The sequence below is a fragment of the Pelmatolapia mariae genome, linkage group LG16_19 (genome assembly GCF_036321145.2).
Source record: "Pelmatolapia mariae isolate MD_Pm_ZW linkage group LG16_19, Pm_UMD_F_2, whole genome shotgun sequence".
NCBI lineage: Eukaryota > Metazoa > Chordata > Actinopteri > Cichliformes > Cichlidae > Pelmatolapia > Pelmatolapia mariae.
This window is the reverse complement of record NC_086241.1, coordinates 56,510,016-56,582,104: the sequence shown is the minus strand read 5'-3', so window position 1 is coordinate 56,582,104 and position 72,089 is coordinate 56,510,016. Positions and strand designations below refer to the sequence as shown.

General features: G+C 40.3%; 2 protein-coding genes across 6 annotated transcripts; one reads left to right on the top strand and one right to left on the bottom strand.

Moving 5' to 3' along the window:
* Nucleotides 1–24,281: 24,281 nt before the first annotated feature.
* Nucleotides 24,282–61,529, top strand: zgc:110158 (uncharacterized protein LOC553590 homolog). Of its 5 annotated transcripts, none has more exons than XM_063497316.1 (18): nt 24,282–24,525; nt 32,740–32,812; nt 33,569–33,630; nt 38,102–38,186; nt 48,299–48,388; nt 52,799–52,882; nt 54,020–54,079; nt 54,184–54,250; nt 54,635–54,699; nt 55,093–55,154; nt 55,403–55,448; nt 56,019–56,054; nt 56,181–56,232; nt 56,477–56,547; nt 56,956–57,034; nt 57,124–57,152; nt 57,314–57,415; nt 59,565–61,529. In XM_063497316.1, the coding sequence occupies exons 1-18, from the start codon at nt 24,470–24,472 to the stop codon at nt 59,733–59,735; spliced, it is 1,290 nt and encodes a 429-aa protein (XP_063353386.1). In that variant the 5' UTR covers nt 24,282–24,469; the 3' UTR covers nt 59,736–61,529. The 5 variants fall into 5 exon arrangements, with proteins under 5 accessions (XP_063353386.1, XP_063353385.1, XP_063353388.1 ...); XM_063497315.1 differs by having other exon boundaries at nt 56,181–56,235; XM_063497318.2 differs by lacking the exon at nt 59,565–61,529 and adding an exon at nt 59,287–59,505 and having other exon boundaries at nt 56,181–56,235.
* A 2,168-nt stretch (nt 61,530–63,697) lies between these two features.
* On the bottom strand, nt 63,698–67,427 carry LOC134644648 (ankyrin repeat domain-containing protein 34B). Its single transcript, XM_063497735.1, has 4 exons — nt 67,215–67,427; nt 66,564–66,746; nt 66,072–66,288; nt 63,698–64,551 (listed from the first exon to the last, which is right to left on the bottom strand). The coding sequence occupies exons 1-4, from the start codon at nt 67,425–67,427 to the stop codon at nt 63,698–63,700; spliced, it is 1,467 nt and encodes a 488-aa protein (XP_063353805.1).
* Between the last annotated feature and the right edge of the window lie 4,662 nt (nt 67,428–72,089).

Genomic DNA, 72,089 nt, shown 5'->3' with positions numbered 1-72,089 from the left:
ATGTGTTGCAGTTTTCCTTATTTTTCTTTGGGGGGGGCACCGCACCCAACCCCACCTCCAGCAGGTGTTTTGTTGTTGTTGCTGTTGGGCTTCTTTTTCCAACCTGAGCTGCTGCAGACCTGGATTAAGTGTAAATTTAACAATGACACCACCAGACATCCTCTGCATTGTCTGCATGAATAGCCTTGCCCTCTTCTTCGTGAAGCAGATGCCCTTAAGCAAGGCACGTCCTGCTGATGCAGTGGGGCTCATCAGTGAAGAACAACAACAGACTGACTGGCAAAGATGTTCGGACCGCTTGTGAACAAAATGAGTGGAAAGCTAAGCATATATACATATGTGCTGAGCCAATAACACACTGCTTTTTGAGCAGTTGCACACTCTTGTTTTAAGACCACAAAGCAAACGAGTCTTTGAGTAGCACCAGCTGAGATTATTCTTCCACATTTACCATGCTGCGTGTTATTTTGCATTGTTTTTGTGTGCTGGCTTGATATGGGTGCACATGACCCCACAGCTACTATAGCTTCACCACCTGGATATTGAGTATCACCTGATGAAGATTAAAGAATCCACTCCATTCCTGACATCTGCAGGTAAAATACCACATGGAGTGTACCAAGATCAAACCATTAAAAGTGGGAAAACACCATTGTGTATGAGTATTTTCTGATAATCACATGAATTTATTTTTAAGATTTATTTTAACAGGATTAATTAGGTGGTTTCCAAACCAAAGCTGAGCCCATATGCTTTTCAAAAGCCATCTAGAATAACTTTAAAAAATCCCATCAACGGGTGGTATATAGTTTTTCTGGATATATATATGCATAGTGTTCAGTAAAGTGTTATAATAATTATATGCAGGGGGACTGCTGCTGTTGTTTTTCGTTAGTGATGGGAGCCTGCCTGTTGTGAGCATGTAGTGCGGCCGACTGGTCTGTGTGTTCCCTTCAACTGTGTTTCTCTCAGACTCGGAGGAAAGCATGAGTGGACGGTTTCAAGCTCCCCTCTCGCTGAATTGATTCTACTATGGGTCCTCTAGAAACTCAGCGCCGAAACACAGGGGAGCTTGGCTCCGAGCAAGTCTTTGCGTTTACCTTTTATGACACTTTAAACAGTTCAGTTTGAAAGATTTAGACTTTATAATGTAGAGTTAGTCATTTTTACCCAGGTCAAAACGTACGAACGTGCTCGCGACATCTGCTATCCTGAAAACGGACCTTTCCAGCTCCCCCCTGTACCCAAAGATGGTATATTCCACAATTTATTCCAGGGAAAGACTGACAGTTTTTTGGGTCATGAAGCAGCTGTTCAAGTCAGTGGCTCAGCCTCCCTCCGCAAGAATAAGGAATTAGTACATTTCAAATTAGATAACGACAAACGTTGGTGCAAGAAGAGAAAAAAGTATGACAATGTGTCGGCTGCACAGAAGAAACCATTTAAACCCGAGCAAAAACATGAATATTTTTTTATTCCTAAAGAAATTATTGCTATTATTATTATTATTATTTTAAAAACAGTTGGTTTTCACCACATTAATATGAACAGTGTTGTATCTGTGTGTTTACATGTTGTTTATTTTACATTTGTGTTAGTGGAGAAGAACAAAAGAGTGCAAATTCCATTAAAAATTCTTGTAATATTAAAGGTTGGGAAGTCTCTTATACACACACACGCGCGCGCGCGCACACACACACACACACACACACTGTAACAGAGCTACACTAGAAAGTGGAGTTGAACGGTGCTGGAATGACTGTTGACCCCTCTTCAATAAATCCACTCAGGTTGAGCCTTCTATATAGCCTGTAGGTTTAAATTAGAGTTTTCCTTCTGGCCCCTCTTATAGAGGCAGAGTATTCAGAGATTTGACCCAACTTGGCTGTAGTTTTTGTGAATTTTTTGATTAAAACATCTCAGGCCTCAGCAGGACCCTTGAATCTGAGTATAGGTTAACATGTAGACTGCGTGTTTCCATTTGTGAAATCACCTCAGTGCCTAACACTATACATGCATGCGTGTGTTTATGAGGAGTGGCTGCATTCTTGTGCTGCTGATTGTTTTTGTGCATGTGTGCGTGCGCATTCATCGTGGGTCAAGCCCCTTGGAAACAGCAGCAGAGGTCCTCTGCTTTTAAGTGGATTAAAAGTCCAGCACAATCCCCAGGGCCAGCAGGCATTGGACAGAACGGGTGTAGTTTAGATGAGGACTTAAGACTGATTATCTATGGTGCAGCTTTTGTTTTTGCTGCTACTATTGCGTATATGGGCAACACTGTACAGTACATGAGAATCTGTGTGCTTGTACATACTAGTGGTGAAACAGGTATTAGCTATAGCAGTGTGCACATCGTTGTGGTTGTATTCTCTCCATCTGTGTTGAATCTTTTGCTGAAAATCAGTCCAGCTGAACATGAGCTGTTACCAAGTTTGCTGTGCTGCCGCAGTGGAAAGATTCCTCAGCTCTGAAAGTATACCTGCAGATTGTTTATGTTTAGTCTGCCGCCATGCAGCCTGTCTTATCTACGCTTTAATATGAAAGCTGCTGTTATGGTTTCCTCTGGATCCAGTGTGTCAGTCCCATGCTTCTTGCAGTGTGTCAGCACCAATTAACCAGGTCAATATTTCTGTGCTCCAGTTGTTGCAACACTGATTCCGATCCTGAGTCCAGTTAAGAGTGAAATGTTTGTGAACCAGCATGTTTCTCTGGAGCTGAGTGCATTCTATAAATAAGAAGTTTTATGCACTCCCTTTCTCATTTAAAAAGGGAAATAAATAAGGTCGAAATATGTTTGTGAGCCTGCTTACTGCAGTAGTAACCCTATGTTATTTAATTTTGATTGTTAGAGGTCCCTTTTTCTAAATGTATTATACAACATAAAGAACACTTCCATTAAGGCATGAATTAAGCAAAGCATTCTTAAGAATTCACTGGCTGCTTTCCTTATAATGACCTCACATGAGCTTCATAACCTTTATAATCCTCTTAGATTGTATTAGTGCTTGAAACTATTGAAAAATACAAAATCATCCAGGTTTTATTTTATTCAGTGGGAATAAAATAAAACCCTTTTTACACCGAAAGTGTAAAAAGGAAGTTACTACGAATCTGGTTTGTGGATCTGGCTTGTAAAATCACAAATGTCCTCCCTCCTCCCCTTTTGATGTCCACATATATGCAGTCAAGCAGAGATGGTATAAAACTAATGTTTATGAAGTAATGACACAGTAATGACTCTTAAACAGTGGTTTTCGCAGCCAAAAAGATAACACGCAGTAGGTGTTGTGCTACAGTTACCTGCCAACTCTGTGAACTTTGTTCTCCCTTTGTAGCAGCCTAAATAGCCCTGAAGCTGCACCCATTGTCTGTACCGTGTAGGATAAAGTTTAAGCCATGTACTTTTATGAGAGTGTTACAACTGAGTTCAAGGTTTTTTCTCACAATAAAATTACAAAATATACACTCACCGAACACTTTGTTGGGTACATCCGTTCATCTGCTCTTACTTACAGTTTACAGAGAATGGTCTGATCAAGATGAAATACCCAGAGCAGCAGTTCTCTGGGACAAAATGTCTTGTTTATGACATAGGGCAGCGGAGAACAGCCTCAAACTGATGGGTAGACAACAGTAACTCAAATAACTTGCTATAACCGAGGTATGCAGAAGAGAATCCTCAAACATACAACATCGCAATCCCCAAAGCAGCAGAAGACCACGCCAAATGCCACTCCTGTCACGTATGAACAGGAAATTCAGGCTAGTTTGCAGTTTGCGCAGGGTCAACAAAATTGGAAACACATTTCCTGGTCTGAAGAGTCGATTTCTGCTTTGTCATAAAAAAAAATGAAAGCATGGATCCATCTTGCTTTCTATCGATGGTTCGGGCTGCTGCTGGTGGGGTAATGGTGGGAGTTTCATCATCCTGGCACACTTAGTACCAACTAAACATTGCTTTAATGCCACACCCTACCTGAGTATTGTTACTGACCCTTTATAACTGCAGTGCACCCATCTTCTGATGGCTGTTTCCAACAGGATAATGCACCATGTCACAAAGCTCAAATAATCTCCAACTGGTTTCTTGAACATGACAGTGGGATCATTATACTCAAATGGCCTCCACAGTCACCAGATATCAATCTAGTAGAGTACATTTGGGATTGGTAGAACGGGAGATTTGCAGCTGGATGTGCAGCTGACAAATGCATGGACCAAAACCTCTGAGGAATGTTTCCAACACCTTGTCCTTGTTGAATCACTGCCACAGAGTTCCAACAGTACCAGGATATACTAGCAAGGTATATCCAATAAAGTCTCCAGTGAGTGTATAATACTGTATAGTACTGACAGCTGTAAGTCTGGATAGTTTTGTATTTGATTTAAGCTTTTATTTATCTGCCTAGTTACACACAGACCAGAAAAGTAGAAAATGGATGGATGAATGGATTAGTAGTTGTCTGATACCAGTGTTTACTGGCAGCACAAAGTGCAGTATCCTATAGCAAACAGAATTACAACATAAGCTGTAAAGAATGAAAAGATGGTGTTTACAATCACTGTAAAAGTCAGTGACTAATACATTGAATTTCCTGTTTCTATATTTCACTAAATGAATGTTTTTAATGTAAAGCAGTAGCAGTACGAAATGTCAAGTGCTCACTATCTTATTGCAGCACTGATAAGACATTACAAGAAAGAGTAAATAATGAGGCTGATATCAAAGCAATAAAATTGGAAACAGTAAGTGTGTAGCATGCTGTATCAGCTCCTGTAAATCCGGTATATGTGTGGAGAAGAATTTCAGCCCTGAGCAGGAGTTTTAAACTGCGCCACCAATGATCGCAGTTACTGTGATACCAAAGCCAACATCCAAAGCTCTTCTTTGGATGTTGGCATCCTCTTATTGTGCTTCAGTAATGTTACCAAAGGTGTCTGGGGAGGCCAATCCATGACTGATGGTGTTCCATTGTGTGTATTTCTATCCAGGTATGTTTTCACTGCATGGACAGTGTGTTTTGGAATCACTGTTGTCCTGAAAAATAAAGCCATTGTCAATCAGATGCTTTCCAGATGGTATTGCAGAGTGGATCAAAATCTACATTTCAGCATTCGTAATTCTATCAATTATGAATTCGAACACCACTGGCTGAAATGCAGCACCAAACATGACAGAGCCTCCACTGTATTTTTGCAGAGGGCTGTAGACACTCACTGTTGTACCTCTTTCCCGACCTTCTCAGTATGTATTGACAATGATTTGAACCAGAAATTTCACATTTGGATTCCTCACTAAGACCTGTTGCCACTGATTTTCGGTCCACTTCTTGTGTAATTTGGCATACCTCAGCCTTTTCTTCCTGTTTCCTTTCTCTAAGAATGACTTTTTGACGACCACATGAGAATACCACAGCTGGATATTTTGTCCAAAAGATTTCTGAGTCCAAACGGAAAAATCTACAGTGCATTGTGGTGCAGTGTATTGTAACTTGACACGAAGTCAAGAAATAATAATAATAATAAAAAAAACTATCTTACTTAGATCCAAGCAGAAATAAAACCTGTAACACTGATGTAAGGATATGATACAGCATGGCACAAATGTGAAATACCAAAATCTAGACCTGTGTTCCTTACAAAGCGTAGATCCGCTTTTATTTCCTGATGACCACTAAGTCATTGAGAGGAATTTTGGATGCAAACTGGAATAAATATAAAATATATGCAACTTCCCCTGCTAAAATATCATGGAGCATATGCAAAATGTAATGGAGTAATAAAATATTAGCAGCATTCTGCTGAAACATGGTGCAAAATTTCACCATACCTGTGTTATCACATTATTAACACATCCTCTATAATTTGGAGTCACCTTTTTTTTTAATCTACAGCATTAATATAGATTTATAATATAATATAATAATATAAAATGCAAGATCTTCTAAAATAATTCCATGTATCCTAGAAAACAAACCCAATATTGAATAGTTCAATAGTGGATACATAATTACAGATTTTAAGTACATTCAATGGCAACTGCTATTGCCTATAGGGGATTTAAGGGGGTTTAAAGCCACCACAAGCTTGCAACAAGTTATTGTTGGCTTTAATCAGAGCAATTCATGGCCACAAGTGCATGCTGTTATTAAGACAGTGATTCTTCTGGCACTGGTAGCACTTCTCAGTTATGAAAACTTAAACCAGTCTCTTACAGTTAGTTCCATAATTTATTGGACAAAGACTCAGTTTTTTAGTTTTGCCTCTGTATACCATCACAGTGAATATTATATCAAATATTCAAGATGTGACTGAAGTGCAAAATTCCTGCTTTAACTCAAGGGGTTTAAGAAAAGTAGTAGAAGTGATGGACATCACCAAATGCTGTGTTTCCTCCCTTGATGTGCTCATGTCAAATGGTGGAAGTAATTTTAGCTTGTTGTTAGTGATACTTCCTACTCACAACTCCAATTAAGGCAATGAGGCAAAACTGCCCTGAAACTCCTTTTAAAAAATAGAGACAAGAGGCCAGCACGAGGGTTCAGCATAGCAGGATAGGCACAGCAACAAAATGGAGTTCACAAACGGACATTAAGGAAACCTGGGACTGGGAGGCCATGGAGGGCAGATCATGGAGTTGTTTCTTGGAACCAACGTCGGACATGAAGGAGATACCACATCCAGCAACAGGAGACTTACAGTGAGTTACAGCTGACGAAAGATACACGAAAGGGCCTACTATACTACACCTACTATATGGCTGCAATAATTTTTAAAGCATTTGTTTTAAAACTCTTGTAGCCATGGACGCCATATACTGTTGGACTGCTAGTTTGATTTCTGCGAATTTTACAGTTAATACCCTGGTTTGTTTTCATAGTCTTTTATTGTTGGTTTTAGAGTACAGGAATTTTAGAGATTGGAAAGAAATTAAATTTTCTTAACCACTACCCTGATCCCTGTTTACTCCTAGGTTACCATCCCCTTTTTTCAGCTGCTCTCCAGTTCACCTTCAGGTGCATGTTTGTAGGTGTCTTTGCATTTAGTTTTGTCTTCAGTAACTGAAAAGCATGTTCCATCAGGCTTAAATCAAGTGACTTGGTCACTGACGAATATCCTATTTCTCTGCTTTGAGAAACTCTTGGGTTGCTTTTGCAGTATGCTTTATATCATTATCCATATGCACTGTGAAAATCATACAAGTAGTCTTGTAGAATTTGGCTGAATCTGAGCAGAGAGTATACCCCTATAGTCTTCTGACTTTATCCTGCTGCTTCTTTCACATTGTGAATAAACACTAGTAATCTGGTTCCACTGGCAGCCATACATACCCATCTCATAACACTGCCTCCACCATGTTTGGCATACAGTGTGGAATGATTTAGACCATGAGCTTTTTCTCTCTTACTTCATAATTTTCTCTTCCCATCATTCTGGTACAAGTTAGTCTTGGTTTCATCTATCCAAAGAATTTTCGCAAACAGTGCGGGTTTTTTTTTTTTTTTAATGTAGCAGTAGTTACTCCCTGCATTTTCATTCATGAAGGCATCTCCTGTCAACCTTGACAAGATATGCCTACCTCGTCAAGAGTATTCTTGACTTGGCTTGATGTTATAAAGTTGTTTTTCCCATAGAAATAATTCTGTCATCACACACTTCAGACATCTTATGTGGTCTTTCAGGCCTTGTGTCTTTCGTTTTAAGAATGTCCGACATTGTTGATTTGGCCACTAAAGTTTTTTTCTCTCTTTGAGAGGTTTATTTTCTCTTTTTCTTTTTCAGCCCAATGATGGCCTTTCCTCACTTGCTCTGACATCTGTTTGGGCTTCATATTTAAAACTACAGAACAAAACTATAAAATACAAATGCAACACTTTAAATCAACTTCAGGTATTGTCTACTTTCTTTGTCATGAAGCAACAAGAGAGCAGGCCTCACTTAGCCATGAAATTGCTTGCCAGTCAATTGTCCAATAAATTTTCAGCCTCTGAAAAAGGGAGCTGTGTATAAAAATTGCTGCAATTCCTAAACAGCTAATATAAATGTTTTGTAAACCCTTTTGATTTAAAGCTAAAATCATCACTGTGTTGGTGTAGAGAGAGAAATCTACAAAAACTGTGTCTTTATCCAACAAATTCTGGCCATAGCTGTATATCTGAAGCTCTGAATTTGTCTTTCGGGCATTTTTCAGAGACCCATGTAAGAATGCAAATGTCCAGTGCAGTTAGATTGGACATTAGCTAGTCTTTAGTCCATGTGATGTCGCATTGCAGCCCATGTGCAAATAGTGCAGGGAATACCCTGCTGCATTCAAAAGTAGTGAGTGGGCATCATGTGGACTGCCTCTTTCAGCTCTCTTTAAACCACCCGTAATACATTTCCTGTTGTGAGTACAAGTCTGAACCTGATTATCTCCTACTGCGAGATACATGTGAAAAAGAGTGACTTTGGACATTTCCTAGACCTGATTTTACAAATAACCAAAGTTTGTGTGTGTCAATTGCTGTCACTGACATAATGACACCATTATCATTGATCATTTGCCACGTGTTTTCTGATAATAATTAGATTAGAAGGTTTTCTTATCTTTTCACGACAAGATGAAGACAGCGTAGTGGCAGTAAAAGGTGGCGTGGAGTCAAATTAGAATGCTTTATTTGATATATAAAGACAGGATTTATTCCAGTTCATGGTGGGATTCTTGTTGAAGCAATTTCATTTGTAAGTAGAACCATATTGTGTTCACATAAATACCAATGCCTAGTGTGTCAACTTGTGTGTGTTTTATTATATGTGAGTAATAAATCTTGTAGAGCCAACTTGTACCAGAGGAAAATACTTTTAATATCAATTATGTCAAGTTGAACATGGTAAGTAGCATACGTGTTCTCTTCAGGATGCAATGTTAGTTTCATCTGTTGACTCTTGGTGGGTCTCCAATCATTGTTGTTATTGGAGATAGATAAATCTCCCAGGAGCAAGCTTAGTGTTGCAATCGTTTTAAAACACAGGCTAATCTAATCATAACTGCAGCAGCAAAAGGAATTTTCCCACTCTGAACTTGATAAAGTGCAAATAACCTGACCCTAACCCGACTCCAAATTTCTTTAGGAGCTATTGTAATACATCAACCAAGAAAACACAGTGCACAGTTGTGTTGAAATTTTTGGCAACAGTATGTAAGAATGAGCTCAGGTAGTCAATAGAAAGATTGTTTCAAATGCAGTGGTTCAGTTCCACTGTCATTTTATCTGCTTGTCTATGTCTCACCACAGAAACTAGTGAATACATACTCACTCCACTGTTATATCTGTGGTCACCTGTTGATTTCTGTGCGGCCCCTTGTGATGTATTCTATTGTATTTCTATTGTTCTGGAGAGTCTGGGTTTGTTCTTCGTCATTTCATGGCTTTTTTGTAAACTTTGTTATGTTGCCACTGAAGCATCAGCCTCATTAGTAAGCTGGTGAATGGCACTTTTACTATTCATTCTATCATATTTACTAAACCCAAGCCTCAAAACTCTCCTTTATGCGCACAACACATCTGGTTTCCTAGGACACTTGTGGTTGCCTAGGAATGATGTTAGGTTTTACATAGTGATGACATCACCCCCACCCCTACGCCCCCAATCCTTGGTGTTGCTGTGGCTCTAGAAAAGCAGGTTTAAGTGGCCGGAACAAGGACAGTTTTCATGTTTGAGAACCTGCTTTTATTGCAATGAAAATGCTCACAAAAAATTCAGGAACCGATTCCAACATTGGCCCCTTGTTGGTGGAAAAGCCTCAGGGGTGAAATGGGATCGGGCCCCATAGAACCCCACAGTGCGTGTGTGCGTTCGGATGCACATGTACCTGTATGTGCACGCGAGCATGTGTGTTTGAATGAAATTGTGTGTGCAGTGCAGATGAAAGTGCGTGTGTGGAGTGTATATGTGTGTATTTGTGTCTATTCCCGCCAGCCTTTAATGGGGATCATGTGTGGAGTCAGCAGCACAGACGCACAAAAACATGCTAACCCCCACCCCCCATGCACGGTCCGCATTAACACCCGTGCGTGCACGCAGACACACAGACACGTGCACACAAAAATGCACACAGAGCGTGCCTCAGTCAGCGAGTTAAGAACAACTCCTAGGGGAGGTAAAGCACCAGTTTCTGTGTGTGTGCGTCTGTGGGTGTGTGTGAGAGAGTGGCAGAACACACACTCTGTTTCAGAAGGATGGGGGATGGTGGGGGGGGGTGGAAGGCTAAGGGGGAGGGGAGAGAATGGAGGGGGGGGGTAGTCGTGAGGAGAGAAAGGAGAAAGATATGGGCAGCGAGCAAAGGCAAAAGGATGGGATGGGTGTGTGTGTGTGTGTGTGTGTGTGTGTGTGTGTGTGTGTGTGTGTGTGTGTGCGTGTGTGTGTGTGTGTGTGAGCAAGCAGCAAAAAAGAAGGAAAGGGTGTAGAGAGGGAAAGAAAGCTGAAGATGGACAGGGAGGATAGAGCGAATGGCTGAGAATATTTGAAAAAGAGAAAAGGCAAGAGGTTGAGGGGCCCATTGCAGGGGGGAGAGGAGGGCCTGTAGTTTTGGCCCAGGGGCAAGACAGTCAACAACATATGCATCCAAACCTCCAGACAAACCTCTTCATTGAGGACAATAGCACAGAACAAGAGCTATGAATCTCATAAACCCGCTCTGCATGTGTGGAACAACTACAGCTTCCTCCAATGCTTATTTGCGTTAATTTGTGAGAGCGCTAATGCTGACTGTTGACCCTTAGCAGTTTGGGTGCTGTAGATGCAACCAATGGGAACATGAATACACCTTGAATGACAAGATTTATTTTTTAATGTCTTGCACGCCTCTTGGAGTAAGAATGTTGATCCCCCCAAAAATGTAAGAAAAATTATTTTTTAAAGTCATGATCAAGCTTACTTCAATTTCAACTGCAAGCACATGTTTGGGCAATAAAAAGAAAAAAAACACCCTTTCACTTGTTTGCTTTTAATATTTTTACACCTTTTTCTGAGTATGCCCCTTTTTCTGAGATCTCTTATTCAAAAAAGCTCAAAATGGACAATTAAGAACCCACCCATACATCCACCCTCACGGTTTGTGTTTGTTTGTTTTTTGTTTGTTTGTCTAAAGCCCCATAAAAGTCAGATGAAGTTTTAGACACACTACTTTACAACTGCTGTTGTAGTGTTCAGGACTTCAGTAGACATAAAGATTGGGCAACACATATCTCTTGTAGTCTCTATCCTATTTACTGACACTGAGTTCTGAGTTAAAGGTGAGCATATCAAACATATGATTAAGTTGTGATGCAACTAATGTTCATTGTTCAGTGCTAACTCATTTTATGGCAGTGTTGTCCAATTCAGAAATAAAAATTACTCTAACTGGTAAATGCTCAACTGTGTTCACAAGGTAATTGCTATCATTTTGTCTCCAGCGCTGAGCACAAAGTGTATATTTTGTTTATTAGAGCTCTTTTGCTGAAAACCTCAACCTTCAACAGCTAAAATGTGAACCAAACCCATACAAAAAACCAAAAAAAAACATAAATGTAAATGTAACTGCAAACACTGAATATATGTTAAACATATAATGGCTGTGATCAAACATTTACCTTAAACCTAGGTTTAAGGTAAATGTAGGTTCTACGATGTCTTTTAGCAAGATCAAGACCTGTTAACTTCTCGTTAGTGATCACCATTAACTACAACTGATAGTTTCTGTTTTCATAAAAACGATCAGTTTGACAGCACTCATTGGATTGAATAATATGCATAACAATAGGAAAGCCCAAGTAACTGAAAGTCTAAGCAGGAGGATTGTAGATTTACACGTTCTAAAATACTGCAGATTCCAGTATCATCAGTTCAAACAACTGTACATAAGTACAAGTTATTCAAATGCATCATCACTTTGCCAGGGTCTGAAAGAAGACCCAAACTGTCACCGTCCGAGGAGAGAAAATTGGTTAGGATGTGCAGGAACCACCCAGAAACCAGCACAGCTCAAGCCTGGCGGTAATATATTGCTGTGTCCACCACTTAGAACAAATAGAGTGAAAGAATGTTGTTGGTGGAAAGCTGGTAAAATATTTAGATGTTAAGATTTGTTCATGTTTTAACTCTGTGTCCATTTCTGCAATAAATTCTGCATATATGTTCTGTGTCAGTCAACAACAATCTATACGTAATTTTATGACTTGGCTTTGCTTCATCTCTAGTGTAACAGCAGCTGAGGTTCATGGTCATCAGTCTTTAGAGCACCAATCCGGTGGAATAAACATGACTTTTAATTTAAAATTCTCCTCTGTTTGTATTGCAGAAAGAAGATGAAAGAAGACAAAATAGCAGCAGTAGACCCGCCTAGCTTATGACTCAATTTGTTTATAAAATGAATAAATATTTGTAGTCATTGACCATAGACTGTATACAGAAGATACAACAATGACAGCACCTATTGACTTGTGGGATAGCATTTAAAAAAAAGGCCTGAATCGGAGAGCATCTCAGGATCAATGGATACTCTGACTGTAAGCCAGCAGATGAGGACACTGTACTGAACTTGAAGTGTCACAAGGATGCTTAATAAAGTCAGTAAAAGGGATATCCTATCTTATGGCAAAAAAAGAAAAGCTGGACATCAATGAAACAACAAATTGTAAAGACAGTCGATTGATCCAGAGACCTGTTGTGATCCAGGGCCTTCTGCGTGGTCAAACTGCAAGGACTACAGGACCGACAGATTGTTCAGTCAATGAGAGATGTCCAAACTGTTACAGTATAAAACATGTGAACACCAATCTTACTACATTCAAAAGTGTTAAAATATGACTATATCAGAAAATTCGAGACCGTTCATATGCCATAAATTGTTTTGATCAGCCACTTATCCCACACAATTTTCTCCTGTGAATTATAATGAACTATTCACGGTATCAGTGTTTATCTTACTCTAAATTATCAGTATCTATATCCGTATTTTGAGTTGGGGTCATTGTTCATAAAAGTAATGTATTACATATTACTTGTTGCTGTCCCTATAAGTAATGCAGTATGTTAAATTCTCGCTGGAGAAAGCAATTTGTTATACTACTTGCTGAGTTACATTTGTGTTACTTCACAAAATGAACTGAATTGCACTGTCACATAATTACAAGTTAACGCCATAAAAACTGGGCAACAGTTCCACATGCCAACAGAAATCCACAAATCACAAAATTATTTTAGTGTTTACATATGAACACAAACCCAACAGCACAAACCAAAGTTGAAAACCAGCTCAGAGAGACATCAAAGCGATTGTCACAGTGATTCTACTAAAAACAAGGTAAAGGTATAAATGGAGAGTACAATGACGCTTACCACTGACTTTGTTACCTGCCGATGTTGTGTGGGTTGGGATCAGCATACACTCAGCTTCAACAACACTCTGGGTTTTTTGCTATATTTGTGTTAGCATGCTAACACTAAGCTAACGCAAAGCTAGCCAAAGTATTGTTAACACAAAGCTGGTCAAAAGCTAGTAATGCAAACGTAACTCAGCAACTAGTATAACATTGTAATGTAGCTGTTTCTGTCCTGAATGCAGTTTGCACTTCACTTCGATTCAAAAATGTCCATATTCCCATTCCTCAAACGCAGACCACCATTTTCTTCCTCTAGCAAACTAGCATGAGTGCGCAAAAAGAAAAGGGTATGTTTGTTTGATTTTTATTTCCCTTTTTCAATCTGCCCAGAATGCAGGTAATACGAGTTGTGAATGTAAAGTTTTAACATCGGGATCTGTGGAGTTCTTTTAGTGTCGATTTGATGACCTGCTTTTGACTTTTCGTCTTTGTCTTCATTTTTAGCTGTGGAGGTTCCAGCTTGGCTGTGACAACACAAGCAATTCATAAAAAGTGCTAAGCATCATCGTCGTCATCATGAAAACAACATCATACTTTTACAGTTACAGTCGTTAATATGTTAACAGCTTTTAAAGTCTAGCGACATCACAATGGTCAATTTTGAAATGAATGGAGAACACCCATCCTCAATCTTAGAAAGTGACAGAGAAACAGTCTTTAGTTACTCTACTAGCTGAAGGAAAATAACATCTGTAGACTGTCTGTGCAGCCAATTATACCACCGCACACTCATGTTTGTCTCTGATAAAAATAAAAAAAAGAAGAAGAAGAAAAAAGGTCTTGTAACTGTTCAAACGTTTTTGAGAGGACACACAATCTGGATCCAATTTGACATCCAGGGCAACATATGTTTCTGTCGCAAGCTCTCAGGTCAAATGTAAATAAAAGACTGTGAGCACTTCATGTTGTGAATTCTTCACACAACGGCAAAAGCAAAACGAAAATAGCCAAATCCATACCAAATGCATGACTTATGCTTTTGTGGAATACTGAATAAAGCGATGTCCTCAAGCGTAGGTGAAAAAGTTAAATGTTCTATGTTAAGGGAACTTAACATATAGCTCCAAGTGCTTTACCAAATTTACAATATGCTCATGTACTATCAGAGAAAAAATACATTTACAGCTGAAATCTTTATAAGTTATGTAAAGGTAATTAAAATGTTCCGCTGACATCATTCACAATACCAGCTGGTTCGTCACCACAATATCTGATTATCAGAAAAAACTCACCACACGCTCTGAGGACAATAGGCGCTGTATTTTGGAACATTTGACACTAGAATAACTGCTGACAGCACAGGAAGGAACAGTTTTTCACACCACTTAAAATAAATCGGGAAAGAAACATACAAAACAATATGCATTTGACATACGTAAATATTTGTTGTTGTTTAAACTGCTCTGATCTTCCTGTTATGTGGTGGTTTTCCTTCAATCAGTGTTGGGGAATTTCTGTGCTTAAGTACAGAGCAGATGGATAAAACCTAGACTTTTTTTTTTCTTTTTTTCTTTTTAGGTCCCCTGACCTTTTGGGCCGCTGTGTCAGTTCAGTAAGCCAGCTTTGACTATCCGCTGTCAACAAATAGGTTCGACGTATCTTTGAATTTCTTTATAGATACCACAGAATCTTTAACCAGCTCTATCCTTTCAGTTTTACTACACTGGATATTATGAAACACTCAAAAACAATGACCAAATACTTTCCTTTCCAAAAGGTTATAAGAGCTGATTTTAGTAGCTGTAAGCATAACTGAACCTAGCATTTTTTTTTCTTTTAGAGGAGCAGTAACAGTGGACTCCATTGTGGTAATTACAAAACACTGATCATGCTGCAAGCTGTGCTTGAACTTCAGAAAATGGTTTTATTGTTGGACCCAAAGGTTGTGCCGGCATTTGTGATACTTGTCGTACTTGACCAGTTATAGAAACCTGTAAACCCACTCAAAACTTTTTTGAGTGGATTTGCTTATTTTAATGCAGTTTTAATTGTTTGTCAAGCCGAGCATCAGAATGGGGAAGAAAGGTGATTTAAGTGACTTTGAATGTGGTATGGTTATTGGTGCCAGATGGGCTGGTCTGAGCATTTCAGAAACTGCTGATCTGCTGAAATTTTCCCACACAGCCATCTCAATGGTTTACAGAAAACAGCCCCCCCCCCCCCACAAAAAAAATTAATAATAAAAATCCAGTGAGCGTCAGTTCTCCAGTTGAAAATACCTTTTTGATGCCATAAGTAAGAAGCGAGTGGCCAAAGTGCTTTGAGCTGATAGGAAGGCGACAGTTACTTGGAAACCCATTCATTATGGCCAAATATTCAAAAGAGAATCTCTGAATGCTCATCAAACCCTGAAGCAGACGGGGTACACCAGCGGACGACCACACTCGGTACTACTACTGTAAGCTAAGAACTGAAAACAGGGTGGCGTTTGCACAGACTCACCAAAATTGGAAACTAAATGGAAAAATGTTGCCTGCTGTGATTCAACGTGCTGATGGCAGAGTCAAAATTTAGCATAAACAACATGAAATCATGGATCCAACCTGCCTTCTATTGAAGGTTCAGGCTACCAGTGGTGGTGTAATGGTGTGGGGGATATTTTCTTGGCACACTGAGCCCCTTATTACAAAGGAGTATTATTTAAACATTGCACCCTACTTTACCATGTCCATCTCTTTATGACCACATTGTGCCCATCTTCTGATGGTTCCTCACAGCAGAAAAATGCACAAAACTCGAAATCGCCTGAAACTAGTTTCTTGAACATGACAATGAGTTCACTGTACTTACAATCACCAGATCTCAACCCAAAAGAGCACCTTTGGGATGTGTGATGCCATCATGTCAATATGGATCAAAATCTCAGATGAAAGTTACCTTTTTGAATATATACCAAGAAAAATTAAATCGGTTTTCAAGGACAAAGGGGCAACATGTACATAATAATGTGGTAAATGTAAATGTTTACAGGCACGTTGATCTAAGTTTTGCTGCTTATCTGAGTCTCATGTAGTTTAAGGTGCACTCAGTGAAAAGAAACCTCAAAGTCTCCCGTTCAAGCCTGGTTACATAAATGATTCACAAACAGTGCAAAATAATTTGAGGGTAATGGGTCGATTGTTGAACTTTGGGCAGAGCCTAGACTTGGTATTTCCTTCTGCTTTCCCATGCTAAGCTAAGCTAAACACTTCCAGACATTAGCTCTACATCTAGACCCAAGAAATAAGGGACTATAAAGTGGCACTGGTCTTCTAGTGGAACATACTTCCCAAAATGTTGCCCTTAAACCTTTGCTGTCGCATAGCAGACATTGTGCAGTCTCAGAGATAAAAGCTAACACCGTTTTTCTGAGAACTCTGAGAACAGTTTGACAAAAGCCCCCTGCATCTGAATAAAGTGTAAGGTTATCAACTTGCATGTCACTGGTTCCAGTGTGACTTTTTCTCTGTGTTCATATTTTCACATGTCACTCCCTGAAGGCATGTTGCTGTCAACCATGGGAACTTGTGTGTCTAACTGTAAGTCCACAGTCCCGCTCTGTCAGAAATAGGCCGGGTTGGGTTAGAAAATGTTTCATAAGCTTAGACTGACCTCCTTCTTCTCTGTTTTTCCCTCTCTGCCACCCCTCACCGCCCTCTCAGTTTCTCTATCTTCTTCTCACCTAAACATTAAAACAGTCAATGCAAAAATAGTATCGTATACTTTCACCATATGCACCCCGACACCTAAAAAGCCTACTTTTCATGGCGATTTCATTTCACTGCTGCATATTCAAAGTTATTCCTCTCTTTCTTTATTTTTAATCTCTCACAAAAGTCTCCGTTCTCATTAATATTTCCTGCATTCTGTTTTCTGATAGCTTTGTGCTCCACGAATAATAGTCTTCCTACTAAACTGACTGAGGGAGGTGACTGAAATACTTGAATTTATATGACACTACAGTATGTTCTTGTAAAAGTCTGCACGTTGGTGTGCGAAGGTGCGTGTGCGTCTGTGTGTCTTTACACAGATGTCTGCGAGAGTCTCTATCCATGCATGCAGTTGCCAGTCTGGATATCCATTTGCGCGCGTGTGTGTGTGTGTGTGTGTGTGTGTGTGTGTATGACTGTGTGAGCATGTAATTGCATGCATGTGTCTCCGTGTTTGTCTCCATCTACCATTTGACTGCCATCTGAATCTGTGGCACGTATAGCAGGAGAGCTATGAAACAGCAGAGAGACAGACAGGCGGAAAAGAGAAAAGGAAAAGTGTACTTATGTGTATGTGTGTGTGTGTGTTTTTTTCTTTTTTTCGGGGGGTTGAAGGAGACAAGAAGTAGGGAACAAGTGAGGAGGAGAAGGATGAGAGATGAGGACAAGGAGCAGAGGAGAAAGAGAGACGGGGGAAAGATGTGAGCATGAGAGAGTAAGACAAATAGAGATACAGAAAGAGAGAGAGAGAGAGAGAGAGAGAGACAGGCTTGGAGCAGGACGGGTGGGGGTAGGGAGTGGGGCGGGGGGGGGGGGGGGGGGGGGGGGGGGCATCAGCATACAGAGGCAGTCTGTGGTCTTCCAAGCAGCAGCAGCAGCAGCAGCAGTAAAAATAGGGGAGAGGAAAAACAACGATGGTTTGAAAGATTAAATTCCTGTTGGAATAGGAAGTGCAGAGAGAGGGAAGGGCAGATACCGAGGCAGGCAGTGGGGCTGCTGGGTAAAGGTACTGGTTTTGGCTTTAGTGTAGATATTTTTAAAGGAAAATTCCACTATAAAATACTCGCACAGCCCCATCTAGCATGCTGGATGCATGTTACAAAATGTAATTGCACTTAGTCCTTTGCGAGCACGGTTTAAAAACCCTTATTTGGATTGAAATTCCAGTGATTTTTTTTTCCATGCAATTTTTACACAATTTAAAGTCTTTTAGTGTTTACTTTCCCCTAACAGCCAATGAACAGAGCTTATATATGTCTACCCTGAACGTATAGAGGAGTGGCTGGGTGGATTTGTGTGGCCTTTCAGCCTCAGTTTGAACTCTTTTATTTATTGTGAAGTGATACGACTCTGGGTGGGGTAAAACATTATTACGCAACTTAAAACGCTCAAATTTCACAGAGTGAATGAATTTGCATTTATTCATGCCCGCTCATGTTGCGGCAGTGCCAGTTAATTTTGGAACTTGTCGCATAAAAATTCAATTCATACGTCACCGAAGAAAACAAGACCACAAACTTTTCAATTTTTTTGTTAACTAAGCATACCACATTTAAACCTGTGTCATGTTTATTTGTTTATTTGTATATTCTAATTCAATAATTCAAGTGGTCTAAGAAGCAACTAGCCTTGCCTGTCTCCTCTGGGATTTCAAGTTTTCTTTCTTTCTTTGTTTTTAAACCTGCAGCAGGTGAACAGTACAAAAAATTATTAAAAGCAAAACCTCAGCAGTGACTTGTTTTTAGTGCAGAGGAAGCATGTGTATGTTTGTCTGTGAAGGGTCTCTGAGAGGAGAGGGGGGAGCTGCAGGAGGAGGGCTGTCTGTCACGTTCTCCATTATTTATTCATTCATTTATTTACTGCCTTTTCCTATATTTATGTGACAGTATCTAAATGAGAGACACATTTTAAAAAAGGACAACATCTTTGTATGTCTGTGAAGGGAGAAGTCAATTGTAGATGAAAAGCTGCGATAGCATAATTCAATAACACAACTTTCTCTCTCTTTTTTTGGTCTTATTTGATCACTGGCGCTCTTTTTTAGCTTGTCACGGGTCATTTATGTCGACATGTTGCGAAAATCGAGTAGAAAGTGTTTTTTTTTTCTGGAATCTTTTGACCAATTTCAGAGGCCTGCAAGTATTATCTAGTTATTTACTAAAGTAAAAAAAAAAAGGAGATAAAAACATGCTTTCTGTTCTGTAAATCATCTCAAACCTCAGTCTTGTGCTACGTACATCTATTTCATTCATAAATAACACACTGATGACAGAAATCTGTTGAAAGGTTCAACAAACTGCTTAAATAAGCATCACTACATGGGTAACATAAGGTTTAACTTACCTTCATCTAGTTTAATAGTTAATAGAGTCCCTGAAATGTCGACGGTGTTCTTATGTCTTCTCGTTATTTGCAACAATGGGTTGGATTCGTGACTTAAATTGATATCGCACAAGAAAATCTTTTTTTTTCCTGCATTAACTCACAAAGAAAAAGCCTGTTCTGACAAAAGAAAACGGTGGGGAGGGGGGAGGAAGGAAGTGATTGCTAAGTGTTGGAAGGAGTCCCATATCTCTCTTAGAAGCCAATGAGCTCTGATAGAGAAATTCCAACAAACCGACTGATTGGCACCGCAAAGGATGCCATTCAATTAGAAATGAACATGTGAATGGAATGCTTCTGAGAGGGATCTGGAGTGATGAAAAATACAGGTTTGGCATGATTGAGCTCAAACCTGTTTGGGGATTGCACGTGTGTGTATGTGTGTGTGTGCAATCTCCCTGATAGGATAGGGGCTTCGTTAGGGTAATTACAGCTTTGCTATGTAAATAAGCCTGTCATAGAGGAGAGAGACACACCCACCTCTTTTTCAGACCCAATTAACCTAACTCCCCTGGAGTTTACATACCTAGCGCTCTCCAGAACACACACGCGTATACACACAGATAAAATCCATTCCAACACTACTGCGTGCACACTTGTCTACACTTATGTTAAGGGCGAATATAGTTATCGGCGAAGTCTTCCGTGCTCCAAACTTTTCCATTTCACACAGAGTCAGTCCTAGACACCAGGCAACGCAGTATGTGCGTGCGTAAACTTGAGAGCATTTGTGTGTATTCGATTCTGGGCGAAGCAGTAGACTACAGCTAGCCAGGTGATATCTGTATGCATAAGGCATCACCCCAGGCTAACTGGCTGCTGGAGCTGTGGTGAGCAGCATCTATCATCTCAGGCCGCTGATGAATGTCTGTCCTGAATGGCTCTGTGGCGTAGTGAGGGGAGCAGAGAGAGAGAGCACAATATGACTCATGGTGGAAGGAGAAAGGAGGGAGGTGAGGGCTGGTGGTGGTGGGGAAGGGGGGGGACAAGGTGGAAAGATGAGGGAGAAGGGCAGAGGGGGAGGAAAAAGGGGAGGAAGACAAAGACGAGGAAAGAGTGGGAGCGATGAAGAACAAGAAGGCAAAAAACACAAAGACAGAGAGGGAAAAGAAAGTGAAAAAGCTCAGTGAGACTGCACAAGAATGTAGGGATGCAGATGCATCGGAGGAGGGGGGGGGAGGGGAGAAAAGTAGAGGAAGTGGCAAAAGAAGGTGAGGGGTGAGGAAGACGCGGAGGGAAGAAGAAGCAGAAGAAGGAACAGAAATAGGAGATGGAATGGAAGGAGGGTGGAGAAGCATGAACAGGAAGAAGTGAAATGGAGGAAGAACAGGAAGGGGGGAGGAGAACGCGAGAGAGACAGAGATAGAGATGAAGGATGTGGGTGCATGGGGAAGAACAGAGGGAGATAGTGGCAAGAAGGCATTAAAGTGGGTCAGAGGAGAGCAGGATGATGTGGAAGAGAAGGAAAGACAGAGAGGAAGATAAAGAGAGAGAGAGAGAGCATGTTGGGAGAAGCAAGAAAGTGATGGAGAAAGGATGGAGTGGAAAGAAAGGGAGGATAAGAGTTCAGATGACAGCAAACCCAATAATGCACCAAATAAAGATTGACATATGTTGTATGGTGCGTGGACTAAATGCAAAAACATATAAATGAACCCATAACCTCTGCCAAACAGAAGAAAACTGGTCAAACCAGAAAAAAAAAAGTTGTTAAATACAGCTGATCCGTAACCGTAACTGTTTTTATGAAATTTGAGCTGCGATGTGATCGGACAATTTATATTTACCATTTTCTGTAAAACATTGCACACCATTGTTGATGCAAGATGTAACATCAGCTTGGTTCCAAATCACCCTTATTTCATTTCATCCAATATTGAATAAAATTATCATATATAGAGGGAAAGCACGAGGACAAAAGCACAACAGCCTTATCTGCATTTGAAACGGAGAGACAGACACACAATACGCAGTGACGCTGCTTGTGTTTATTCTCTGCAAAAGAGGAAGAGCCAGTGTTCCCGGGGATCATTGGGTTCTTGGATCAATATTGGTGCTATGATGAGACAGTGATAGAGTTTGTGGTCTAGAGCTTAAAAGATACCTACACCATCACTTTCTCACTTTCCCCTTCTCTCTCAGAGTTCGTCCGCACTCAGCTGGCTAAATTTGAAAATGCATATTCTTCTTCCTTTTTCGGCTCTCTGTCCACACTTTGACACCCTTCTTTTATAAAGTCATTACCAGAGTAGAAGAATCTGAAAACAACATCTCATTTCAAAGTAGTAGTGCTGAGCAATACAAACTTTGGTATTGATCCGAGTACTGCCAATACCAATACTGATACCCGTACCGATATTTTTTAACCTGTTAAGGTAGCTTATGTAGGGGAAAGCAATGCGCTGCGATTCACGAGATGAATCGTCATCAATTTACTTAATTCGGGACACATTTTAATGACCACCGTGATTTACGTGTTCTACAATAATTAGTTAAAACAACAAAACACACCTTTTAGTTTTTCTTGTATTTTGAAACTGTTTCTTTTTTGGAGACCTGGAATGTAAATGTTGTTCTGTTGTTTATCGGTGCAATAGGCCATAAATAATATTTGAATGTGACAATTATTTAACACAATTCAGTGGGCTACACACTGAACGTAGTATCGATCCTATCGTACTAGTATCGATCTGATACCAATACCAGCGTTGGTATCAGTAGTGTCGATATTTGGAATGATCTGCCCAACTCTAGGAGAAGGAAACTTTTTGAAGACCTTCCCGTGTTTGCACATGAAAGCAGTCTTTAGCTGGTTTATTGCAAACATTACACTGCATGCAAATATGAAACCATTAAGCTTAAGACAAATAGCAGTCCACAGCTAAGTGTCCATAGGTGTCCAGTCAAATTTCAGTGAGTTTAAATAGGCTGCAAATAAATGTATTCTTATTGTCACTGTATACTGTATGTCCCTTGGAAAAAACCCAACACTCTTATGTCTGTTGCATCACTCAGTGTTTCTTTGTTGCTATGTTACATTCACTAGTTCACCGAGGAAAAATGTTTTGGTCATCCGTAAAAATGATGCTCCTCGCTCGTGTTTTTCATCTGTTGTTCCTCTGTTCTTTCATATAATGTCTGCTCATCATGAGGTACATGCTCATGTAGAAAAAAAAAAGGCTTACCACACATACAGAAATATTTCTCTCTCTCTCCCACCCTTTTCTCTCTCTCTCTAACTCTCACGCACACAGAAATTCGTGCGCCTGTCTCCGCGCATACACACTGCGCCGTGCGCGCAGGCGTGCACGCCCGCAGACAGTCAGCTGTGTCCTTCCCACAGCTAGTAGCACGAAAACAGAACACACTGCCTGTCCCTGCCTTACACACATATATACACACAGACCCATGCGCACACACAAACTCTGAAACAGCCCTCTACACACTCTTAAAGGGACATGACACAAACTAACGCATTATATATCACGCGCCAGCCCCATACCTGGATAATCAATTATTATTATTAGTATTAATATTATATTAAATTGAAACGAAGCTTGTGTGTCTACAAGCATAAAACAAATATAACTTGGAGCTAGTGAACAGTGATAATTCCTTAATGCTCTCATCCCTGTGTCTTCATAAGATGGTCACTTTTTAATTATTTTATTTTTACTGTATAAACTATAAGCATGTTGATACAAGATCACAGAGATGATCACATTCTACAGTGTGTAAAAAATGTTTCATTAGTGAAATAGTAAGAGTCCTTTGAAACTGAGACAACACGTGTTGCCCCGAATATTCTCTAAATATATAAGAAACTTTTTTAGTACTTTTTTTGGCCTTATGATAAGGTTTGTGAATAAAGAGAGATAAAACTGGAAAAAGACTAAACAGATTAGGATAATTTTATCATCTGTATATACAGTGGGTGTATTTGTCTGCTAGTGACCCTAAAACTACTTTTTTATCTTCCAGAACACATAAAATTGATAAAATTTTATACCTCGGGACACTTTAGACACACAAAGAGTGAATTATGTGCTTTAAGCAGCTGACCATACTGATTGCACAACAAAACAAAATTAAAAAGATTAAATTATAGCAGAATAAGAGTTTTCTTCAATTACTTGTGTTCCTACTACTCCTCCTTTAAGGGCCGTTGATGTCAGAGAACACTAGTTTGGGAGGCAATAGAGAAGTATTGCATGAAAAAATAAAATAAAATAAAATAAAAACACTTAAGGCCTCTGATTTGCACTTATATGTCAGGATGATAGCATCGATGAGTGGTGTACGCCGACTGTCCGAAGGCTCAGCAGTCAAAGGTAATAACAGACATCTTTTTCTGTGCGCACAGGACTGGGGTGTCTAGTTGCCCTATACGGTGTCACTGCATGACTGGTGCTATGACTGGCCACAGGGGTAATTTAGAGGTACACAGGCCAACAAGGGTGGGTATTTGGGACTATCAAGCCCCCATCTGCTGTGGCAAAATGAAGGCCTGAATCTTTAGCAGGATACATATTGACATATAATTGCTTAGAAAATGTTTCAAAACACCAAAAGCATTCAATCTGAATAATCTTGTGCTGTATATGAGCTCACATGTAATGTAAGGCCTGAATTTGAAGGCCATCAAAAAGAACTTGAACTTCAGCGAAGTCGACAAAAACTGAGTCACTGTGCCTTTAAGAAGCCCCCACCGTCTCGCAACAGGGGGGGCGTGAGCTGAATCCAGGAACAGCGATTGAAAAAAAAAAAACGCTCCACCAGCGGACTGTTTCAAGTTCCCCCCGGCTGAAACCCTGCCTGATTTGTGGGCAATGTTGGGGATGTAGAAAAAAAGGAAACCGGAGCAAAGAGAGCGCAAGGGAGAGATAGGGAGACAACACTAACTAGGTAGCTATGGAGATAGTAGGTTTTCCTGGTAGCTTTCTTTGACAGGTGTCGAGTGGGATAAAATAAAGTATCAGAACAGCCTCCAAGATGTACGGCAAAGGAAAAGGAGCTGTTGTCCCCTCCGATAGCCAAGCAAGAGAAAAGTAAGTACAATATTGCACTGTCACAACTGAAATCCAGCAAAGAAGTGTGCTAAGGTGGCTCAACTTGCTAACTGATGTGGAGCAGTTCAGTCACTCCAGCAGAGTCACGCATGTTACTGGAGCTCTTTTCTAAAATTTACCGGCTACTTCAAGTGAAAGCTGTGCTACTTTATTCTTCGTGTTTGCCACTTTGTTTGTACTCGTGCCTCTACCTTTCTTCTTATGCATCCTCCCAACTACAGGCATGGCTGCTAAGTTAGCCCAAGTGGCTAGCTGCACTGCCAGTTTCACTCTTGTCTTTCTTGTTTTCTCTCAAATGCAAAAAAAAGGAAAAAGAGAGAGAAGCGGCAGTTTGAGCAACTAAAGTTGCTCCACTTTTACCTGCAGGGAGTGTTTTCTGCACGTGCTTCCAGCGATAATGTCTGAACGTGCACTCGGGAGCATTGATGGGGATCCCACGTCCATCTCTTTGCCCCTCGCCCCACAGTGTGAGGAACAATGCATTTGGAGCGACGCCGTGCATTGTAGCTAGCATGCTTTGTGTCGCCTCGCTGAAGCAGCAGGTATAAATAGAATACAGCTGTTTGGGGCTTTGTTACAAACTAGCAGCGGAACGTGCTCGAGAATTGTTCCAAAACCCCAGACTGGTTACATTGTAGCGATGCCCGTGTTCGGCCAGCGAACAGCCGCTTGCGGTCTCCGCGTAAAGGGGAGCTGCGCCTCCTCTTTAACTTTTGTGGCCCGTGGAGATTTTCTGCAGTCATCCCGAGTTGTGCGAAGCGCCGGCGGGGACAAAGTGCTCACTAAAATGCCGCCGCTTTTTTTTTAAACCGTAGGAGTTCCACATGGGCCTTTTTATAGTGGTTGGTTTTTGTTTTGTTGGGAAACTTAGATGGCGTTAGCTGTAGCCCTCCAATCCCTTTGTCTGTGTGCCTCTGCCTCGGTGCCTTGTTGTTCGCTCTGAAGATACGTGCCGCACGTTTAGCAACACTCCTGTGAGCTTCGGAGCTTTCACGTTAGTCTCAAAAAGATTTGTGAAACCCCCTGTGCACTGGTTCCGAAATAGAAGACACCCTTCTCTGCAGTGAACTTCCTTTCCTAAAAGTCACAGCTAGCAAAGCGCATTGGGACATTTATTAAGATTCGTTAAACTTCGGTTAGATTTAACAGTTTGGGAGTGTTGTGCTTTGCAAATGGTCCACAGAGGGGTCGGATTCACTACGGTTAAATATCCTGCTGAAGAAAAAGGAAGAGGGAAGAGCTTTCACACAGGTCAATGCTTATCGATTCGTCCTTACAGCGGATGAGTTGGACACATCAGCTCTGACTTGCCGGACCGGTCTGATCTGAAGTGGGGCCAAATTGTGAGACTCGCGTGAATGTTTGCATGAAGATCAGCAGGCGCCACGTTACCCCACACCTCCTATTCTGTCATTTGTGAAGCCATCTGCTTTATTCTTTTCCTCTGTGCGTGGCTTTTACACCGTCTTTTCTCCATCTGCCTCCCAACTCTCACTTCCCCATCCACTGCTGCTCCTCAGTCTCTTCATCCCTCACTTCAGTGTTGAATTATTGAGACAGACTGAAGCAGCTGCTCTCAGCTTTGCATCAGAGTTGAGAGAGACAGAAGAGAAAGAAGGAGACAGAAGAGAGGGAGATATGGTGGGCAGGCTCATCCATGTTTAAAGAGGGGGTTTTGTCGGGAGCCTCAGGCAGGATGTCAGGTGTGCCGACCGTGTACATCAGGGAGATTTCTCTCTCTGTGGAAGTGAGTTTATGCACGCGCAGATGTCCCATCTTTAAATGTATAAGAGCGTAGTGGGCAGGGAGGTCAAAGGGCACCTCACGTGAAGTGGAAGAAGGAAGAAAATTTTTCTTAAAGCAGGAGAGAGAATACCAACCAAGAAGCGTACGAGTCAAGCTATGTGGAGGCCACACAACCTTAACAATTGGCAGAAAAAGGATTGCTTCAGTTTTTTTAACCTCCCCTGATGAATATAATATCACACACTGCTACTTGACTGCTTCTCTGATCTCCTGTACCACCTGCTGTTCCCTCCACTGTAATACTGGGCATGTTCCCGTTTTTGTTCCAGTCAAAGCCATTTTTTCGTCTCTCCCTTCACTCCACCAACCGCTAGTGGCACCTCACCTTAAACTTCTCTTCCTTTTTCTATGTGCAAGCTTCTGAGCTTTAATAATGCAGTAGGCCAGGTGCACACACAAGCCGCCCCTTCTTGCAGCCCACATACAAAAAAAACCCCACACACATACACACCACACATAAAAAATTCATTGAAGGCCTCTTGGGGGGCATCTGCATCGTGAACCTCCCATCCCCAGACGTAAGACCAGGTCCTTACCCGTTTCCTTCCAGTCAAAACTCCTGTGTAAGGATGCACATGTATTGAGGAAGCCTGTAAGCCTGCAGTGTGCAGGGACATGCAGACAGTATCAATATTTGAAGCACTTGCTGTATCCTAAAGCTTCCTGTGAGCTTTTGCCAGGCATTTCAAAAATATTTAAAACTGGTTTTAAATCCAAGGAATCTGTGGGTGTTGAGGTGCAGAGGTAGAAAGCTCTGTGATGCATAGCATGTGTGTGCGCGCGTTGTAGGTGCTTGTGTGTGGCTCAATGCTAGACTGACCTGCAAGTGGCAGTGACTTACACTCTACACCAGCGGTCACAGAGAGCTCTGTGACCTACAAATTGCTAGGAGCCTCAGAAAGTGGTCAGATTCCCCTGGCTAAAGTGGTCAAGTGTTCGCGTGTGTGTGTTTGTGTTTCAGCAGAAGTGCAGCCTTTAGCCTCATAAGAGCATTGGTTATTTGTACAACAACTAATCTGCCATGCTGTCTGTTTTGAATTAAGTGGTTGCACTTGGGATGGTTTCTTTCTTTTGAAATATCAGTGCACTACGAGAGATTTATTTATCATGGAATATAATAAAAAATATGAATTCTTCTGCGAAGAAGTCAAGGCCAGTTGTGCTTTGTTTGTTTGTTCATCGATATGTCTGCCTGTTCATTTATGCGCTCTTATCTCTGTGACTATCTGCAACAGGGAAACACCCTCAGTTATTTATTACCTTCCAAGCAGGTCAGCCCACTGTACATACGCAGAGAAAGCAGCACTTTGAAACTGTTATCTCTTTCCGCATGAAGTGCAGGACTACTAATGATACATGTTCAACCTGGACTGACCCATTAATAGTTTAGTCTTATGTAACATATGTGTCATTATTGTTGACTGAAAACCGTGTCTGCAGCTGGGATGTGTGTTTACAAAGAAACTTTCAGTTTCTGTTCTCTCTTGATCTCGTTCTCGCACTCTTAACTTTTAAGACAAGTTGGGTAGTTGCAAAATGTTTCTTTTATTGAAATTCCCGCCCAGACAGATCACTTAAATCTATTCAAAGTAGCAACCAATAGGAATGTACCAGTTTATTGTTGGCTAATGTTACTGCCATTGGTTAAACTCCATTTATAGTTTTCTGTATCTGGGATCCAGGTTTATTAGTTACAAACACAATTTGAGCTCATTCAAAATCGGTTGAAAACTTTATGATTAATACGCAGATCTTTGCTTACCTGACACAAAAGGTACAATGGAAAATTACAAAAACAAATCGGTTTCCACTACTGTTTAAATTATTTCAATCATTAGTTCTGGTCCAGAATTTCCAACTTGTTGCAGCGCTAGTATACAGTGCATATTATATTATTAAGCTCAGGTCAAGAGGACAGGAGATTGTGCACTTCATGTCGACCCACTTGAATGCCAAGGACGCATAGCGGCATGCAGGACTCTAAGGTGGCTTACAGTCTCTATAGGCTTATACATGCATTGTGTGAGCAGTCTTGGAAGTTTGCAGGTTTTGAGTCCAACAATGTTGGTGAACGGGTGTATTGATGGTTATATACATGTATATATGTATGAAATATATGAATGACACTCAGAGCTGGTCATGGATGATGATGAATTTGCCACCTTCAGTTTGATATCTTGTGTTAAATCATACACATAATGTGTTCTGCTTAACTTTTAAGAAACATTCATTAAAATCCGCTCACTAGCCCCGTAAATGTCTTCTGCCTGTTTTCTCTCGTGAAGGACAAGGTTTGAACATGTAGGGACTAACATCACTGCTGTTACTGTCTATTTGCCTATTCATATCTTTCACAGACTACATTTGCATACTAACAATGCATATTTTAAACATTTGCATACCATTTGTAGTAAGAACAGGTCAGTCACAGATCATATCTCTTAACGTAACCCATGGCAGTTTTTTTTTTCCATTTCTGTTATTAAGCCTTGAACCTCACAGAGAATTTGTTCATTGCTTTACTATGTGGATGTTTATTTTAAGCGCCTTTATTTAATTTTTTCCTTCAGTACAGGCTATTAGTTTAAAGACCAATGCTCTACATTATTGTGTTTATAGCCTGGGATGATTTGCAAAACGTACTCCTAAAAGAGACAAGAATAAGGAAACAAGTGCAGTTTAACATCACATAGCTAACACTGGATAATTCTGAATACTAGCACAATGGCAGTTGGGTAGCTAGATAGTTCACATGTCTCTCTTGGGTTTTGTGTTGTAGCCTGCAAAAAGATTTCATTTTTCTCAAGTTGCACTGAACAGCAATAAGTTGGTGGAGAAAAAGGGTTGCCTACTCTTAATATTTTAGCATAACCCCTGCTCTCTGTGTTTGCCTTACTGGGGCTGCTCGAATATCCCCCCCAAAAAATCATAATCCTGTCACCATGTCCCATGGAAGCTTTTTAAGCACCACAATTAATCGCTAATTGAACCAACTTCATACTTTTATTGAGCTTCTAAACAGTTTTTTGAAATCAAGTTAGATGATTTTGATATTTAAAATGAAAAAAGTAAATGTAAACCGGGTTGTAAAAACCTACAGTTTACAGTGAGATGTGCATGAGGGCAGTCACATGCCGTGGAATGGGACTGGGGCGAGGCCCTCTGTCATCTCCAGACACAAGCAGCTGGGTGCAACTGCTAATGATCCTTCCACAGGTTCACCTAGGGCAGTGGTTCCCAAACTTTTTTTTGCTAGGCCCCCCTTTGTTTTACAAGAAAAATGTTCGTGTCACGGTGTAATTATTTTACGTGTAGTTGTTTTTTTTCCCTGTGTAATAATATTCAACATTGCTATCAATACATTTTTCAAAAAATGCCTCTCTGTGCAAAATGGGTTCAAAAACATAAACAACTGTGGGATACTGTTTGTCCGTGATTTGAACCGGGGGAACAAATTGTGGCAGGATCAGCCTGATATTATTTGTATCCCACAGTAACTTTACTGTATAAAGAGCTAACATCTCCAAAATGTCAGGAGTAGTTAGTCATTACAAGAAGTGTTTGTGAACTAAAAATCAAGAATGTGGGATACTGTTTTTCCGTGATTTGGAGAGCCCAGCGCGTGCTCCCGACGCAGGGAAAACCAATTCTGCAGGGGAGACCTATCTTCGCACTTGTGCAGGTGAAGCCAAAGGGAAGATATGCTTCACCATATTTTCCAGTATTTGGCTTAGAATGAAGTTGGTTTGGAAAAATATTTGGCGACGCTTCATCTCCTGCTTTGCGTTTGTGTGGGAGCCCCATCAAAAAACCTGTCAATTATGCTAGCAGTGTCCAAGCAGTTTTTTGTTTTTTTTTTTTTTTCCCCTTGCAATGGCTCTGCGCCCCCCCTAGGGGGTCGGTCCCACACTTTGGGAACCTCTGACCTAGTAAGAACAGTAATCTGGGGGTTTGACAAAACATGTACAGGAGCTCAAGTTAGTTGCTTCAAGCTGTTTCTAGAAGTCCTCCCTTAAACTTTTTTGCATGTCTGTCTGCAGCGTCAGACAGCACGTGAGACACTTGCACACATTTAGAAGTGTAGCACAGGCAGCACGTTTATTATTTATAGTAAATAGTTGGACAGGATCAGTTAGCAAATATTTATTACTTCACTTAAAACAGGTGAGCTGTCACGTAATATTGACCTTTATCCGAATGACAGAATTTTGGATTTAATTGCTATAGTTTTTATGAATCTTAATCTAAGGATTTCAGATTGACTTACATTTAAAAAACAAACAAATGTCATTAAAAAAAAATAAGATTATGTTGGTGGATTGAAGTTTAAAACAAAGGAAAAAAAAAACTTGACTCATCAGCTTTATTGATTGGTTAATAGAAAATCAGAAAACAGTGATATAAACCCACCATAACTATCCCCAAATCACAGGGTCGCGCCATCAGGCGTCCTGATTAGTCAGAACAAATTTTACATTTACCAGATTGTGACCAAGAGATGAAGCGTCAAGCCTAAACATTTGAGAACATTTGACAAATGATTTCTGAGCCTCCAGTCGATGGTCCTAATAATAGTGGTGGATTAATTTTCTTTTTATAGACACACCCCAAGGTTTAATCTTAGTCCATATGCACTTCAGGACCACAGCTATGCACAAACCTAAGGGTAATTTGAGTATTTGCAACTTCAGCGGTTATTAAACTGTGTCTTTATTTATTTTCTTTTCATTGGATGCTGATAGAACTTATCAACTTCCTCTTTATTATCTTCTTAAGAGGCTTAAATGCATTAAATGTGTTTTAATAGGTATTTCATCTTATGAAGAAGTAACTTTCGAAACTAAAAAAGCTGTCAGTGCTTGAAAACAAACTGAACAACATCCTAATTATCTCAAAATCATGTCTCATTGATCAGTTCATTGACTAATGATAGGGACTATGACACTAAGCTACTGTCGTTCTCATTAGGACCTTATTGGCCTGTCAGAGGACTGTCTGCTCTGGGCACACGGGGCACTGTCATATCCACACTGCTGGTCGATTGATGGTCCATTAACAGCCTATTAAACATGACTAAGTGAAGGAGTTAGGAGTACAATGTTGGGCCAATGGGGGTTTCCCACTCCACAGCATGGTTGTCTGTCTGTTAATAGACCCTGGTGGATTGCCATTTTCAAGTGTTGCTGGCCTGTTATAATAGCAGCGATTTTGAAAAGTTTGACAAGAGCTTTTAAAATATTGTTGGAACGATTGGGAATGCCTGTCATGTGCAGCTATTTCTGCTGGTATGTGGTGCTTTGAATAGAAGCGTATTCTTCAAAGAGTCTGACTGTCTTTAGGTTTTGTTGTGATTAAAGGAGTTTGGATAATTAGGCTTAATAAAATGCACAGAAGCAGTGAAGTATAGCAAACTATACAGACCACCTGGAGTCCCAGAATGTTTAAGTGAGATTTATGGTCTAGGAGAACAGAGGCGCTGTAGAGCTTCAGTCACAGGAGCTTTTGTTTTTCTTCAGCGACTTTACAGCTATCCCGAAATAAAGTGAAGATAACAATACGGAGGAGCTCCAAGTCTCCGGAACTTTGAGCTCAAGGAACTAATGTCCAGGAAGTGTTTAAGGAACTGAAGGTTCATTTTGCCCCTTTTGTTTTTACTGTAGTGTAAAGACCCATAAAGACGAAACTAATTAATCACTAAGTGAGGAGGTGATGAGGTTATGACAAAATGTCCAGATGCTTTAGCAAGGCCATATGCATTACTTAAAAAAAAATCACTACTATATGGAAAAAGTTTTTATTATTTATTTAATAATTAAAGTAAATCAAAATAGAAGAGTCAAATCCACCTAAGTTAAATTGTAAATGTAGAGCAGTGTTGTGAGTATGCATGTATGCATAGTATGGAGTGTAATACTGGGATATTTACTTGTATTTACTTGTATTAATAGAACTATTCACTGTAATGAAAAGAACTATAATAACACAAGCAAAATCTTAGGTTGGTCATTGTTAGTCCAGTCTTCTGTTGCTACATGATGTTGTTATAGGGTTAGCCCGATGGCTGAACTTTTGAACCTTTGTATGAACTTTCAGAAAGTACTTCCTGTTTAATCCTAACAGTAGCTGACTGACATTTAGTTAACCCAACTTCTCTGTTAATTGAGGAAAGTTCTAAACGACTTCACCCTCCCTGACTCTTTTTATTTTTGCCACTCTTGCCACTTCCTCTTAATAGTTTCTTCCTTCTTCACAGTTGAACAGTCGTTGATCTGTTGATACATAATCTTCATTTTTGTATAATTTGTTAAAAATGCAAGACGAAGAAAGAGGAGTCTGACATTAATGTTGAAAAATATCACTAATTTTTCTTTTTCTTTTACATTTCAGGTTAGCGTTATATGTGTACGAATACCTGCTACATGTGGGAGCACAGAAATCAGCACAGACCTTCCTGTCTGAGGTAAGACGGCAGCCATGACATCGACTTTTTTATGCTGTACCGAGCCCGGTCGGTTTAGAAATGCCTTCATTCTTTGCATCATTCCTGAAAATCACCCTTATAGTTTAACCTTACCAACTCCTGTTCAAGTACATGCTACCAGAAACATTGGCCTTGGTTACTAATGAATGGAAAACGGCTTCCTGCATTACCAAGCTTTACACGATAGATCCCTCCTGTAGCTCGTGTTTACAGCAGCTTGTACCCTCTCAGGCATACATCGTCAGTGCAAACATGCTAAACATGATTACAGGGTGCAAGGTGTTGCATAAATTTTTCATAAGGAAATCCTATAACGTTACACCGGATCATGCTCACTGTCCAACCAGGGGATCTTAGTGAAGCGTTGAAGTAATGTTATTTCTAGCCGTTTATAGGCAGTGTATTGTAAACTGCATTGTCTCAAGTCTGCTGAAAGCCCATTTGGGTGTAAGGAAGTAAATTAATAAGCTATACTCTAGATGATGATTGTACTTTACATTCAAAAAGAGGAACAGTACAGGGGCTAATAGAAGAAAGATAGTCAGGAAGAGGGTGATGCACAGAGCCAGAAGGATGCCGATCTTCACATTCGATACCAGTGACAGTTTGAGACTAACTGATTATGTGTTCTTAACCTCCGGACCTGCAGACATAATCCTCCCTCTCTAGTGGCCATAAGTGACCTCTTTTCTTCTCGCTTCCTTTTCCTTTCCCTTTTTCTTTTCCTACTCTCAGATTCGATGGGAGAAGAATATTACATTAGGGGAGCCCCCCGGATTCCTCCATTCATGGTGGTGGTAAGCGATCTTTTCAGTTGTTCTATTATTAGCAGCGCCTTTTTGCTTTTTATTCTTTTGAGTGAGTATGTGGATTTTTACTTGCGTAAACACATTTTACAGTGTACGTCTTAAACTGTGTATCCCCTCCCTCCAATAAATCACTACTGTTATGTGAACAAACAGCTGTAATCCAGGTTTGAGAATAATAAACTCAACACATAAATCAGTACATGCAGCCATTCAAAAGTTAAGGTGCTTGGGAAATGCCACTTTTTAATTTAATTAAAGGTACTTGCCCATATTCATGATTTAAAGTGACTCTCAGAGGTGGGAGGTCTGACAGAGTCTCACCCTTGGGGTTGACCAGACTCACCGAGGGCGTGACCCCCTCCCTTCCTGTCTTCTCGCCTCTCCCCTCCTCCAGCTCTCCAACCTTCACCCCCGATTCTGAAACAATAGATCCAGATGGTTAGGGAATGGACCCCCCCCCTCTCCCTTCCCCCTCCTCACCCTCTCGTCAACCTTTGTAGCCCCCACCTCCCACTTTTTTCCCCTTTGTTCACATGGGAGAGGGATTCTTGGTAGATTAACCCGTTGCATTCCAGCTTCCTTTGTGTACAGCCTCCCCCTACCCCTACCTCCACCCCCCAATCATTTCTCCCCAGGGCTAAGATTTAACCTTTAGGGTCAATACCTTACGAACTGATCAGCAGTTTCACTTGTTTTGAGGGATTGCCCTCATCCTGTGGTTCACATTTACGGGTAGAACCATGTTTGTTTTACTGTAAAACCCACATTTAACAGCATTTTTTTCTTTCTTTCTACCACATATTTAAACTTGGATGGAAATATTTAAGCCTGTTATTGGTATGTGGGTTTCCTGTGGATGCAGAGTCCCCTCCATTGTGTCCGTTTGTAGTTAAGACTACTGAGAACTGAGTCAAGCCGTTCGAGGCTACACTTAAACAGATCTTAAGCTTATGTAGCTAAAAAGAAACCGAGCACATGCTAAATCGTTGAAAATCTAAGCTGAAAATTAAGCTGCTGAATTGTCTTAATACACTGAAACAGTAGCAGACAAGGAGTATTTTATTTTTCTAAACGTCAGCACACCTAATGAGAGGACCAAAACCACAGAAGAATACAATTTATTTTCATTTTTTTCATACTTCTTCACATTCTTGGCATATAAAACCATTTAGCTTTCACTTAAGACTTTGAAATCTGTTCAGTATAAGCTTTTAAATGATTCCTGGAAATGACTGGAGAATAGTTAAAATCATGCGTTTTAATGGGGATTTAAAATATGAGAGGACTTGGCAAGTGTTTGGAGGAGTACCTACTAGTAGCTGAATCACGTCTTTTAACGGGAAAATTTTATTTTCTTACCTCTTCCTAATAAAAGTTTAGCTTAGAGAGTGAATAACAGTGTTATAAGAGTGAGTTATTGAGCACTGATGCTATTGAACCAGCTGTAAAAACAGCACACACACAGCTGAGTAGCTGATGCTTGGTTTGGACAGAACCACACCAAGAAGTTGATAAAAATGATGAGCAATACCTGGTGATGTCACCACTCAGGAAGCTCTTGTATTGAGCTCACAGGTGGCCAAAAGTTTATTTGGATGAATGGGAGGTTTTATCGTCTCCTTGCGTTTAACTTGGAGAATTCATAGCTTGTTGGTCAGGTCACTGTGGACAGTTCATCCTCGTCAAAGGAGGAATTTCAACAATTGACCAAGGTCACCAGAACAGCTAGCATGATGACTGTTTACACTCAGTGGGTGTTGTGAGATACAACAAAAATAAATCAGAATATGTGTTCAAAATGACAAACCCCCTATACCCCCCAGGGTGTAGTTTACATACTTATGAAAATGCTGACAATTGTGAACATCCCGAACATTTAAAAAGAAAAACAATTCTATTTTGGCATTGCCCTGTCTTGAAAGCTTTTTGGAGCCAGATTTTTACGTGATTTTCAAACCAATTTAGGAAAAAAGTACCACTTGATGGTACATTGGCTATACTTGGATCTTTTGCCTCAATCGAATCCTTTTCCTCTTCACAAAAACAGATAATTACAATGGGTATGCTGGCTGCAAGGAAACTTATTCTTTTGCAGTGGCAGTCTTCTGGCGAGTTTTTGTACAATTTGGCAGCCATTTCTAGAATTCTTAAAAACTAATTGATCATAATTTATGCCTCATACTCCACGTGAATTTCCTTATTTTATTTTATTTTATTGTATTACTTATTTAGTTAGTATTGTTATAATTTTTTTTCTCTCTCCTTCTTTTTCTTTTCTTCATGCTTATAAGTTCACAAATGCCAACTGTAGTAATTGTTCACAATTGAATCTGTATAAGCATGTTGCGTTTAATTTTAAAAGCAAAAATAAAATATATAATTAAAAAAAGAAAAGAAAAGAAAAAGAAAAACAATAAGTGCAGAGCACAAGACCAGGCTTTGGATTTAGAACAGATTCATCTTGTTGCTTAAGGATTTATAAAACTAAAATTAGTGCCACACAAAGAACAAAGCAACATATTAAAAAAATTCTGAAAATGTAAAAGTACAGCATTTGCCAACCTTTCATACAAAGGCGACTCTGCTCATTGAATCTTTGTAGAGCCTATGATGTAACCTACGTAAGTGGCCAACGCCATTGCCAGCATTCATGCTTTTGCGCAGTGTTAATTGCATTGTGGTCATGTCCCAGCATTTTATGCGGTGCCAGCCACGATACAAACAAATAAAATCCTGAGGCTTTTCCCCTCCTGCCTACCCGGTCTTTGGTGTGGTCAGTTTTTGTTGTCGTTGGTTTTGTTTGGTTTTTTTCGGAAGCAAACATATTTGCCCCTCAAGTTTTTCCACTTCTTTGTACATTCCCTCATGTCCGTTCCGATAGATTCAGCAAGCTCCCTGCCGCAATTTGCTGACTTCTGTGAGTCCTCAAATTGAGGCTATGATTATGATTCCCCATATTTAGGTGATAATTGTTATTCTCTCACTGATGCATTCAAAAACTGGTACTGATCAGGCCAATCACAATAGCTGCAGACTGCATTTATGTGCCATGTAGTTACATTTCCAGGTGCACATCAGGTTACAGGAGACGTTTGTGGCGCCATCAACAATAAGAGTCCAAGGACGTGTTGTAATAAGAAGCAAATGAAAGTAGAGAATAATAATTTGAAAGCATGCAAGGCAATATGAATCTAAAGAAAAAGTTAGATTTGTTATTTAGTTAAAAATTTTGTTTCAGAAGGTTCTGAAAGGTGTAATAAAATAAGCATGATGCTTTGTTATGTAAACATTCAAGAAGTGCATCTTCTTGAGATCAATTTTTTTTATTTTTAGTTTTATTGCACACTTGAGCTTTCAACTTTGGTCAATAGTGCTGCTAGGTGCATTTTCTTTCCAAACTTTTACCGGTACTTGCTTCTTCCACAGTGAGCTGATACAGGTACCGCAATGCCCACAAAAACCTGCCTCCTCTCAGTCAGACTCATGCACTGCAGCTGAATAATACAGGCTTATTTTTATTTTTTAATACAAATCAGGCATCTTATGCCCTCAGTGTTGCGGCGACTTGTCCGCCCCTGGTATTGAAAATAGTGTGGAATAATTATATTTTCTAAGGCATTCAAAGATATGAATTTCCCCACTTTTGGGATTATTAGAGTATATCTTAAACGAATCAGGTTTTGTTTTTTTTGTTCTTTTTTTAGAAGAATGTCTTTCTCCTCCTCTGAGTTCATCTTGTCATTGTTTAAGCTGTTAGTAAAATAATCAGAGCAAATGAAAAAACATATGTGCTGCTTTGTAGCTTACGTGATCATTCTGACCTTCTAAAGGTAGGCCACTAAGTTAGGATAAGCCAGCTTTTGGGATCAACATAATCTACTCCATTCTACTCATTTTGCTCAAATACAGGAGCTCATTATTGAACAATCCGAAACCTTAATAAATGTCTCATATGAAGTGCAAGACTGTATGAAACCATCCAGTTTGCTGTTTCAGTGGGGTTAAAGCACAAAAAAAATCAGCTTGGAAGTCTTAGATTAGTCTTAGATTGGTAGCACACAGGCTGTTTGCATTCCCCATTCTACTTATCATGCCCAAACACACTGACAAAGAAACTTTATGAATAGTTGGGTCCACTCTTGGTACGTGTCAGCCGAGTCAGTGGAACAGTTACAGTGTGGGGACAGGAAATGGATGGAGGTAAAGAGGTCTGCACAAGTATGGTAATGCAAGTGTGTGCGTATGTGTGTATTCTGAGTGAGTGAGAGGTTGATTGAGGAGGCGACACTGGTATTGTGTCCCTCTTCCAATGATGCTCAAGTGTGTAAGAGGTGGTTTAAGAGCGCCAGGGAGATAGTGAGAGTGTGTGAATGGGTTATGAATAGCTGTTACACATTGGCTTGTATTGCTCTGTTTGCTAACCTTTGAACTGCACCCCCCCCTCCCTCTTTCATTTCAGCGTATTCTGGGATTTGTATTGTGCAGCTCCAGACCGAAGAGAGACGTGTGAACACTCCAGTGAGGCAAAGGCCTTCCACGACTATGTAAGTGACAGACTGGCTTTTCTAACACTTAAAAGGAAACAATTAACAATTACTGTTAATCTTTTTCTTTGTGTAAGACAAACACTTTCAATATTTCAGTCACAAGTTCAAGTTTCTAGAGGAGTCTTAAAGTGGAAAACAGGGGGTATATATATAATGTCTATTTTAAGATTAATTGGACTGAAAATATTATAATTAAGTATAATGAAAATGTTGCTTGAACAACAGCAAATACTGGCTGACTAAATTAAAAAAAAAAAAAAAACGTGGTCCATATGAGACACTTCTGCTAACCAGCAGAAAAGTTCTAACTAATGGTCGTTTAACAATTCATTGATACATTCTTTTCTTGATTAGTTGATGTTTGGCCTATAAAGTACAAGGACATGGGGAATATCTGTCCTTATGTTTAAGGTGGAAATCCTCAAATTCCTTTTGTTGTCTGATCTAACACACAAACACCCAAACATTCTGATAATTTTAAAGGCTGAAACTATTCAATATTTGTCCTTTGGCTTCAAGAACAACTTAAAGATCCACTCACACAAATTGTAAAAAAGTTTAATTGAAAATGCTTTTTCCCTTATGTTCTGTCTTGTGTGTGTGTATGTATACCGTTACAGTGCTAGATACTCAATTAAAGTATTTCAAAGACGTCTTCAAACTTCAAAATTGTTCTTGACTAGTTTCATATGTCGGTTACAGTTGATGTACTTAAAATGGTCATGTCAACAACCCCAACCATGTGCTGTGTAGACCTCCTGTTTACAAGAGGCAGGCATTTTAGACTAAAGTTAGCTGAAAGCGAGAAGGAAAGGTAGCTGCAAAAAGGCACCAGTGTAAGACAAAGGTTATTTTAAACTGAATCATACAAACCAATTTCAGTAGAGCTCAAGAATAAAACCGTGGAGCCAGAAATAAGTTTATAGGTCTCCTTTTAACTGCTTAAAGCCATGTAATTAAAATAAAATGAATAAAAAAATGCAATGTTCAACTCAGAAGTCGTCAAGAAGATCAATTTATGTGCACCAGGCTTCTTGAGTTTTGCTGTCACACATGCTGAATGGCATGCATGGACATGTGTTAGACCCAAGTATGATTGAGCAGGGAAAATTTCCATACCAAACCTATGGTTCCTCATTTCTTAAGGTGCATCAATAATTGACAGAAAAGGAAGGAACTTCAGAGGAGCAGAAAAATAAAAACAATTTGAGAAACAGCAAGAGGAAAGAACTGAGGGAATATTATGGAAATCCAAAGGGTCTCATTCTGTGGTGTTGCTGATTGAACGATGAAACTAAAAATGACATTATGTAGGTAGATTGCAAGTCGGTGTTTCTCTTTGTTACAATGTATAAACGACACCACACAGTGCAATATCCTTGCAGTGCCGTGAAAACACTGCTTCTAAAAGTGTGTTTGTGTTTTTGTTACCAACTTATATTAATCATGTCTTTAGCTTTACTTAACATAGAATCGCAATTCAGCAACTCACTTTTTTTAAATTGTTTTTCTGAATTTCATAGGTTAGAATGACTTGAATTCTTTTCAAAGGTCGGGGTCAGCTGTGGTTTCCATAGTTTGTAAGGATTCAGTGTCTCATTTGAAACCAGTTCATTTGGATGGCCTTCTAATTGTTATTCCTGATTTTCCATCTTGCTGAGGAATTCCTCAAACAACAACTCCAGATTTCTGCAGCAATAATGCAAAGTGTTTTTTTTGTTTTTTTTATTCCAGCATGAGGAGAAACTGTAACTCTATTCTCATGTCTGTAAAAGTCATCTGCACTGATTGACACTGTGTCTGTCTTCAGCGTGTCCGCTTTGGCCAAGACAGTGTGGCATTGTGTGTGCGTGTTTTGTGTGTGTGTGTGTGCGTGCGCTCGTTGTATAGTGTGAGGAGATAATGGAATAGAGTTCTAATCCGGTAATCCCAGCACTGGGCCGAGGCTAAGCCAGGGATTTGTGTGTATGTGTGAGTGTGTATGTGTGTGTTTGGATGGGCGGGGGGCATCTTTGGCAGCCAGCCCATAATAGGAGGGTGCATGGGCTCATACCCTCCTTCCAGTTAACCCTGTGTATAAATGTAGATGGGTGAACTGCATGTCTGCTCCTAGCAGCGATAAAGCAAAGGAGATGGGACTGGTTTAATTTTGGCTCTTGTCCCCTGAGGCTGGTCTCTGAGCACAGGTCCTTTTCTACTGGTTTCAGAAGAACGAGCCAGTTAGAAGCACCGAAGAAAAAGGCATTTCACCTTACGTTAAAACAGTTTCTTACTCTTTTGAGGATTGCAGGAGTGCACGCCAGCGTTTAAGGAACATTATTACACTTCTGTCCGCTGGGTGCAGAGACACAGATGAGGTCTGGCTAGTTTTTGGATGCGGGTTATAAAAGTACTACAGGGGTTATAATATAGTTGATTTGTTTGTTCATTTTTTTTCAATAGAAAGTTACCTGTAATATTTATATATCTCTTTGTATAGGTTTTTAATTCATGCTTAAATAGCTTTATAAATTTCAAACACAATTTCTGAAATACAGTCACATCTTTAAAGTGATGTGTTTAATGTGGCAATATTTAGCTGAAGTGCAGTGAACATGAGAAAAACAGAAGCCAAGGCAAACACTATGTATATGTATGTATAATTTAATCAGGGCTTGTCAATAAGACCAAGACCAGAGATTCTTGTCATAGGCTGTGTTGTATTACTTGGTAATCTTCTATTAAGTGAATTTTTGTCATTCAGCTTTCAGCAACATCTTTTAACTTTTTGCAAGTATTTGCTTACTAGATAATTTAGCACTGCTAGCTTGATCACTTATGTTAATGAGTGATAGTATAAAGTGTTTCATAAATGAGTATTTCTGCTAAATTATTGGGTTTTTTTTTAATGGATTTATTTGAAATTATGTTTTGAATGAACTTGGGGATGTATTCATCTGGGACGAGGGGTCACGAGTGCTCATTGCTTGGCTATAGAGAGGCCCTTGAGTTTTATTTATTTATTTAATTTTTCTACTTTTGAGGCTTCTTCAGGAAGCTCTTCTGCCATTTTCTGTTACCTTCTCAAACTCCTTCCCCGTCTTCTTCTCATACACTCTGTGCAGCTCTGTCCTATTCACGTCATATTTTTGCAGCGTTGAGTACCTCTGTAACACCCCCACATCCGCATCTGTCTTCTGTCCCCATTCATTCCAAAAACTTTTTTTAACCTCTCTTCCTTGTTAACTATACCTCTTACTCTTTCTTAGATCTAACAAACCAGTCCGCCCCCTCTCCTCTCACTTCGCTTATCACTCGCTCCGTCTCTGAGTCTCCTTCTCTTGTTGCACCCACCACCCCCACCCTACAACCCCTTTTCTCGAGACAAGATTGATTGGCTAATCTAGCTGTTTACCCACAGTGCCTACTAGCACTGAAGAGAAGAGGGCAGTGTTGATAGTATAAAGACACAACCGAGAGACAATTGAGGTATTTGAAAATGGAGTTCAGTGAACATACCAAATGGATAGAGAAGGAAATTAAAGATAGAGCTGCTTTTCTTATTATTTTAAATAGAGCAACTGTAATTTCCAACTATGTGTAAATCAATAACACTATAAAAAAAACTACAGGAAATTTGAAAACAGCATGTATTTAAAGTTATAGTATATCCGTACTGGTGTGTGTTTTGGTGCTTTTCAGCACTTTCTGATGCCTTGGAGGACAGTAGCAGCGTAATAATATTTGTACCATTTCCTTTAATGCCATAAAGTGTTTAAACCTAATGAAGCATTAGTGACAGTAAGCAGCTCTTTGTTATACAGCAATTTCTCCTGAAAAAAATCCATTAAAACCAGCTGACATTATGCAGCATATTAAACAACCTGCAATATGTTTTCACTGTGAATAGTTTAAGGAGAAAGCCTCTTAGTTGCAATTGAATAAAAAACCCCAAACTATTCTGCCAAATTGCTGCCTGCTGTGTAACTGCTGCTTTCTTCCTCTTTTGACCACATTAAACAGAAATCTGTCTCTAAATTCCTGAAATTTCATATAAGTTGCATTACCACAGTGATTTTTAAAAATGTCTATAATCCTGTTAAAACAGTATTTGTATGTATGTACAAATTCCTCTATTTAAAGCAAAGAGACATAAAACACAAGCATGTTTTATTTCAATCTATATTTTTGTCACTGGCTGACTCCAGATCAGCTAAATGGAGAACTTTCTGCTTTTTGCACTTTTAGTCATTGCAGAATAAAGTATGTAAGAGAGAAAGAAGTGTGTTTTTATATATATTAGTGATTAATTACTGTATTACTGAGAATACTAGCAATAATACTAAAACATCCATAATAATTTCAGTTCTTCCTTCTCCTTGATTTGAATCTATACTGTTATTCACTGCTGTTCTCATTCCACCCATAGTCTTGTCTTTCGGACGCTCTGCCATCTCTCTGGAGCGTTGGCTAAGTGGATGTTGTGTCTGCAGCATGTATTAGTGCTGTCATCCGGTGTGTGCGCACAAGTCCGCCTGTCTGGTTCAGTACTGCTACCTTGGCAGCAGCGTTTGGGGAAGTGCGTGTGTGTTTAGCGTGCACGTTGTGCCAGTTTTGAGGACCAGCTGGGTTTTCAGAGACTGTGTGTGTGCACGCGTGCTTGTCAGACGTGACGGTGAGAGGAGCAGCCATATCCTGTTGCTCCAGAGTGAAACATACTGTTTGGTCTGGGCTGAGAAATTAGCCAGATCACCACAGTCAGCTATTTTTTTTCCTCCCATCTCCATATACTCTGTCTCGCATCCTCACTCCTTTGCCTTTCTACCCCCCCCCCCCCCCCCCCCTTCTCTCCCTTACTCTGTTCGCTAAGGACAGCAGGTCAAGGAGACAGTGATGAGGTACATATCAGTGTGAACCAGAATGTAGATTAGTACCTCTCCAGGCAGGGACACACATAAATACAGACACAAGCACACACATACAGATGCATCTGCTGTCTCTTCCTACCTCACATCCTTCTTTCCATCCAGTGTTTATATCTCTGTCTTTATCCCTGTGAAAGGTATCAGGCGGAGGTCAATAATGTGTTGAGCACTATTGATCTGTCCGGTAGGTCCTATGGGTGAGAGTGGGGAAATGGAAATGGAGAGGGAAGGATCAATGCTATTTTGTATAGGCTATCTACATACTGTACTATACGAGCCAATCAGAATCATTAGTGTCTTGTTCTTTGATAGATTATTCATCAACACTATGAGTTTGCGCTGAAAAGGAAAAGCAGTCCCAACTCTGGATTAAGGTGTCAGAGCTTGAAATATTTTGCCACCGTGGTAGCGAGGCAGAGGGTGAAATAAGTCTGAGTTCATCCTGATTTCCACAGGCTAAACTACTTAAACTCATCTCACACCAACCAGGAGGAAACGGCTTCAATAAAGTGAGGTCATTGAAGAGTTTGGTACAGTCAGCTTCCTGAAAGCTGCCTCAAGTGTAAAATTATTTTCATGGAACAAACAAATGCACGTCAAAGGTTTTACAGAGCCCAAGAGACCATTTTCACTCTTTGCTTGGTAACTAATGTCTTCATATGTTAGAAAATTGAATCAATAGGATTGAATGAATATTATTGTTGTTGCTGGTACATGAGTGGGAGGTATTTTTGCCTCACTGGATAGTGTATAATCCAGAAATAACAGGAAAAGATGAAGGGTGACTTGTCACAGAAATCATCATCCAGGCTCAAATCAGGAAAGGTGTGATAAGAGTACAAATATCAGTCTATTAAGAAGACTTTTTTTTGGCCTTTTGTCCAAGTGTGCAATAGAGAGAAACAGGAAGCATGGGAAGACAGTCGGATGATATGCACCAAGGCTCTCTGACTGCCAGTGTACCCAATTAATGCTTCGTTTGAGGTGTCTGTCAGAGTCTTAATAAACTGTGGATGTACTCATCAGAGAGTGGGCTACAGGCGGGCCCACTCTCTGAATGATTCAAATTTATCTTCAGTATATTTTGCTAGCTGTAAATATATTTTGTGTGAATAATGGAGATTTGAATTTCTGAGTAGAATATCATGATCAGAATGGAAACACCTGTGCGGCGATCGTAGCCTGTGCAGGTTAGGGTGATAAATTTTACTGAAGCCTTTCTTGTTTAATAGTTAAAGATCAACACTATGTGACTATGTAAGTCCAGAGGTCGCTGCGCTCTCCTGCCAAGTTGTAAATGCATATGGAGTGGCTGAGAAATGAAAACCCTAAAAAGGTAAAGATGTTGGTGGAAGGAAAGAATAAATAATGTAAGTTTAATGCTAATAATTGAATACTTTTCACTAGGAAAGTGTAAATCCATTATTTTTCAATGTTGATACTTGTGCAGATGTTTCAACTTTGACCCTTTGTCAGCTCAGTATGTTGTAAACATAAAACCCATACAACTGAATTGAATGGATGATCTCCCTAAACCATAGTCCACCTGTTGTCACCAAAATCATAATTCATGAAGGTGTACCCAGTTGAATTTGAGTTTTTAAAAGATAATGTTGTATTTTTTTTCTTTATATAGCACAGGTACAGATCAGGTCTCTGGCCCAGATGCCGTGTTGTTGATAGCCAGGTAACATAAATTCACCTGATATTGTTTTTGAGCAGATGCTGCACCAGGATGCTTTGACACAGTGTTTGTGCAGCGCTGCCGAGGAAGGCCATTAAAATATAGTTTACAGTTTAAACAGTGTAAATATTCCCAGGCATTTGAAAATGCGTCCCGTGGGTTTTGTTGAACTTTTCTGCCGGCTTCTATGAAAGAGACACATTCTTCTTTCTGCTGCATGTCAGACATTAAAGAGTTTGTGTTGCCACCAGGTGCTTCTTTCATGCACTCCTTATTTTGCAGACTTTTCCATGCTTCTGCCTGGAAATGAATAATTCAACTCAACTCCACGTTGCTATTATATCAGCTAATTAGTGCAGTACTAATATCTGCTGTGGATTGTTATGTCTTCTTGAACTTGTTTCTTTTCATAGGTTTACACACTTGTCGCCCCTGTACACGCATGTTCTTTGTGAATTAGCAGTTAACGTTTACCTTCACAAATGTCAACCCGTTCCTGGAGATCTGATTTGTCGTAAATCACGTTATTGTGATAAAACGCGACGGGGGCAGGATTTTCTGACTGTCTTCCACTTCAGAGGTAGAAATGGGGAGGTGGATATAAACACTACTGTACGTGCCACTACAAACACACAGAAAAAAGGCACTGCTGGATTCTTTTGTATTTCCCCAGGCCAGTTGATTTTAATAAAGTCCAACTGCATATTAAATCTACCTTCATTTTTGCTTGTGGCAACCGCGCTCAGTCTACACGCTTTCAGTCTGCATTCATTTTCAATCAGCAAATTAGGGAATGTGTGAGGAGATAACTGGCCATTAATAGTCCATAAAAATAATGTGACTGAGTGATTGATTGTGAGCAGAAACCATTTTTTGGTGCATGTTCTTTGTTTTTCTCCCTTCGTGTTTTTTTTCTTTCTTCTTTTTATCTCCTTCTGTCTCACTCTTGTATCTTCTAACTCACTCTCCAATCTCACTCTCCTGCATCTTCTTATTCTCTCTCTCTCTCTGTCTCTGTGCTCCTGGAGCGGGGGATGCCAGGGGGACAGAGTGCAGATAGGACCTGTCTCCATAGCAACAGCTTCTGCAAGCTGCTGACACCCTACTGGGGGGACTGAGGGGAGGAGAGGTTGTGGATGGGGAGGAATAGTACAAGGGTTGGGGCACAGGGATATGTGTGTGTGCCCGTATGTGTGTTTGTGCATGTGTGTGCACCAGTGCCAAGACAAATGAGTGTGGGGGTCACGAATAGGAGAAAAGATGGAGAGAAAAGTGTTCAGAAGAAAAAGAGGAAGGATGGAGAAGGAGAGAAAGAGGCAGCCTACCCTGCTTCTTCCCCAGGGACTCGGTGGCCTGCTCATGTTCACTAGCAGAATTAGCATAAAGATGGGGGGAGGTGTGTGTGCGTGCGTTTGTGATATTTCAGTTTGTGTGCTTTGGTTTCAGATGGGAGAAGGAGGACGGCGAGCGTGTTTGTGTACATCTGTGTAACTGGTGGTATGTGTTGTCCATGCATGCAGCGCGTGTCATATGGATATAGTGTGTTTGTCAGTTGTGCGTGCTGGAGGATCTGTAGATGTGCAAAAGTGTGCGTCTGTGTATTTGTTAGAGCGACTCCCTCCCCTGGGTCTTAAACCCCCTCTCTGTTCTGTCCTGTAGCCTGCGGTTCTCCCCTGTCTGCTTTTCTGTACTGAAGGGCTGCACTTTATGAAGCTGTGATGCAAGCCTTTGTGTGTCTGTGCGATTGCGCGTTCATGTGGTTACGTGCACATGTGTTTGTTCCGGCTTGCTTATGTAAGCACTCTGAACATGCGTCTCCTTCTATGTGTGTTGACAAGAATACAGTTATATCATATTTAACTCCCGGGCTGAATCATTCTGCCCCCCTTTTCCTATTCTAGATTCTAATTTTATTCTCCCATATTGTTTGACTGACGTAAGGGGACTGGAGACAGTACTGGTGTTACATCTGGTAGCATGATTAGTTTTAGTTAAGTGGTTGCTTACATTAGATTTAAGTGGTATGCTTTCTGTGTTTGTCCTTAAGATAACAATAACATAATTACTCACTGATTTTATAAATTTCAATTAAGCGAGAAATGTAGCATTTGTAATTAAAAATCCTTAGAATCGTAGAGTAAATGGAGTACTATTAAAGACACTGTGTTTGTCCTATAGGGAATGTTAGCCCAAAAATCTAATGGATAATTGCTTTGGAGTTAAATGTTATTCAGAAAAACTCAGGGGCTATACAGTGGCCTTCTCACAAACAAAAGCTTTAAGAGTCTTTAAGTGACTCAAATATCTTGACTGCTTCATTTTCTAAAAATTAGCAAGAACTCTGTAAGATGTAGTACAAAATCAACTTATTTGCAGATGACTTGTTACTATATTTAACCTCTGTCAGTACTCATTAGGTACTTATGAAAACTTGTAATGAAGATAAGTTTTGAGTAATTTAATTGTTTACAGTAAATTTAAGTAGGTTTGGTGCTGAACTGTATTTCATAACCATTTTTTATATGTAGCTAATATGTAGCTCAGACACTTGCCTCTGTTGTGATCTGACCAGGAAGTAATCACTATACTTCAAATCAATCAATCAAAATGTCTCTTAAGACATGAAATATGAAGATTTTTCCTGAATTCATTAAAATTAGTTGAATTTTGAAATAAATTAAATGTAACAAATTGTGTATTTTGTGTCAGATTCTTAAACTGCATCCAAATATGCCATTACTGACACTTAGCTTTTTTGTAATGAGAAAGGACCTGTGAAATAGTCGTTGAGAACTTCAAAAAACAAAAATTTTTCAACTTTACTAGCTGACCTATGAAGCATCTGTTAGGATGTTAAAATGCAGTTTCAGGGTGATTAGTTCCGTATGAGTACATTCAAGCTACAAACTCCTACATATGCGGTGTTCCTAGATCACTCAGCAAATCAGCTGCACGTTATTATAGAGTCAGTGTTGTTTTCATTTATGTCCAAGAAATGAAAATTAAGGAGTTTGCTAATATTAGCCGTTATATTTCTGTTGTTTGTGACAGAGACAAAAAAGCTTTTTAATGAAAGAAGCATAAAAGTATGTACTCATTATCACCGGTGCAGATAAATAACTGCTGTGTTGGTCAGGACATTATTCCTGGGTGTATGATAGAGTAGATCAGAGTACAGGCACAGGTCTCTTTACAGCTTTGTGTCACTGACATTTTACGATTGTTCCTCTTCTGATGTGTTTGAATATTTTTGCAATGTTTCTCCCTGAAGTCTTTCTTTTCATTGGTGTCCTTGCCTAAAGAAAGAGATGAGGGGGTTATTGCATCTCTCTTCTATCTAACATTTAAACTTTAAATGGAGTTTGGGGCGGGGGGTGGGCGCAAATGCAGGTGCAGCCACTGCTCCCTGTTGTCGTTTGTTGGCCATTGCAGCATCATGCACATATACATTACGGTAGAGCAGTGAAGGATGCATGTACACGTTGAACACCATATTGAATTCATCTGTTTGTGTTTTCCAGAGCGCAGCGGCAGCGCCAAGCCCAGTGATGGGCAACATGCCACCCAATGATGCCATGCCAGGTGGTCCCATGCCCCCAGGCTTCTTCCAGGTATGACCCCACTCTTGTGTCATCACCAAACCCACTTCTCATTTTACCCCATCTGCCATTCATTCATTTCTGACTTCCCCAAAACAAGTAATCTATATTTAGTCTATTCTTTGACTTCCTTGTCCAGCAATAGAGAATGGTTAACCGATGTTCACTTATTTCTGTAGAGCAATAAACTAGCAATTTCTTATTTTATTGGTAGCACATTTTATAGTAATTGCACTAAACGTTGACATTTCCCAGTTGAGAAATTATTCCGGTTTTTTTTTTTTTAAATTTTCATTCATGTTATTATTCTGACAGTAATTACAGTCTTCTCTGTACAGAAGCTGACTTTTATTTTATGAAAACTTTTTTTAAGTAGCAAATAAAAGCAGCCTTGTTTGCACCTTAATTACCGAGCAATATTTGATTAGCCCAGTTGGCGGTTTATTTACACAAGAAGACAGGAACATTTTCTTAACCTAAAGTTTATCTAAAGAAAAAGGCATGGCTTTGCTGCTAATTGAAAATATCTGTTATATTTATAAACAATAAAAGGAGGGTTTTTCTCAGTTATTAGACTTCTTAAGATACTGATCAGATACTCGTTTTTTTAAGCCTTTAATTTGACTTCCGATATCAGTCAGGTTCTACTAATTAAGACTTTCACAGTAAAATCTATAATGGAGTTTAATCAGATGGCAGCATAGTTGCAGTTTGGGTCTCCAACTCTCCCACTTCTCTTCCCTTTTTTTTTTTTTCCCCCCCCCCCCTCCACATTTTTCCAAATACTGTTTATTCCACTCTAGATATTTACACCCACCAGAGCCTCTGAAGCTCATACTGTTCATTCATCTGTGGCTCTGCGCTCGCTGGGCTGCTGTTCAGCCGATTTGTGATTCAGCCATCCCGTATTCATCCTCTCTCCACTCCTCCATCTCCATCTCGTCTGTCTCTGACCTGTCCCGGGTCTGTGAAGGGAAAGGTTTTAGTGTGGGAGATGGCTGTCTGAAGAGTGACGAGAACGAGACACGCAAACGCGCACACAGTATACAAACACGTGCAAGCATGCGAGCACACATTCACAAACAAAAACACTGTGAGGCAGTGGTGTGATGGACAGCACTGGCATTTGGCAGGAGGCACGATAAGGTGATGGCGAAGAGTAGGAGCGAAAAAGCGAGTGACACATTAAGGGAGAGGGAAGGATGGAGAGGAAGAGGGGTGAGTGGAGGAGTAAGAAGAGAGGGAAATGTGAAAGATCAGTGCCACCAGGATTGTGGCCCACTGTTTGTTTCTGTGGCTACGTCCCACCCTATTGTTTGCTGGCTGAGAGTGAGGGTGGTGGTGCTGATGGTGGTGGGGGGGCTAGTGAGAGTACGACTGTGAATAAGCAAGGGAAAGGGTAGGGGGGAGAGGGGGTGACGAGACATGCATGGAAGTGCTATTTATAACATTGGTGGAGGAGTAAGATTGGACGATGGCTTGTGTGTCTGTGTGTTTGTGTGCACATTGTGTTCAAGCGACCTTACTGTAACAGAAAGCTTTGGTTGTTCACTGCAAATGTGGCTCACGCAGGCAGAGCGTTGTTTGAAATCCTGAGTGCTGTTAAGAACGTCAGACCTGACACCTAAACAATACCTCCTCTGATATTTGACTTTTAAGAAATGTTAAATTCTTGCTTTCACCATATCTTTTTTTTTTCCAGCTAAAGCAGTCACAAATTTAAATGCTCTTAACATACAACACAAGCAGCTATGCAGAAATCTGTCAAGGACATACAAGATCCAAGCAGCAGCTGCTGATGACTTTCATAACCAGTCGATATGTTTTTCTTGTTTTTGAGTTGTTATTTTGTCTACAGTATGTCAGATAAGACATGACAGCTTCAAGATATGACTTAAAATTTACGAGCAAGAGTTCAAAATAAAAACAAACAGTTCAATTTTCCATCATTCTGCAAAAAGACAGCAAATCTTCGCAGCTGAGATGTTTGACATTTTTGTGTTTAAAAATAATTCGCTAATAGATTATCATAGTTGTTGGTTGTTCAAATTTTCTCCTGAGATGCTGACCTCATATTAATTGGGTCAAGTGGTTTATTTTCTTCTTCTTTTTTTATTACAAAGTTTCAAGTTTTTTTTTCTCTCCATGAATTGCATTCATTAAGAGCTTTTTATCAAGGCAGCACTTCTGACAGATCTGCTGCCCCAGACAGATATTGGTCCGTACAATAAAGTCGACCCCATCTAATCTTGTTGTTAATTAGTACACCTATTTCTTACTCAAGCAAGCAGTTGATCTGTTGTCTGTCCAGCAAACACAAGCAGTTGTATGGAATTGATGTGTCTGTCTCTATGCATTTAAAGAAAAAAAAGTGACTTTTGGTAGTCAGTTGTACAAAGCGATTGGTTCAGATTCTATTGGTCAGCTGATTTCTTCATCTCATCTGAAAAATTATAATCTTGAACTGACTGTTTAGCACTTATGAACATTTTTTAAATTTAACCCTTACATTTTAAAGCATTAGAAGTAGTTGGGACGTAAACTGCTAAGCAGGTGCGGCCAGCTTTTTTTTTTTTCCCCCCGCTTGATTAAGTAAGGTCTGGAGTTGAATGTGCATTTGGTAGCTGCTCACTGGGACTTTCAGCATGAGGTCCAAAGAGATTTCGATGCAAGTGAAGAAGGCTGTCATTCAGCTGAAAAAACATAACAAAGATGGTGGAAACTTTAGGAGTGGTCTAATCAACAATATGGTGCATTCTTAAAAAGAAGCAATGCGCTGGAGAGCTTAGCAACATCAAAAGGCCTGTAAGCCCACACCACATCTAACTTCTACTAAAATGATGGGAAGCATATGGAGAAGAAAAGGAAACGCTTACGATCTTAAGCATACCACATCATCCGTCAAACATGGTCGAGGCAATGGTATGGTATGGACATATATGGCTGCCAGTGGAACGAGGTCACTTGTGTTTATTGCTGATGTGATTGCTGATAGCAGTAGCAGGATGAGTTGTGAAGTGTACATGGCTATAGCCCCTGCACCGAGGCAGCCTGCTGCTAAACTGGCCAGATGGCTCTTCACAGTGGGACTCTAAAATGACCCAAAATGTACAACGGAAGTAACACAAGAGCTCCCTAATCAAAGAAATGTAATGTTGCTAAATGGTTGGGTCAGTCACCGGACATCAACCCAACCCAGCATGTTTCTCATTTAGTGACGACAACTGAAGGCAGACTGACCCACAAACAAGCAGCGACTTAATGAGGCTGCAGTAAAAGGCTGGCAAAGCATTTCATGGGAGGAAACCTAACCTTTGGTCATGTCAATGCATTTGAGACTTTAGGCAGTCACTGACTGCAAGAGTTTGGCGTATCAGGTATTTAAATTCATGCTGTTTGGTATGATTTTTGAGAGTTTGTGTAGTTACTTTTGAGCCGATAATACTGTGTTTTTTAAACAATTGCAATAATTTATTTCGACTGTAGTATTTTTGCTGAACTCCCTAGGATTATGCCAAAAGTCCACACTGAATTGCTTTGTTTTAGATCCATTATTGGGGGTGTGCAGAGGTAAATTCACAAAAAATGTTGTCACTGTCCAAATACTTATGGCCCTGACTGGAAACTACCAGACTCACTGAGGTAATCGGTGTGCTGTCTTTGTGTGTGTCCGGATGCCTAGGAGGGATACATGGAAAATTCCATTTACCATTAAATCAGCCAGCTTTTGTTTTCTTCGGACAACTGGAAAAGGAAAAAAACCAAAGCACTGAAGGCACTAACAGTGATGGAGCAGAAACAAGACTGTTGCATAATGACTTATTTATTAGAGGCCGTTAACCTCGTGTCTCTGGGTGAGAAGTGGGCAATAACGATGCAGTGTTTTAGAGGAGCAGAGGGGTCCTTCACAGGATCACGCTTTTTACTTTGAAGTAGGCTGACGATAAGCAGGGAAAAACTTCCAACCTGTTCTTGTTTTTGCCAGTATCATCTTTCTGGTTTGAAGTTACCTCTTGTGCCTGTCCTGCTGCTGCCTGTCCTGTTGCAGTGAGCCTTGGGCAATACTGCCCCCATGTGGATTTAGGGAATACATTTAATCCTCCAACAAGAAGGACCAAAGTATCAGAGAGATGGTTATGCTTTAAGATTTCTGTCAGCTTGTTTGAACTCAAACTCACATTGAAACTATTCCTATATGACTTTTCATTTTATGGGTTTTTAAGGACTCTTAACTCCACGTTAAGACGCAGCTTTTCCCACGTTTCTGCTTCCTTCTACCTCAAATTAAAGACTCCCCACTGACCCCCCCCTTCCCAACCCTCCCCATCGTCTTCCTCTCATAACTTTGATTGGGTAATTCCTCCAGGTGTAAACCCCACATTTTGCCCCTCCCCTTTCTGATATCGCTCTTCTTTCTTAAAGGGACCACCCGGCTCTCAGCAGTCCCCCCATGCACAGCCCCCCCCACACAACCCCAGCAACCCCATGATGGGACCCCATGGCCAGGTAAGAAGCAAATGCTTTCTCTCAAACACCCCTCTTTTTTTCCATTCCCTCTAAATCTCCCCTCTACCCCTCACCCACACACTACCTCTTTCTTCCCATTCACTGCTCACACACCTTCTTCTTCTTCTCCCACCCTTGAGCCCTGTGAGCTCCAGTTTTGTTCAGGGTAACTCCCCGTAGATGTCAGCCCCCTTTTTATGAAAGCTGAACTTCCAGAGGCAGCAATGCAAGCTCCTCTTCAAGGCCCAGAATCAGCTGTCCCCGTGTGGGATGAATAATTCACTCCTTGCCCCTCCCCTGGAGCAGCTTGTGGGGGGTTGCACACTTATCTTCTCCGTCACTCTTAGCACACACACATGCACATACCTCTCCCCTCCCCCCTGCTTACTTGTTTTAACACCTTATAAATAAAACAGGGGACAGTCATTATAAACACGTCACATATACGTACAAAACACATGGGTATACTGATGCACATAGAACAACTAGAGGCTTGGGTTGCTACAGCCTGCCAGTTGACAAACACGTATCCAGTCTTTAAAAACTTCAATCCTCAGTCATTCAGCAGTTATCCAGAACAGTAGCTACAGATGCCACTCTGGAGGTAAAGCTAGCCTTTACCCATTAACTGCGGCAGCTCAGCTCTTCATTCTTGTGGTTTCTGGTTTCCGTCTTATGTGCGAGAGAGTGTGGACACGCTTCCGCTAAGGTTTTGAACGGTGTTGTTGGCCTGAGGTGTCTCTAACTACGCCAGGCAGACCACAGGCCGAATCAGCTTACACCACAGTGAGAGCACGCGGGCTGTGCAGGGAGCTGTGTGAGCGCTGCCGTTAAGCACACACAAATGTGCATGTTGTTAGTATAAGCGGGAAATTTGAAATATCAGAAAATAAGCTCTTATGCCAGTGTATTTTGTTGGTTTCCAAGTTATTATGTTGATGAATCTGCACTTTTTTTCACTGTCATCTCTCATTCTCCAACACCACTGCGTTCATCTGTGTCCTCACCATCATCCCTGTTTGAGTGCGTTTGAATTTATCAATAATAGAAACTGTGTTTTCTCTGTGTCCTCCTTTGCCCTATAATTCCCACCCTCCTTTCCCTCTTTTTTCTTTCTTCCCCTGTTTCTTACTGCAGCCTTTCATGTCACCGCGGTATCCAGGTGGACCGCGCCCCTCACTCCGAATGCCAAATCAGGTACTGAGCAGCATTTTGAATTGTGTTTATCTATTCTTTAACACCACTGAGAATCTGTGATGCCAACATATGCCAGTGTGTTGATCAGTTTGCTCTTTTCTCAGCCTCCTGGTGGTATCCCAGGATCTCAGCCTCTCCTGCCAAACAGTTTGGACCCAACGAGACCGCAAGGTAAGGCCGGTCGTGGTTACAGGTCAGAGCAGATGATGAAGATGATAGGCCTGTAACTGAAGTTTTAGTTTGGATTTACTTGAATCGACTTTAAAAGTGGTGATATTTCAAAATACCTTAAAAGATTTGGTCTGTAATCAAGAAGTTAAAAAAACAAACAAAACTCTGCATTGTCTTCATACTAGGGCTTTGGGGGATTTTGTATAAATTCAGAATATGTGGTGTGTCTGGCTCAGGAAGGGGTCTGTGCTGATTTTAACTGCAGATTATAGCTTCAGAGGCCTGAGTGTTGCTACCAAAGGCCTTAGAATGAACCATTGTCTGTGGCATTTCTTAATTCCTGTGTTGCTTTCAGTGTGTGACTCTGGGGGTCTTTTCTTGCAGGTCATCCTAACATGGGTGGACCAATGAGAATGAACCCTCCCAGAGGAATGGCCATGGGCCCACAGGTATGACAAATCGGCTGCGCAGAGGGCACGAAACTCTGATGGGAGTTAGTTTCTACATCTAGTAATTGTAATAGTGAATGAGACAGCTGTGCACTTAGGCTTGCTTTTAATGGTTATATAACTGTATGGAAGCGCCTCTTACAGGGTGAAATGTAACTTTTCTTGAATTCGTTGCTATAATTGTCATTACTCACCCACTTATAGTAAAGACTTGTCTTTTCTTATCTGCCTTTGACAGTCCAGTCATGTTTTGTGTATGATGTGTGAATATAAAACAAAACACTGAATCCTGTGCACTCAACAAAATCAAATCTTTTTAGAGTTCTTGTAACTTTGCTTCGAAGCTCTAACTGTGTGTTGTTGTTTTTTTTTTTTAAACAACTTGTCTCTTAGAATTATGGAGGTATGAGGCCTCCTCCCAACTCAATGGGTGGTCCAATGCCAGGAATGAACATGTAAGTCCCATTTGCTTCATCTTCAACACACTGCTGTTCATTCGCAAGTAGTTTTAGTAGCAAGCAGAATCCAAAAAAAGGACATCAGTAGTTAAATGTTCTTCATTAATTCCGAGGAGCTGTTGGAAAAAGGTGTCCAGAGTTTATCCTTGGATCTAGTAAACTTAAATAACTCTCATATTTCCTTTATATTCCCAGTTCCCTTTATTGTTGGTTTGCTTTCTAAACTTTTCTTTTTTTTCCCTCAGGGGTCCCGGAGGAAGAGGGCCTTGGCCAGGTCCTAATGCTAACTCTGTGAGTTTGAAGCCCTCTGCACATACACAATAGGTGGCAGGCAGACTTATAGCAACAAGAATAGCAATAACTTGGCAATATTCAAACTCAATGCATTGTATAATAACTTGATAATGAACTCGTCTAGTTTTCCTAAACAGATTTAAAGTGTTTAACATGTTTAAACAATGTTGGAGATCATTTTGAACACTGCTAATGTGTTGCATCAGTCAGTGCCGGCAAGTTTGTCCCCTAAAACCAGGTTCATCAAGTACATTTGGAGATGACTAAAGTTTAAGCAACACCAATTAAACCTCTGAGAAGAATGTGCTTTCTCATTGTTGTTCTGTGATGCTAAACCAAAGTCATGCATCTCCTTTGTTAAATACCCAAAGATAATAAACGGGTAGCTCTTGCACAAAAATCGAGGAAATTTTTGACAAAGCATTTTCACCAGCTGAAGAAAATCTCCCTGACAGACTCACCGTTTACTGCAGGATTGTTGCATTGGTTTTAATTTTCTTGTCTAGATGAACATCTCTATCTTTCAACCTTCAGATCTGACTCTTTATTTCTTCCTCCCCCTTGCAGATAGCCTACTCCTCCTCATCTCCAGGAAACTATGTGGTGAGTTGTTATATAAAAGCATGTCCGCTGACTAGGATGCAGTGTAGGCTTTTTTTTTGTATTAAAGAATGCTTCATTTATGCTTCGATGAGTATAATTTTACAGTTTTCTTTTTTCCTTCCTCAGGGTCCTCCAGGCGGAGGAGGTCCACCTGGAACTCCCATCATGCCAAGCCCAGGTGGTGCGTCACCTAACTATGTCCCCAGCACTAACGCTTGTGCATTAGAAATAGAAGTGTCTCCCATTTTCCCCTCCACTTAAAAAAGAAAAAGAAAAAAAAAGTGTGTCCACTCACCGAGTGCTGTCAGTCTGAGTGCTCTCATTATTTCATGTCTACTTTCCTGTTTTCATATTTGATTCAGAGGTTTTATATCAACCTCCTGATATCCCAAAACTGAACGTTTTGTTCTCTTTTTTCTTAGATTCAACTAATTCCAGTGAAAACATCTATACGATGATGAATCCAATTGGACCTGGAGGCAACAGACCCAATGTGAGTCTCCCATAACTTTTCTTTTTTAACAGTAATACTATACTGTTCTCTTAGAAGTTTAACTTTGCAGCCTCGCTTAATTTTTCAGATATTGCACATTGATTCTTGGCTAAAATAATGGATGCTATTGTAATGATTAAAATTACACAGTCTTGCCTTCAAAATATAATCCAGTTCTAATAGGGCTTATAACCACATCACTGGGCACCAGTACAATCCAGCATTAGAGAAACCAAATGCTGCCACAGTGAGCTCAATAAGAATTGACTGGGAATGAAGTAGGGAGAATAAATTAAACAATCTCAACTTCACCTCGGGCTGAAAACATCACAATTATATCAGAGAGGTCAAGGATGGAGAATCGTGTTAGCGGTTACTCATTAGATTTGTTCCACACCTTTTCACCAGTTCCCTATGGGACCTGGGCCTGATGGGCCAATGGGAGCTATGGGAGCCATGGAGCCACACCACATGAATGGATCACTAGGTGGGTTTGAACACTTATGGTTTGGTATGTATACAAACAGAAACTGCTTACAAAACAATTGACCTGTTTATCTCCTTTTACTTCCTCAGGGTCTGGGGATATGGATGGGTTGCCAAAGGTATGTCGACATCAGATTTTCTATAAACACTTCTTATTTGGGTATCTTTGTGAACTAAAGCACTTTTTTAGAATCTCTGCCTTCTGCACTTCAACTGTGTTGCCAATAAGAAACAATTTTTCAGTTTAACGTTGATTTTTACCCTCCGTTTCTGCCTCTAGAGTTCTCCCAATAACATGGGGGGCATGAACAACCCTCCAGGGACGCCGAGAGATGACGGCGAAATGGGCGGCAACTTTTTGAACCCATTCCAAAGCGAAAGTGTGAGTAGAGCGAATGAATGACATCTCATGACCCCTTAACAGTTCTCCTTGACATCTTGACATGAACTAGTGGAAGAATGCAAGCAGAGGGTGCACCTGGTTTTTTAGAATTAATCTCAGACTGTTGAAAATGTTTTGGTAATATTTATGAAATTTGGTCCCACTTCAGTTTATTAATTTACTTTAGCTGAATTGGTTAGTCTAAACACATCTTAGTATTGGAGCAGTAAGGTGGCAGTGTTGCTTTTCAATGGACGCCATTAAAGAGTCTTGTGACACATGCAAGTGTTAAAAAGCACTTTAAAGTAAAAGTTCTTTACTCGTCCAGATTCATGACTAGCTCATGGCAAACCTGCCCAAACCAGTGACCGTCAGACCACAACTAAATAGACACATACGGACGAGAAGAGGGTATCACTAACATGGGAGAAGCATGACATAGTAGGAATTAACAATCAGTCACAGACAAAAATAACAGCAGTTCACGCCAAAACTAATCTTAATACCATGACTCTCCTCACACGCAAAGGAGGCCTGTGGCCACACAACAGAGCCTGAAAAGACCCAGCTCAATTTCTAGGTCAGGTTTTGGTAACAAGGAAGCAAGCAGACCTTTTGAAATAAGTAGTTTTAGGCTTGTTTTTAAGTGCAGCTTTATTTCTTATTTAGTCTTTATACTTTTAAAGAGCTTCTTTTATGCTCCATATTTTCTTCTTAGACTTGAGTAGAGTAGCTTTGCATGTTTCACAAATCAGAATAATCCCAGTTTGTCTAAAACTGGGCTTTGTGCTTCATTTCACCCGCTGTCTGATACATGCTGTTTTAGCTCACTTCCCTCACACTTTAAGCCACCTTTCTTCTGATTGGCTGCCCCTCGCAAACAGTAGGTTTGTGTGTTCACAGCCCAAGCTGTTCAGTTATGATGACTATATCTAACTAATCATAGAGAGGCAAGAATTTAAAAAAATGTCTAAAAGTGAGTATTTAGAGCTTGGACTTGGACTGAACTCTTTTTTTTTTTTTTTTTTAGGAAAAAGTTGTTCTTCCTCTTTAGGTTTAATTATATATTATGATATACTTTGTAATTTGGGACACAGCCTGATAAACCTGAAAAGCAAAAACCTGCTACACTGAATACGACTTTCAATGTCCAAAAAAAGGGGGAAAAAGATGTGTAGAATAGTTTAAAAAAAATATATATATATATAGTGGATTAATAACTTGTGTTCTGCTTGCATTGTAGCCGCTTACTAATCACTTAAAAGCTCATACAATTCCCTCTGTATCAGTGATGTGATTGCAGTTGATTGACATAAATGTTTGCTGCACTTGAGTATATGATAAATACCTGGATTTATTTAATTTTAAAAATTTTCTAAATGACTAGAAGTGGCAGTATCTGTAAGCCTTGTGTTTGGCACAGAGCAGGTGGAGGGGGGTACTGCTCCTTGTATTGCATAAACAACTGTAATGCTCTCTTACCTTTGGCCTGAAGAGCCACGGGGTGCACAGACTAGAACTCGAGCCAAGCCTTAATCAGTCGATTCAGCTAATCAGTAGCGGGGCTGGGTATCATCTGAGTTAAACAGCTGCTGGATAAATGATCATTAAAACTGCTAAATATCTGTTTGAAAGCTAGGATTCATTTCAGTCCATACAAACCATATATGTACCATTCCCAGCCCTTATTAGACATACAGCAGAAAGTTCTGATTGCCTGAGTCTGCTGAGTTAAAGCTTGGCTTCAACCATAGTCTGAGCTTCCTCTAGCTTTGCAGGGTGGGGTTTGAGCGCCCTCTGGTGTTTAAATGTTGTCAGTGACATATCCACTCATCTGTGCCCTCCTCCCCCTTCCCTCTCTCTCTTTTCAGTATTCACCCAACATGACGATGAGTGTGTGATTTTATTTTCCTTTTTTTGTATTTTCATTTATTTCTTTCCCCCTCTTTATTTTTTGTAACCCTACACCTGATTTTTTTTTTTTCTTCAACTGAATCCTTACTTCACCTTGGACTGGATCACTTCCCTTCCTCCGCCCACGCACACCCTCTGTCCCCTCCTCAAACGGGGACCCACTACTACCCAACCCACCACCCCGTTTTTGTTTTTTAATTTCCCCTCTTCTCACTCGGGAACTCTACGGCCACAGCCTTCTGGGACAGCCCTTGAGCATGCTGGGACTCTAATTAAGACGGGCCCTCCCGGAGCATGTAAGCTGGCTGCGGGTGTGAATAGGAAGCAGTCACAGAGCAACAGGAAGAGCCTCCTCTCTGACTCCGGCCCCAGCCTCCCTGGCTTCCTGTCAGGGTCTAGACAATGAGCGAGGGAAGGAGGACAAATGGAGAGAAAGGGGGAGAAAGGAGACTTGAAACACAGCCCTCCCCCTAATGACACAGTGTCAGGTCTCTCAGCAGCTGCCTGGAAGCGTCTCAACCACGACTTTGGATTTTTTGTTTTGTGTTTTTTAATCATCGTCTTTTGATTTGTTGCTGTTCCTGATGGGGTTATCGGTGGGTCGGGAAAAAACGACCTTCGTGCCCCCCACATTGTTCTCCTTGTGTGTACATTTGTAACAGAGGTGTTGTGATGATCAGTGAACAGGATTTTCCTTTTTTGTGTATGTATTGTATCATTGCTATTTTTATTATTGTTATTAATGATTATTGGTATGATCATTTAAAGATTAGGTTCTAATTTTCTGTTGTTTGTAAGGGCACATTTATTATGATGAAGACAGTATACGTGCACACAAATCGGTAATTATTTGCTGTGTAACATGAGGCTCCGTGTGAGCACACTGCCCCCTGCAGGTAAGATTTTATTCCTCACGGTACTAATTGGTTCTTTGTTTTCGTTTTTGTTTTGTTTTGTTTTTTGGGAGGTTGGCAACTTCCTTTTATAAGATCTAAAATTTTAACTTGTTGCTCAGTAACTCACACCAGAAGAAGAGTCTCCTAGGTTCCCTGCAGTAAAATGCACAGCTCTATTTATTTATGTACTTTTAATTTGTCTTATGAATCATTGTTCCTTTTTTTTTTTTAAGTGTTATCCCTGTTTTTTTTATTATTATTATTTCTTTCTCAACTGCAGAACTAGTAGCAACTGTGTAAATATGCAGATCCACTCAGCAGCATCTCCTTATCTCCATCATTAGACCCCCCTCCATCCATCCCGAAAGGTGCTGACGTTATCACGAGTCCACAGTTTGACCACACTCACACCGCTTCCACTAATGCTTCCCACTGTTCACTCTGTCGTGTACATACGTAACATGTTAGTCTGTCTGCTGACCTGTAGTGAACACTTGGATCGTTTTCATTTGCCGATGAGGTCCCCCACACACTGTGATGTCCGTCTGCACTTTGCGGGCGCTTGCTTTCACACACCGCTCATTTTAGCTTGCAGGTGTTTTCGTTCGAATATGTGCTGTCCTTCCTCTTTTTTACGGTTGCTTGTGGTGAAATGGCTTCTGGCCATCTGCTGATCGGATCAACGGTGTTTTTTCTTTATTTTGGAGAACGGCAGGTTAGGAAGCAGCAATGGCATTGCTCTGTTGACTGTAGCGAGTGGCCTCCCTTCCATTTGCTTCCCTATTCTCACCTCTCTAATAGGCCAGCATTGACACACAGACACTCAGTCACACACCACACCCCTCTCTGATAATTTTTTTTTTTTTTTGGTACAACTCTCCATGTTTTCATTTTAATTTTTTTTTTTTGTAAATACTGTAAAATGCATTTTGATATCATTGACATGTTTTGATATTTCAAATCACGACTTTAACAGTTGATCAGAAACGAGCTGATTTGGGCAACTGTGTATTTGTTCAGAGAAGGCGTGTCTTTTACTCAGAAATAATATGAATGACGAGAGAAACAGAAACTGGAGCTGCTAAAGACTATTATGCTATTTCACCTCATCACAGACGAACGTGGGGCTTTTACTGTGCATCGGCGCTGTTGTGTCAAGGGGTCCAGCGGGACAAGGGAGGAAAAACCTTTTGTAGTCGAGCTAATTCACTGTCACACACATGTACCTGAAAAACTCAGCTTCAGATGAGATATAAGTCTTCTTCCTCTGCCTCTTTTATTGGAAATTTATTGGCGGGGGGGGGGGAACAACCTACCTCTGTTTTTGCAAATTCACGGTCAAAAACAGAGGTAAAGAGGACATTTTTATAATTAAACTTGTAGTCTCTTGACACAACTGAATCGCAAAAGAGGGGTACAAAGGACACTGGCTCTCAATCCAAAGCACCAGAGACCAGAGTTCATGCTTTACTATGAAGGAATTTTTTAATCTATTTAAAAATGAGGCAAGAGAAATGTTTGGGAAAGTAAAAATGGGAAAAACAATAACACGTGGGACAGATTTGTTGCTAAGAAGCGGTGGAGGTGGTGCAGGAAGAGGCGTTTTCCTCCCCTGTACTTTGAAATGCTGTTGTATAAAATGCAGTCTGACTTCTTTCTGTCCTGTAAGTAAAGCCGTCACAACGTTGATCATTTCTGTATTTCTATTGTGCTGATGTATAATACTGTAACATTCAGGGGTGGGGAGGGTTAAGAGGACTTTTGGGGGAGGGGGTGGGGAGTAAAGATTTTTTTTGTTTGTTTGTTTTTTGTTTTTTTTTCCTGTTCAGTTCCTCATTTTTCCTCTTGATGACAAAGCAGTATTGAATATGAGGCAGTCTGTCCTTGGGGAGTTGCTTTGTATCTCATGTTAGGGTAGTTTCAGATCCTAAATGTCTTGTGTAGTAAAATAAGAGGTTCCTTCGTATGTTTCTTTATATTGTAAAGTTTCTTTAGACGAAAAAAAATGTTGCTTATTGGAAAAAAGGTGGGAATCTGCATTGATAATGTATTTTTTTTGTTTGTTTTGTTTTAATTTTCATCAAGTTGTCAGTCGTTTTTTGCCTGTGTCCCCCTTGTTGTAGATACATATTAAAAATAAATAAAATGACTTCACTCCTTTTGCCATGAATATCAATTTTTGCCTCCAACATAAATGTAAAAGTTGATGAACAGGAGTCAGTTTTCAAAAGGTTTGTATGAGTTTTTTCTTTCTAAATATTTGTTTCATACAGTTTATTTCTCCATTGTGTTCAATATAGAATCAACAAGAGGGCTGCAGCCAGGGATTAATTTATAATTAATTATTTACACAGTTTTGCAGAAATTAAAAGCAGAAACCTTAAGTTACTTAATTCTAAGAACAATCCACTTTCCCATAGTTAGTGTGTTTGAGTTATTTGTTGATTGACTATTCAATTTTTTATCATATCAGCCTTCTTTTTCATTGCATTTCTTTATGTTCTGCTGGTTCACGTTGTACTTCTGTGACAAAACACTTATTTTAACCTAGATATTTGTGAATGGTTTCCACAGCTAGCTTTGAGTTGATTGCTTGCTCATGTTGAATGAGAATTTAAGCAAGTATCCTCTAAAGTTAAATTAGTTAATAAACTGAGTAAGTCTGAGTATACAGTAAGCTCTGTAAGTTTTTGGGCAGCAGTACAATTTTTTTTCCTAACTTGCCTCTGAACACCACCACAGTGTTAAATCAAACAATCAAAATGTGACTCAATTGCTGTTTTTTGGCTTTGAGTCATGGGGTATAACAAAAGTGTTTCATTAATTGTTTAGGGATTTTTCAGAGGCTGTATCTGTTTCTAATTCAAAGTTTTGAGGGGAGGTGAAGCCTGTCCCAGCTGTCATACACCCTGGACAGTTTGTTAAAGGCCTAACACAGAGACCAACAGCCATTCATGCTAACAATCACACCTACAACATACATTTAGAGTCACCACTAGACCTAACATGCATATCTGGATTGTGGGGTGGAAGCTGGAGTATCTGAAGAAAATTAAAGGACTTAAAACATGTCTTATTGGGTTACGATCAGGTAACTGACTTGGCGATTGAAGAATATCCCATTTTCTTTCATTATCCAAGTGTTGTAGCCCTGCACACTTCAGAATTTATCCTGTGACTTCTATTGAAAGTCACACCATCAATAAAAACTTCTTGTTCCACTGGCAGACATATGTGTCTATACCATTGCCTCGACAATGTTTGATGGATGATGTGCGGTGCTTAAGATAGATCGTAAGTGTTTCCTTTTCTTATCATCATGCAGTATGCTTCAAATCCTCTGCTGTTCTGTTCCTTCTCCAAACTTTTCTCTTCCCATTATTACAGTAGAGCCTAAAACTAGTCCAAGTACTGACAGACCTAACTTGTAAAAATGACGGTGGGACCATTATCCTTCAAATATAATATGGTCTCACATGTCTAAATAGTTCATCCGTGTTGCTCCTTTTAGCTGTTCAAGCTGCACCGAGTGACGACGCAGTGACTTCCTGTTTCTCTCGTTGTAGCAGGAGGCAGAAGGAGGAACCAGCGAGGTGACGGAGGAAGCTGAGGGCAGTGGAGGGAGTAGAGCTGGCCTCACTGATGCTCTAGAGGGAGGAGAGGAGCTGGGTGGGTGAGGCAGAAACACCGTGGATCTGCTTTTGGCTGGTGAAACCTGGGTTGGAACCTGGAGGTGAGATGTGGATTGGCTTACCAAAGGAGGGAGGTGAAGCAGAGGAGGGTTGACTGTGACAGAGGGGAGGGTATTCCCGCAGAACTGGGAGTGAGGGGGCAGGCAGGTGGGGAGCTTTTTGTCTGAGAGTGACCCTGCAGGAGTGACACATCGTCTGAGGACCACGCTGCCGGGTATTGCATAAGTAGAGCTCATCTCAGTGAGCGAGACGACTGAATGAGAAGCCTTCAAAGAGAAATCCTCATGGCTGCGGCTGTAATTCTCTCCTCCATATCCGTTATCTCTCCTTTGAACCTTGCCTCTTCTCCTCTCTTCCACTCTGGACTCATCAAAATGGAACTCCTTTTCTTCTTCCTCCTTTTCCTCACCCTTACTCCTTCCTCTCTCCCCTCTCAAATCCTCTCTGTCTCTCTCCTCCTGTGGGCTCCTCTCCCTCATGCCCTCCTCATAAGCTCTGTTCAGACAGGCCAGGTTGTGAATCGCTAGCCAGGGTTCAGATGATATTCTCTGTCTGAGAGGGGGAGAGCTGCACAGGCTCAGTGGTTCACAGGAGGGACGTCTGCTGCTAATGCTGCTGCTACTTCCTCGTTGGCCTGGTGGAAGAAAAGAAGTCAGTTTTAGGGGTTAAAATCATAGATGTAGAAGCTGTTGAGAAGAGGCATCCTTTCTCTGTTGCTGTAATGTTTCTTCATATTTGTCATAAAGCTATGTCCCTGTTGGATACATACAAGGCTTTTAATCTACCAATATAGTGTCTTAAAAAAGGTGAACAGCTATGATAAAAGTCACTGATAATGTCTTGTTTAGAAGATATAAGCTGCAGCAGTGGTCACATTGTGAGATGATATCTCTGTCCCTGTGATTTACATCTGCCCACTTTGAACACCTCTTACAGTGCCACGCAGGAAGCCATGGCAATCCATCCTATTTCAGTCCAGAATAAAGCGAGGCAAAGCTACACATTCGTATAAATATGTTGTGCATAGGGTGTGATATAAATTCTAAAAATATTCAGCCAGGTTTTCCCCAGTTCATCACTTACCCTCACATGACACATCTTTCCCATAACAACCATCTGTCTTTATTCACTCTGCTTCTATGGTACAAATCGAGTTCATAGTCGGGACCTGTAGCTTCCTTCATTACAAGCTTCACTCACCCTGGCAACACATGTTCATTTTCTCTCCTCGGGAATGAGCGTGCAGCTAATGATTTCAACCACAAGGCATTTATTCTCATCTGTCTAGACTTGTTTTTGTTCAGTGCTGATCTGCTATTATCCAGGAGAGGCAAGTGTCTGCATATAGAGATTGCAGTATTGATCTCCTGTTTTAAGGTGGTATAGCCAGACAACTCTGATAATATTATTCAGAGCCGGTTAGGGAATCCGTTATGCTGTGGGGGAGTGTTTTGTTGACATGGATCGGGTCCGCTAATCCTTTAAAGAGAAGCGTCTCTGAAAATCAGAACTCATCCTGTGATGAAATGTTTCTGTTCAGATGGAAAATGCTGTGAGGGCTGCAGTAGCAGTTCTGACTGGTTTGGTGTGGTCAGAAATGCAGCTTTGTTGGAACTTTAACTAAAACCAACAGTGGTGTCAGTGTCTTGAAATACAGCTGTGGTCAGAAGTTTACATGGAGTCATCATGGGCATGACTGTCAAGATCATTTTTGGCTTTTAATGATTTCCTTTGAATTCTGCTTTTTCCAGGGTGGAATGATTATACAGCAGACATCTTTATTGACTTTAAAAAACAAGAATTGGATGCATAAGTTTTTTTCAAGTATACAAGGAACTCACTGAAGATCTAAGAAATAGAACTGAAGATTCAAACAAACTGGTAATGTCTCTCTGAGCCATTTCTAAACAATTGCATATTCCAATATCATCAGTTCAAACGGTTGTATGTAAGTACAAGTTATTCAGATGTGTGTGAATAACTTGGGGATTAGAGAAAGTCCAAAATAAATTCAAATGTATGCACCCAGTTCTTTTTATTTACCGTAAGACATTGAAGGTGTACAGCCATTTCAGTGTACAGCCTGCTGGTGTGGGATACACCATAATTCAATTAAACCAAGGCATTTTCCTTTAAACAAAGCTCATTACTCACTTGTTGCTCTGAAGTTGAAGATGTTTTCGCCCTCGGGTGAGTTTGGCGAGCCTGTCTTCAGGACGATGTCAGATGGGGACATGCAGGACACTGGTGAGGTGTTTGGGGATGGTAGAACATTCAGATAGCGTCTGGTCACAGGGCCTCCATGCACACCCACCTCTGTGGCAATGATGATGATGTCACGACCTCTGGCCTGACATGCATCCATCAATACCTGAAGTACAAGAATGCTGGTAAAGTAACTTTACAGGTCTTGTGGAGGTTTTGAAATCTCCTTCTTTTGGAGTTCTATTACATCCTGGTAGTTTTAATGATAATCATTTAAAATGAACCAAATGATATCAATTAATTGAAATGAACTCCATCTTAGGATGGTATAGGGTTAAAACCCTAACTTATAAACAATGCAAAACCCCATAATAACCTCTTCAATCCTTTAAATGTATTGATTCACACTTTATTTCATTTTTTTCTTTGTTCCTTACTAACCTTCAGAGTAGGCTGATGCTGCGCGTTGATGGCGTAGACCAAAGCTGAGGCTCCAGAGTAATCCTCCATGCTTGGGTCGGCTCCTGCAGCAAGTAGTGTGGCTGCGACCTGAGCTCCCGCACGCTCCATACAGGCGTACATCAGCGCAGTACGCCCCGCCCGGTCTTGTGCATTAGGATCTGCCTGATCGGTGCAAAATATCCAATTGAGTGATTAATTCAGTGATAAATGATTATCCCAGAAGGGAAATGGTCCGGTGTTAGGAGTCACTCGGAAAGCTCAAGTGTATATTTTATAGAAACCAAATTTAGCAGAACTCTGTGCAATTTGGCTAATGCTCTCTTAATTAGAACTGATCTGGCACTGTTGCTTTTGTGTTGTGGCTCTCAACTGTGACTCACAGTGTGTTATATTCTGTTCTCTGGTGCCAGCATGTTCAGGAACACCCTTTTAGTTGGATGGGGTACACAAGCAGAGCTGGATAGATCACAAGCCTGTTTACTATGCATTAAAAGTTCTCCTCTCTTAGAGCAAGTACAGTTTTTTATGCATTAAAAATACACCTAAGTCAATAAACTGCTGAACTTGTATGCACATGTTTACATTCAAGTGTCTGTATTTAATGGTGACTATTTGTCACTGCGGACTGACCTTGTTCTGGAGGAGGTATGTGAGGAGCTTAATTGTCTCAGGCCCAGCAGGCTCCCCTCTCAGGGCCTTGCAGGCAGCCAGCAGAGCTGTCTCTCCTTTAGGGTTGCGCCCATTTACCTCTGCTCCACCGTCTACCAGCAGACGGACCAGACGGAGCTTCCCAGAGGATGCTGCACTGATGAGCGGGCTACAGTCTGACAGAGGGTCCAACATCACTGCTGTAGGGCATTCAGTCATTTATCATTCTGATACTAATAATATCATATCATATATATAGATGCAGAAATGCCTCAATCCTGTAATCAGAGCACTAATTGGATTACTATGACAAATGAAAACTTTGCACATGCACTATATTGCCAAAAGTATTCACTCATACATCCAAATAATTGAATTCAGGTGTTCCAATAACGTCCATGGCCACAGGTGTTTAAAATTAAGTCCCCAACTTTCTGCAGAGTCAATCACTACAGACCTGCAAACTTCATATGTTCACCTGATTAGTTGAAGAAGCGTGCATAGAGAATGTCCTGGAATGGGTTTCCATGGCCAAGCAGCCAGATGGAGTGGTGTGAAGCACGCCACTGCTGGACTCTAAAGCAGTGGAGAACTATTCCAGTGAGAGGAACTCTTCATGCTCCCAGATTTGTGGGAATTTTTTAGTGATGACCCCTTCCTGTTCCAACATGACTGCGCACCAGTGCACTAACCAAGGTACATAAAGACATGGATGAGCGAGTTTGGTGTGGAAGAACTAGACTGGCCTGCGCAGAGTCCTGACTTCAACCAGACAGAACACATTTGAGATAAATTAGAGAAGAGACTGTGAGCCAGGCCTTCTCATCCAACATTAGTGTCTGACCTCACAAATGTGCTTCTGCAAGAATTATCAAAAATTCCCATCAACACTCCTAAACCTTGTGGAAAGCCTACCCAGAAGAGTTGAAGCTACTTTAGCTACAAAGTGGGCTGACATCATATTAAATCCTTGGATAAGAATGGGTTGTCATATGTGCATGAAGGCAGATGAGTGAATGCTTTTGGCTATTTAGTGTCTGTGTCAGCAGTCGTCCTCTCATGCACCTGTCGCTCATTCAGATGTGCAGAAATTCTACATCAGAGTTGTGCATGCAACAGAGATACTTATAAAAAGTAAATTTAAAGAAGACTGGGGAAAGATTTTAGGTTTTCTTCCTTATGTCATTTTAAAATTTTCTTCTAATGTCAGTGAAAATGTTAATGGATGAACAGAGTATCCACAGAGTACCTACATTCACCATCATTCTTACCTTAATTTTTCTGTTCAGTCTGTCTTCTTCAACAAAACACAAAGACAGCAGTCATCTTCAAGTTATCCAGATACGATGCAAAGAAAAAAACTACTACCCTGCTCCGAATTTTATCCTGATTCTTTACTAGCTTGGTTTTCTGCATGAAGCGTCCTCGTGTCGCTGGCCTGCAGCAATCAGCCGAACATGAAGTGATAGGATACTAACTTTCATGTACTCCCTCGGTCTCTGTCTCCCTCCGTCCTGATCTGTCCTCTCCTTACCTGCTGGGTCAAAGGGAGGTTCAGCCCACGGCTACTGTTCAAAGTCATAAATGGTTTTAAGCCCAAAATGTCACCTGTTGCAAACACTACACTTCAAAAGAGCCAGAGGGCCTTTGATATGAGTCAGCTTTGAACAGTTCTCATCTGCTTTGAGACCATCTGTGTTCAAACACTGGCAGGGAGACATAGATGAGAAACACAGAACTAAACGCAGGCTCACACATTAAACTCATGGCAGCTCATTTGTATCTGAACATTTTTGACGCACTTCTGTTGTTTGTATTTTAATCTTTTGTTCTTTCAGAGCACTAAGCGGCTGTTAATATACAGTCATGGTAAAAAGAAGTACACCCATACAGTTCTTATCAGGATAAATTAGGTAAATACGAACTCAAAAGAACAACGCATTAGAATATAATGTGACATTATTCATTTAACAAAACCTAAGCCAAAATGCAGAACAGTATGTGAAAAACTAAGCACACCCCATGTTCATTGACCAACTTAATGGTTGCACCAGTGAACAATTAAGTGAATTATCCTGGTGGAGGACCGTTTTTCAAACCTAAGCCGTGCTGCCATGTTCTTTTTTACAGAAAAGAGGCTTTCGCTTCTTCTAAACAAATCATACCTTTTCAGTCTTTTTCTAATTGTGCTGTTGTGAACTTCAATATTTAAGATGCTAACTGAGGCCTGTAGAGTCTGAGATGTAGTTCTTTGTATTTTTGCAGTTTCTTTGAGCATTACACAATCTGTCCTCAAGGTCAATTCGGTCAGGTGGGGACATTCCCTCTCAGGGTAATAGACAGTTATCTTGAATATTTTGTGAATAATCTTTCAAATTTAAAACTTTGTAACCTTTCCCAGACAGGCAGCAACAACTGCTTCTTCAAAGCACTGACTTCTGCTTTTTTTTAGAGACGCTCACAACCTACCCTCTTAATTCCTATAGAAGCAGTAAAGTTATACTATATTTTTATATTTTACATGTAAAATAAAATGTAATTTGTTGTTCATATGAGATTGTATTTAGCTAATTTTAAGATATGTTGATATATAAAACCTCAAATATGAAGGAGAGTGTATGAAAATGCAGATGAGTGTAATACTGCTTCCAATACTGAACTTTTGATTGAAATACAAAGGAATTCAGTTAATCAAACTGTGTCAAATATTCTTAGAAAATCTGGTGAGAGCTAAGACTATAAATCAGAAAGAATCTGGATATAATAGAGGTGCTCACACTTACTGATGATCGGCTAATCGAGTGCATTTGATTAGCAGCACCTGGCTGATGTTTACATTTAGTTTTTGTATACTGCTCCTGCAAAGTGGCTGAATTTTTGTTAAATATATAATTACTTGGTGAAATATGTTGTGTTATATAGTTGATCCGACCCGCCGAAGGTAAAATTGTATTTTTATGTCCTGACACATAAAATGTTATGAATGAAAGTGTGTGTACTTTCATTTTAGTGTACATACTTTTGATTTGAATGAATTCAAAGTGACAGAGAAAGAAGGAGGAAGAGACAGTAGATAAACATTTCAGCAAACCCCACACACCACAATTAGGTCAAGCAAACAGATTTAGCCCGGAGCAAAAGCAGCATGTATAACATGTTTATAAGGCAGTGTGAAAAAAGCAGCACTGTGTCTTATGGTATTTACATTATTTTTAGTATTGAGGGCTAAAAGCTTTACTACACAGTAGTGCCTCAAAAAGCAGCAATCATCTCCCTTTTTGAAAAGGTTATCTCAGCATGTAAAGTCCTTAAAGATCTTGTCTTCTATCTACAAAGATGTAATAGAGCAACAGGCTGATTTTTAACTGTATGCAAACGTATTATCTGCCAAAGTTTTTTGGGGTGCTATCTATAGTAAATGTCAGCTGGCTCACTTTCCCAAAGGTGCATATGTTAAATGAAAGCTTCATCTGTGTGTGTGTGTGTGTGTGTGTGTGACAAGCTGTGTGCAAAACAATGTGAAATATCAGCTTGAGCATTTAATATCCATTTAGATGTTGACATATATCTGGATTGCAGTCCAAAATGCAGTGTTATTGAGTCACTGCATCATCTGACACACACCATTCCTCCTGCTGGGAATGACTTCAACACTCATTCATGCTGCAGCATTCTGAAGAGGCACATTTTGAATGAGTACTGCCCTAGTAACATCGTTTTGTCATGGTTACACCAATGTGAAAGAACAACCACCTCCTAAATAAGCCATTCAAGGGAAATTCCAGTGATACATGTCCACCACATCTAACTAAAATAGGCAAAATTAAATCATTAAGATCTAAAACCTACACCTAAAAATACAACATTATCTTGTTAAAATTTGCTGGGAAGCATTTGGTTTCTGGCATTGTTTCACTGGGTCTCTCACAGCTGGAAAAAGGCAAACACAGAAGACTAAATTATCTCTATATGTGTGACTCAGCAGTGACAAAATCCACCAGGAAAAGCTGAGAATGTAGATTCCCTCAGAGCCACTCTGCATTATATTTTAGTACGTGTTGAACTGTCACATGGTGCCACATTTATATCTTTACACACTATATTGCATTTATAACTGAAGCAGAAAAAGTTCATTTTGTTGCATTATTAAAATTAAGCAGAATAGTTGGTTTTCAGTGACATAAGTTCAGTGATGGAATTATAATCAAGTTGTATAGCAGAATTGCCGGTTTTATTCCATTCTACATAATAATTACTAAGTACTTTGGTACTCTAAGTATATCTTGATGTTACTAGTCAAAAAATTTAAATGCATCACTTAGAGTTGTAATTGTGAGCATTGTAGCGGTGATTCAGCTAAAAAAAAATTGCACAAATTCTGTTTCGCAACAGGCGGCTAGAGACACGTGTCTAAAGATATAATGTAAAATTGGTTCTTTGCTAAGATGTCTGTTACGTGTCGTCACAACAGCAGTCCATCCCTTGAGTTAGGTGCCTTTTTTATACTTGAATGATTCACAGGTCAGTGTTAAGCAGCTTAACAAACAAGGACAAACACAAACATTCATCTGAAAATGATCAGGTGCAAGGAATGGACTGAAAATCAGTGAAAAAGCAGCCAATGTCTGATGAAAACATTTAAAAGACCTACAGAGAGCCTGATGAAATTTTGCTCAAGACAATTTTTTAAAAATTAAAAGAAAGTCTGGCTCCTTGGACGCAGACTATTAAGAAATGAGAGATGTCTCAACACTTGTACTGGTGTCGCCACTAACCTGAGTATACATCACAGATCTCTTAGTCTGTCTGATACCACAGGTGGATGTAGATTTAAGATTAACTTTTACATGCACAACA

Excerpts from the sequence above, each read along its gene's own strand:
- zgc:110158 (XM_063497315.1), top strand. The coding sequence starts at position 24,470 with ATGTACGGCAAAGGAAAAGGAGCTGTTGTCCCCTCCGATAGCCAAGCA. Across the intron at positions 33,631-38,101 it reads TTCCTCCATTCATGGTGGTG|CGTATTCTGGGATTTGTATT; the intron begins GTAAGCGATCTT and ends CTTTCATTTCAG. Across the intron at positions 54,080-54,183 it reads CACTCCGAATGCCAAATCAG|CCTCCTGGTGGTATCCCAGG; the intron begins GTACTGAGCAGC and ends CTCTTTTCTCAG.
- LOC134644648 (XM_063497735.1), bottom strand. The coding sequence starts at position 67,427 with ATGTTGGACCCTCTGTCAGACTGTAGCCCGCTCATCAGTGCAGCATCC. Across the intron at positions 66,747-67,214 it reads CATACCTCCTCCAGAACAAG|GCAGATCCTAATGCACAAGA; the intron begins GTCAGTCCGCAG and ends TGCACCGATCAG. Across the intron at positions 64,552-66,071 it reads CTTCAACTTCAGAGCAACAA|GCCAACGAGGAAGTAGCAGC; the intron begins GTGAGTAATGAG and ends TTCTTCCACCAG.